The sequence below is a fragment of the Engystomops pustulosus genome, chromosome 3, assembly GCF_040894005.1.
Source record: "Engystomops pustulosus chromosome 3, aEngPut4.maternal, whole genome shotgun sequence".
Taxonomy (NCBI): Eukaryota; Metazoa; Chordata; class Amphibia; order Anura; family Leptodactylidae; genus Engystomops; species Engystomops pustulosus.
This window is the reverse complement of record NC_092413.1, coordinates 177,035,955-177,108,043: the sequence shown is the minus strand read 5'-3', so window position 1 is coordinate 177,108,043 and position 72,089 is coordinate 177,035,955. Positions and strand designations below refer to the sequence as shown.

Below are 72,089 nucleotides of genomic sequence, written 5' to 3'. Positions count from 1 at the left end.
GGGTTTTCCGAGACCCTATGATATGTGGCCAAGGGGGAACTGCATAAAAACTTGTACCTCTGCGGTCGCCCTAAGGTCCTGTTTGAATAGAAGTATTTCCCTTAACAATTTGTTGAAATTTGTTGAGTATCCATTCGAGAATTTCAGAAAAATTACCAGGATTCCTATAGGAGAGTATCATTGTTGCCTGGTAAAGGTTTTCATGAATGCTGTGTACACCTCTTCTTACCCTTTCCAGTCCTGCAGCTCCCATTACTACCAGCCTCTGTTTATATGTAGAGGCAACATATGTGACATAACACCAATAACATGTGACTGCTGCAGCCCTAAACACTGTGAAGGTCAGTGATAATCAGAGACAAACTGGCAGTGATGGGAGACACAACTGAAAGGGAGCGAAAACGGGAATAACGGCTATATTTTCTATTCTACAGCATTTACAGGCAGTCCCCTACTTAAGGGCACCCGACTTACAGACGACCCGTAGTGAACCCCTTATCACCGACACTAGTTTTCAGCTTAATGACCAGACTCTATTTTTCAAATCTGACATGTCTCACGAATAATTGGTTATAACTAGAGATGAGCAAACATACTCGTCCGAGCTTGATGCTCGTTCGAGAATTAGCGTACTCGAAACTGCTCGTTGCTCGGACGAATACTTCGGCCGCTCGAGAAAATGGCAGCTCCCGCCGTTTTGCTTTTTGGCGGCCAGAAACAGAGCCAATCACAAGCCAGGAGACTCTGCACTCCACCCAGCATGACGTGGTACCCTTACACGTCGATAGCAGTGGTTGGCTGGCCAGATCAGGTGACCCTGGGATAGACTAGCCGCTGCCCGCGCTGCTCGGATCATTCTGTGTCTGGATGCCGCTAGGGAGAGAGCTGCTGCTGGTCAGGGAAAGCGTTAGGGTGTTCTATTAGAATAGTGTTAGGCAGGAGTGATTCTACAAGAACCCAACACCCCTTCTTAGGGCTACAATAACGTTATACTTTTTTTTTATTTATTTGCAGCTAGTACCATATTGTGAGGAATTTGCAGGGGGACTTGCTACCGTTGTGTTTAGCTCTTAGTGACACACATATCCACCTCAAACACCAAAGTGGGAAAATTTATTAGGGGTTTGATTTCAATTAGGCACAGTCTGCCATTTACTTTTTATTTTACGTTTATTTTTTCATAACTCAGCGTCATCTCATCTGGCATAGCAGTGTGCTTTCATACTTGGCTAGAAAAGGAGAATCCAAACGGCTTACTTACGCCTACAATAGCGTTATATATATTTTATTTCTGGTTGATCTGCTGGTGGCTGTCCTTGCTGCAGTGCATCTACTTGCCAATTGTGAGGAATTTGGAGTGAGACTTGCGACCGCTGTGTTTAGCGCTTAGTGACGCACATATCCATCGCAAAGACCGAAGTGGGAAAATTTATTAGGGGTTGGATTTCAATTAGGCACAGTCTGGCAGTTTCTTTTTATTTTACGTTTATTTTTTCATAACTCAGCATCATCTCATCAGTGTGCTTTCATACTTGGCTAGAAAATAGCCATAGGAGAATCCAAACGGCTTACTTACGCCTACAATAGCGTTATATATATTTTATTTCTGGTTGATCTGCTGGTGGCTGTCCTTGCTGCAGTGCATCTACTTGCCAATTGGGAGGAATTTGGAGTGAGACTTGCGACCGCTGTGTTTAGCGCTTAGTGACGCACATATCCATCGCAAAGACCGAAGTGGGAAAATTTATTAGGGGTTGAATTTCAATTAGGCACAGTCTGGCAGTTTCTTTTTATTTTACGTTTATTTTTTCATAACTCAGCATCATCTCATCAGTGTGCTTTCATACTTGGCTAGAAAATAGCCAAAGGAGAATCCAAACGGCTTACTTACGCCTACAATAGCGTTATATATATTTTATTTCTGGTTGATCTGCTGGTGGCTGTCCTTGCTGCAGTGCATCTACTTGCCAATTGTGAGGAATTTGGAGTGAGACTTGCGACCGCTGTGTTTAGCGCTTAGTGACGCACATATCCATCGCAAAGACCGAAGTGGGAAAATTTATTAGGGCCCGGGGTTGTATTTCAATTAGGCACAGTCTGCCATTTCCTTTTTTATTTTACGTTTATTTTTTTAATAACTCAGCGTCATCTCATCTGGCATAGCAGTGTGCTTTCATACTTGGCTAGAAAATAGCCATAGGAGAATCCAAACGGCTTACTTACGCCTACAGTAGCGTTATATATATTTGATTTCTGGTTGATCTGCTGGTGGCTGTACTTGCTGCAGTGCATCTACTACCAAATTGTGAGCAATTTGGAGTGAGACTTGCAACCGCTGTGTTTTGCGCTTAGTGACGCACATATCCATCGCAAAGACCGAAGTGGGAAAATTTATTAGGGGTTTGATTTCAATTAGGCACAGTCTGCCATTTACTTTTTATTTTACGTTTATTTTTTCGTAACTCAGCGTCATCTCATCTGGCATAGCAGTGTGCTTTCATACTTGGCTAGAAAATAGCCATAGGAGAATCCAAACGGCTTACTTAGGCCTACAATAGCGTTATATATTTTATTTCTGATTGATCTGCTGGTGGCTGTCCTTGCTGCAGTGCATCTACTACCATATTGTGAGGAATTTGTAGTGAGACTTGCGACCGTTGTGTTCTGCGCTTAGTGACGCACATATCCATCGCAAAGACCGAAGTGGGAAAATTTATTAGGGGTTTAATTTCAATTAGGCACAGTCTGCCATTTACTTTTTATTTTACGTTTATTTTTTCATAACTCAGCGTCATCTCATCTGGCATAGCAGTGTGCTTTCATACTTGGCTAGAAAATAGCCATAGCAATAGGATAGCATCGTTTGGTTTTAAAAACTAAAATACACAAAAAAAAACAAAACAAAAAAAAAGTAAAAAAAAAATTAAAGTTATAACTCTCATTTTCAAAATGTTTAACCCGAGGGCTAGGGGTAGAGGACGAGGGCGGGGACGTGGGCGTCCAACTGCTGCAGGGGTCAGAGGCCGTGGTCCTGGGCGGGGTGAGACACCACCTGCTTATGAGGGAGCAGGGGAACGCCGCAGAGCTACACTCCCTAGGTTCATGTCTGAAGTTACTGGGACTCGTGGTAGAGCACTGTTGAGGCCAGAACAGTGCAAACAGGTGATGTCGTGGATTGCCGACAATGCTTCGAGCAATTTGTCCACCAGTCAGTCTTCCACGCAGTCCACCCATGTCACCGAAATTGGCACTCCTCCAGCTCCTGCACCTCAGCCTCCTCCCCCCCAGTCTGCCCCCTCCCAGGAAAATTTGGCATTTGAACCGGCATACTCTGAGGAACTGTTTTCTGGACCGTTCCCACAGTCACAAACCACGTGTCCGGTTGCTGCTGAGCAATTTTCCGATGCCTAGGTTTTCCACCAGTCGCAGTCTGTGGGTGATGATGACCTTCTTGACGTAGTGGAAGAAGTGTGTAAAGAAGTGTCCGACGATGAGGAGACACGGTTGTCAGACAGTGATGAAGTTGTTGTCAGGGCAGGAAGTCCGAGGGGGGAGCAGACTGAGGGATCGGAGGATGATGAGGTGACAGACCCAAGCTGGGTTGAGAGGCCGGGTGAACACAGTGCTTCTGAGACGGAGGAGAGTCCTCGACCAGAACAGGTTGGAAGAGGCAGTGGTGGGGCCAGACGGAGAGGCAGGGCCAGAGCAGGTGCATCAGCGCCAAATGTGTTACGTAGTGAAGCTCCCGTGGCGAGGGCTCCCGCGGCGAGGGCTAGATTTTCAGAAGTCTGGAGGTTCTTTAAGGAAACACCGGATGACCGACGGACTGTGGTGTGCAACCTTTGCCAAACCAGGATCAGCAGGGGTTCCACCACTACTAGCTTAACTACCACCAGTATGCGCAGGCATATGAATGCTAAACACCCCACTCAGTGGCACCAAGCCCGTTCACCTCCGGCCATGCACACCACTGCTCCTTCCCCTGTGTCAGCTGATAGTCAGCCCCCTGCCCAGGACCCTGGCACAAAAACCCCATCGTCGCCTCCACGATCCTCCACAGCATCCACCAGCGTTCAGCTCTCCATACCCCAGACGCTGGAGCGGAAATGGAAATATAGTGCAACCCACCCGCACGCCCAAGCCCTTAATGTCCACATCTCCAGATTGCTTAGCCTGGAGATGCTGCCCTATAGGCTAGTAGAGACCGAGGCCTTTCGCAACCTCATGGCGGCGGCCGCCCCTCGGTATTCGGTCCCCAGCCGCCACTACTTTTCCCGATGTGCCGTCCCAGCCCTGCACCAGCACGTGTCAGACAACATCATCCGTGCCCTGACCAACGCCGTTTCTGACAAGGTCCACCTGACCACGGACACGTGGATGAGTGCTGCCGGGCAGGGCCACTATGTATCGCTGACGGCACATTGGGTTAACTTGGTGGAGGCTGGGACCGAGTCTGACCCTGCGGCTGGTCATATACTGCCGACGCCGAGGATTGCGGGGCCTACCTCGGTCCAGGTGTTTCAGGCCTACTATGCCTCCTCCTCCTCCCACCCCTCCTCCACCTCCTCCTCCGAACTACCATCCGTGGGCATGGCGCCATCAGTCGCTAGCTCTAGGCACAGCAGCAGTGCCGTCGCTAAGCGACAGCAGGCGGTGCTCAAACTGCTGAGCCTAGGCGATAAAAGGCACACCACCCAAGAACTATTACAGGGCATCACGGCGCAGACTGATCTGTGGCTGGCACCGCTGAACCTGAAGCCAGGCATGGTTGTGTGTGACAACGGTCGTAACCTGGTGGCGGCTCTGCAACTCGGCAGACTGACACATGTGCCATGCCTGGCCCATGTGTTAAATCTGATAGTTCAGCGTTTCCTCAAGACATCCCCCAATCTGTCTGATTTGCTCACAAAGGTGCGCCGCATCTGTGCGCATTTCAGGAAGTCCAGCACAGATGCTGCCACTCTCAGGGCAGCGCAGCGCCGCCTCCAACTGCCCGCTCACCGACTGTTGTGCGACGTGCCCACGAGGTGGAATTCAACATTAACCATGTTATCCAGAGTTTACCAGCAGCGCAGAGCGATTGTAGACTGCCAGATGTCAACTTCCACCAGAACTGGTAGTCAGGTCAGTCAGCTTCCTCAAGTCTACAATGAGGAGTGGACGTGGATGTCTGATCAGCCTCACCATCCCGCTGCTTGGCCTGTTGAAAAACTCTCTGATCAGCATGAAGTCGGAAGCTTTGCGCTCGTCACAAGAGAGGGGGGAAGAAGATTCCCTTGTTGATAGCCAAAGCACCCTCAGGTCTGTTTCTCAGCGCATATCGGAGGAGGTGGAGGAGGATGAGGAGGAAGAGGAGGAGAATGTTGGCGAGACACAAGAGGGAACCATTGTTCAGTCCTTCACTGTTCAGCGTGTATGGGCAGAAGAAGAGGAGTTGGAGGAGTTGGAGGAGGAGGAAATGGGCAGTCAGGCCAGTGAGGGGAGTGAATTCTTGCGCGTTGGGACTCTGGCGCATATGGCAGATTTCATGCTAGGCTGCCTATCCCGTGACCCTCGCGTTCAAAGAATTTATTCCAGCACCGATTACTGGGTATTCACTCTCCTGGACCCACGGTACAAGCAAAATCTTTCCACTCTCATCCCTGGAGAGGAAAGGAGTGTGAGAATGCATGAATACCAGCAGGCCCTGGTGCACGAGCTGAAACACTATTTCCCTTCTGACAGCGCTAGCGGCAGAGTGCGTAGTTCTGCGGGACAAGTAGCGAGGGAGAGTAGGCGAGCAGGCAGCTTGTCCAGCACTGGCAAGGGTACGCTTTACAAGGCTTTTGCCAGCTTTATGTCACCCCAGCAAGACACTGTCACCTGTCCCCAGTCTCGGCACAGTAGGGCTGATCTTTACAGAAAGATGGTGAGGGAGTACGTAGCTGACCATACCATCGTTCTAAATGATCACACAGCTCCCTACAACTACTGGGTTTCAAAGCTGGACATGTGGCACGATCTGGCGCTGTACGCCTTGGAGGTTCTTGCCTGCCCTGCCGCTAGCGTGTTGTCCGAGCGGGTTTTCAGTGCAGCTGGTGGCATCATCACCGATAAGCGTACATGCCTGTCGACTGACAGCGCTGACAGGCTGACGCTTATTAAGATGAATAAAGCCTGGATTTCTCATAATTTCCAATCTCCACCAGGTGAAGGAAGCTCAACCTGAATAATTTATGCACTCCTCCTCCTCATCTTCCTCCTTCTCCTCCTCTTTGTACACTAAAGCAGAGGAAACTGGCTATTTTTTGACAGGGCCCACTGGCTCTAGCTATAGTACTTTATGCATTTAATTTTTCTGGAGGGCCACCTACCCGGTCCTCTGTTTTAAACAATTTTTGGGACTGCCACATACAGGCACTCAATCTATTAAATTTTTCTGGAGGGCCACCTACCGGCTCCTCTGGTTTGAAAACTTTTTTGGACTGCCACATACAGGCACTCAATCTATTTCATTTTTCTGGAGGGCCACCTACCTGCTTCTCTGGTTTGAAAACTTTTTTGGACTGCCACATACAGGCACCATCCAATTAAATTGTCTCCATAGCAGCCTCCACACGTTGTCTCCATTGCTTCCTCCAAAAGTCGTCCATATAGCTGCCTCCGTCGTCCCCACATCGTCCCCTTATCAAACGAGGTGTGTGAGGCAGAAATTTGGGTTGTTTTCATGGATTCCACATCAAAGTTGTTAACTTTGTCGCCACCCTGCTGTGTTATCCACAAAATATACTGGCAAACTTTTATCATTTACCGATATTATTTCAGCGCTTCTTGCGCATCTGTTGATTACACTGCTGTGTAATCCAAAAAATATACTGCCAAACTTTTACCATTTACGGATATTATTTCAGCGCTTCTTGTGCATCTGTTTACATTCCCCTCACCCGCCATATCCCAAACTTATAAGAACGCTACTACACTTAACTTGGTGGAGGCTGGGACCGAGTCTGACCCTGGGGCTGGTCATATACTGCCGACGCCGAGGATTGCGGGGCCTACCTCGGTCCAGGTCTCAAAGGCCTACTATACCTCCTCCTCCTCCCACCCCTCCTCCACCTCCTCCGAATTACCATCCGTGGGCATGGCGCCATCAGTCGGTAGCTCTAGGCACAGCAGCAGTGCCGTCGCTAAGCGACAGCAGGCGGTGCTCAAACTGCTGAGCCTAGGCGATAAAAGGCACAACGCCCAAGAGCTATTACAGGGCATTCCACATCAAACTTGTTAACTTTGTCGCCACCCTGCTGTGTAATCCACAAAATATACTGGCAAACTTTTATCATTTACCGATATTATTTCAGCACTTCTTGCGCATCTGTTTACATTCCCCTCACCCGCCATATCCCAAACTTATAAGAACGCTACTACACTTGATCTTATACAAAAGGTTCTTAGAAGTGCTGTTTGGGGAGTAGCCTAGAGACAGGGGCTTGGATTGGCGAAAGCTCGCCTGGCTGCGGAGCGCCAGCTTCCTCTCAAGATCCAACTAACATAGTTTTAACTGCAGCACCTTTAATCTACTACTAGTTCACTGCCTCCATACATCGTCCCCTTATCAAACGAGCTGTGTCAGGCAGAATTTTCAGGTGTTTCACCAGATACATAGTGGAACGCGGCCCATCTGTCGCCGCCATGCTGGAGACCTGAAGTTGCAATCATAGCAGCGCAATATGGATGCCCCATACTGTCGCTCTTCATCATGGAACCATTTCCGTAAAAACAATTAAAAATAGAACCACTATGCTATTCCATTATTCCTAGGTGAAATATTCAAACGACCCGGCCTGCTTTGAAAATTATAATTTTTTCTAAGTAAACGCTTCTGGCCCCCAGGCCCATTTTGGGTGGGGAGGAGCCGAGAGACAGGGGCTTGGACAGGCGAAAGCTCGCCTGGCGGTGGACCGCCAGCTCCATCCCAAGATTAGGCAGCCTCAGAGGCATCCATGCATGCTGCCCCTGCTGTTTCCTTTCCATTTTGCTTCCACGATCCTCCACAGCGTCCACCAATGTCTCATTTCAACTCTCTTTTCAGGTGTTTCACCAGATACATAGTGGAACTCGGCCCATCTGTCGCCGCCATGCTGGAGACCTGAAGTTGCAATCATAGCAGCGCAATATGAATGCCCCATACTGTCGCTCTTAATCATGGAAGTTGCCTCCATGGCTGCCTCCACATGTCGTCCCCTTATCAAAAGAGCTGTGTCAGGCTCATTTTTCGTGTGTTTCACCAGATACGTTATGGAACTTGGTCACTATGTCGCCACCATGCTGTGTTATCGACTAAATATACCTTCAACCTTTTGTTCACATAGGAAATCATTTCACCTCCTTTGGTGAAACCTGAGTCCATTTAGGGTATGTCGCCATGAGACTCTCTAGCCTGCCACTGCTGCCGCTGCCTCTGCATGCCGTCCCCTATAGTGTCAGGGTCAATTATTGCATGTTTTAGATGCTATCTAGCCTCATTCGGTCACTCTGTCATGGCCATGCTGTTGCCCATAATTTTGGCATAATGGTGCGATTAAGCAGCCTCAGAGGCATCCATGCATGCTGCCCCTGCTGTTTCCTGTCCATTTCCGTGGTGTTTCCATCCTTTTCTGAGGTTCCCAGGTGTTTGGCCAAGCTTCCCTGTGCAGAGCCTTGGTCCCCTTGAAAAATGCTCGAGTCTCCCATTGACTTCAATGGGGCTCGTTATTCGAGACGAGCACTCGAGCATCGGGAAAAGTTCGTCTCGAATAACGAGTACCCGAGCAATTTAGTGCTCGCTCATCTCTAGTTATAACTTCGGAACGCTTTAACATATCCAGGTGATTTTGAGACTGTTTTCTCCTGACACATTGTACTTCATGTTAGTTACAAAATTTAAGTGATAAGTTTTGCGTTTCGTTCTGAAAAAAGTGAAAATTTGGCAAAAGTTTGTAAAAATTCTTCATTTTCCAAGTTTGAAATGTTCTGCTTTCCAGACAGGAAGTAAAACTACCCAAAAAGCTTGATAATTAACATTTATGGAATGTCTGCTTTATGTTGAGATGATATTTTATGCATCCTCTCATTTTTCTTGGATGTTATGAGGCGCAGTACTTTAGGTGCCATTTTTCTCATTTTCATGAAAATCACCAAAACTCACATTTTAAGGGACAACTCAGCTTCCAAGTGACTTTGAAAGGCCTAAATAATAGTATAACCCCATAAATGACCCCACTATAGAAACGTCACCACTCAACGTATGTAAAACAACTTCTATTAAGTCTATTAACCCTTTAAGTGTTTCACATGGGTTAAAACAATATGGACCTGCGATTTAGAAACTCTCAAATTTATTGCCTGTATCCTACCACATATTTATTTTATCCTGGACTAACACTTTAAAACTTTTAGAAAGTATGGAATAATGTTCAAAAACATATTCTAAGTGTATATTTATAATTTACAAAGTGGGGCACATAAAAGGCATCAGATCAAATGTACTGTGCCCATTACCGAACCACCTAAGCAGTGTAGTTTAGCAGAACCAAAAAGAATCAAATACTATATAACATGCTAAGTGCACAGAAATCTTTTCATCTTTCATAGGGAGACTTTATAACGGAACGGCAAAACACAGTGCTTTGCACTCAAGGAATATTATGCACAATAACTTTCTGTTATCAATATGATCTTGCCAACAGCACAGGTGACAATTGCCCGTTGGCAATCTCCTTTCTGCTACCTGAATAGTTACTGTAGTTTTCCATCAGCCTGAGTCCTGCAACACCCTCTGGCAAATCAAACCTGTTACAATTTGTTCAAGAATAATAATACCATTTCTGTGCTGCTACTAATGCATAAAAATACCTGGACTTTTTTTTTTTAGGTTTTCAAAGTGCCAGTTTGCATGAGGGAGCCAGCGATGGTAATTATATACTTGAGTATGACTATTTTGCTTATATAGTTCATCTAAATGACATTCATGCATTTTCTTTTTTTTTTTCCTTCCATTGCTAAAAAAGAACTTAATGCAAAGTCTTTATGGAAAAATCGGTGGCTGATTGCTCAGAATTGTATGTGATTATTCTTTGATTCTGAAATTAGCTCTGAGCTTCACTGCCGTGCTAAAATATACAGATAGTCTCCAAAGTTATTCCCTTTTCTTTTTCTCTTGTTTTTTTTTTTACCTTTTCATTTCCTGATTTTAGTTGTAGAAAGCATGTATTTTCTAATAAAGCACAGAAAAGCCTGTAGGAGTAAAAAGCTCAGGATTTATTTTTAATTGGCAACAATAGACGTAACTTCATGATACCGCAGGGAGTATTCATCAATAAATCAATAACAGGATTTTACCACTAAAAGCTATACAGGAAATGGTGCAAAAATAATCATTATCCCTTTCATGACCTAAATTCTGCAACATAAAAGTCATTATTGGCTTGAAAAAGGAGACAAAAATAGGAAATTGTGATCTGTAATAGACAAAATTATTTAAAGACGTCATCATATATATGATAAAAATATTGGTATGTGTAACATTTTATTATTTGATGTTCTTATGTTACATGTCTATAGCAGTGATAAGTGACTGAATATACCTTTATGCTGACTACTGAAGAGATGACACTTAAGATGTGTTATGCTTCAGTCAACTGCTTGTCATAAAACACAATGGGAGGGGAATAGAGGATGAGTTTCACATTACCATTGTAAAAAGGCATGTGTTTGTGGCACAAGCCCTGTTTGTGCAAAAATGTTCACAAATTTTCCCCAAAAAAATCTACAAAAAGTGGCTGGTGATTAGAAGGAGCAAATTTTTTTGTTGCACCATATTTTTGAAAATGGTAAATAATTATCTCATAACATTGATCATAAAGGGAAATTGCACAGGTGAAAATTCAGAACACATAGGGGCTTATTTTCTAAGGGTCCTGCGGCCGCATTTCTGTTGAGTTTTCCAATGTTTTCGGGGATCACGCCGCTGGTACAGGGATTTAGAAGGGGATTGTGTTGAACGCGATTGGATTTTGGCTCATCGGGGCCGGCTTTCTTGCGACAGAAATCTGGGGGGGGGGGGGGCTGTCAGGCGATCCGACTGATTCGGACTGAGCGCAGGATTTAACTTTAAAATTGTGTTGCAAGCCAAGCACTTACATGCACCAGGAAGAAGATGGTGAACTCTGGCGGATGTGAGCAGGGAAGCAACACATGCAGGAAATCGGGCACACAATGTAAGTGAATCGCGGCAGAGTGCATGAGCGTCGGACACTCCGGATCGGGAACGCGCAGGACAGGGTAAGTAAATGTGCCCCATAATACAAGTATTATGGCTTTAAGTCAGGGCTCTGGTTGGGTCAGTTAAGAATGATCACAGAGTTGTTATGAAGCCTCTGCTTTATAATTATTATTTATTATTTATTTAGCTGTGTGCTTAGGGTCATTGTCTTGCTGGAAGCTGAACATTCAGCCCAGTCTGAGGTCCAGAGCACTGTGGAAGAGGTTTTCATTCAGGATATCTATGTATTTGGCTGCATTCATCTTTCCTTCAATTGCAACCAGCTGAAAAACACCCCCAAAGCATGATGCTGCCACCACTATATTTCATTGTTGGGAATGTACTTGTTTTGATGAGCAGTGTCTGGTTTTCTCCATGCAAACCGCTTAGAATTAACACCATACTGCTCAATCTTTGTTTCATCAGTCCAGAGAATTTTATTCTCATACTCTGGGATTCCTGTGTGTGTATTTTTGCCAAGTGTATGCCGGTTTTCACGTGTCTTACACTGAGGAGAGGCATCTCTCTGCACACTATGCCATAAAGCCCTGACTCGTGCAGGTCTGCAGTTATAGTTGAATACCACATTCCCCCAACTCTCTACTGCATCCACAGGGATCTTGGGATTCTTCTTTACCTCTCTCACCAAAGCTGTTCTCCTGCGATTGCTTAGTTTGGTTGGACGGCCAGGTGGAGGTAGAGTTGTGGCCGTCCTAAACTTCTTCCATTTAAGGATTATGGAGGCCACTGAGCTCTTGAGTGCTGCAGAAATTATTTTGTAAACTTGGCCAGATCTGTGCCTTGCCACTCTCAGAGCTCCTTGGGCAGTTCCTTAGACCTCATGATTCTCATGTGCTCAGACAAGCATTGCGAGTTGTGAGGTCCTATAATATAGAATGGTATGTGCCTTTCCTAATCAAGTCTAATCAGTTTAAATTAAACACAGCTGGACTCCAATGAAGGAGTAGAAGCATTTTAAAGAAGATCAGAAGGAAATTGACAGTATGTGAGTTTAATATGAGTGTCACAGTGAAGGATCTGAATACTTATTACCATATGATATTTTAATTTTTCTTGTTAAAAAACTACCAAAAATATCCACATTTCAGTTTTTTCTGCCAATATGGGGTGCAGTATGCACCTTAACAAGCAAAAAAGAGCTTTCCATACCCACTGTATATTGATCTCAATCTTATTCCATACCTCACCACCATATTTTCCCTAACCATTGGTACAGTTTCCCCTTCCTTCAAGTATGCAGCTGTCACAACCATCCTAAAACAACCATCTTATGACCCGTCTTCTCTGCTGAACCATGGCCCTATCTCACCATTTCTTTTTGCTTCAAAACTGCAAGAACAACATGTCTCCCACCTTTACTCCAACTCAATCTTACTCTGTTCTTCTTCTTGATCTGTCCTGTTCATTTGATACATCAGTCAATTCTCTCTGGCTGCCCTAAAAACCCTATCATCTCTTTATATGGCGGCAACTCAGTGCATTTAGGCATGTAGACATGGTCAAGACAATCTCCTGCAGTTCAAACCGAGCATCAGTATGGGGAAGAAAGGTGATTTGAGTGCCTTTGAACGTGGCATGGTTGTTGGTGCCAGAAGGGCTGGTCTGAGTATTTCAGAAACTGCTGATCTACTGGGATTTTCACGCACACCCATCTCTAGGGTTTACAGAGAATGGTCCGAAAAAGAAAAAACATCCAGTGAGCAGCAGTTCTGTGGGCGGAAATGCCTTGTTGATGCCAGAGGTCAGAGGAAAATGGGCAGACTGGTTCGAGCTGATAGAAAGGCAACAGTGACTCAAATCGCCACCCGTTATAACCAAGGTAGGCAGAAGAGCATCTCTGAACGCACAGTACGTCGAACTTTGAGGCAGATGGGCTACAGCAGCAGAAGACCACACCGGGTGCCACTCCTTTCAGCTAAGAACAGGAAACTGAGGCCACAATTTGCACAAGCTCATCGAAATTGGACAGTAGAAGATTGGAAAAACGTTGCCTGGTCTGATGAGTCTCGATTTCTGCTGCGACATTCAGATGGTAGGGTCAGAATTTGGCGTCAACAACATGAAAGCATGGATCCATCCTGCCTTGTATCAATGGTTCAGGCTGGTGGTGGTGGTGTCATGGTGTGGGGAATATTTTCTTGGCACTCTTTGGGCCCCTTGGTACCAATTGAGCATCAGCCTCAGCCACAGCCTACCTGAGTATTGTTGCTGACCATGTCCATCCCTTTATGACCACAATGTACCCAACATCTGATGGCTACTTTCAGCAGGATAATGCGCCAAGTCATAAAGCTGGAATCATCTCAGACTGGTTTCTTGAACATGACAATGAGTTCACTGTACTCAAATGGCCTCCACAGTCACCAGATCTCAATCCAATAGAGCATCTTTGGGATGTGGTGGAACGGGAGATTCGCATCATGGATGTGCTGCCGACAAATCTGGGGCAACTGTGTGATGCCATTATGTCAATATGGACCAAAATCTCTGAGGAGCTTCCAGCACCTTGTTGAATCTATGCCACGAAGAATTGAGGCAGTTCTGAAGGCAAAAGGGGGTCCAACCCGTTACTAGCATGGTGTACCTAATAAAGTGGCCGGTGAGTGTATAAGGCAATAATAAAATTAAGTCTGTCTGCTTCTTTTAGTAGGGGAAGCTTATTGCACTTCACATGAAAAGATGGACAAGTATTCCAATCCATCACTACTCCATATATTCTATATCGGAGATTTCTTGTGATAATCCTGAGTGGTCACAGAGTTCGGACCTAAACTGATCACTACCACCTATCCAGTGGCGTAACTAGGAGAGCAGGGTCCCATATCAGGCTTCTGCATGGGCCCCCCCTTCGGTCTTAAGAAATTTACATAGTTGTATACTCACACATGCGAGTAATAATCACACATTTATACACTCATGCCCACACACATAGATCATATACACATCATAGATACAGCATATATACATCACATATATGTTATATACATGTTATGCTGTACAATTTGCTGCATAATATGTATATAATGGTGCACATCCTCCATTCTTTAGTATGTCAGGTAGGATGACGGGCCCCCTGACACTGCGGGCCCCATAGAGGCTGCTATGGCTGCTACCATTGCAGTTATGCCCCTGCACCTATCCTGTGAACAGGGTGTACATTTGAGGTTTAGAAAACCATTTTAAACCCCAAAATGCCCCATGATTAGATATAATCTCCTAGCCTAAGAATAGAAATATAGGTATAAATTGTATGTATCATATTATATACTGTACCATTTCTTACATGGAACTACTGTATAGTGTCAGTGCATATTTTACATCTATTTACTTGGTTACTGCCTAGCCAGCAGCCCTGTTCATAACTATATTATACATGGTGATATATTCAATATTCTTTCTTTATTTCTGGCTTCAGCACCTGTCAAACAAAAGTCATACAGAATAAATCCCTGAAGCACACATATTAATTTGTGTAATTTTAAACCCATTTTGTATAATTTTAAAGTGATTACTTTAAAATATTAGAATTCCCACTAGCTGAAGTACTTTGCCTGTAGCTCAAATTATATCCTGGCATTGCCATCTGCAAAGATGTCCACCCATGTCACTCTTTTTTAAACTTGGCAAGACAAGTAAAAATAATTTCATGTTTGCTTTCTTAAAAAAAAAAGGAATACTGTGGCAAATTCCCTCTTCTTCCTGTTGATGTTAGTAAATAAATTATAGGATTTGAAGCAGTGCTAAGTAGAATATTTGGTTTATGGCATGAAAGGCATCAAGAATCTCAGATTCCATTTCACAAAATTTTTGTGCACCTAAAAAAGTTACAACACAAAGTGCCCTTCAAGGGGTTGGAAAACAGATTGGCTTCAAAATAAGAACTAAAACCAAGTTGGTGCACAAAGAGGAAATGCAGCATAGATAATAGAAAACAGGGCTTGGAGGTGCTTACCAGTTTAGATATATAGGGAGATAGTTAGGTGCAAAAGACTATCCTTGGTACCATAGGCAAAATACAAAAATTGAATAAAATACAAAACAAACGTCTGGCTACACCAAAAATCCAGGCAATGAAAATTCCTTTAGTTATTTAAGCATGAATGTCATATAAAACGTAAACAAAAATATTCGTGGGTCCCTCACGATATAAAACTCAAAAACAAATAAAATATATATGAATTATTGCACTGGTGTTTATCCACAGGAAGTAAACAATGAAGCTTCCTGTTACATGACATCCAGCAGAGATCTAGAAAACTGTGAGAAATTGATAAAGAAAGTATATTGGAAAATTTTATAACTTTACATCATACTTAAAATTTAAATTATTCGCGATCATGTGCTTAAAGTGAACAACCCATTTAAGCTCTATACTGTTTGATGGTGATTTACGGGCAGAAAGTCTGGCACCACCTAGCTCTGTGAAGTAAGACAGATGTAGTATGATCTCAGACCACAAAAAAAGATTCTGGAATTTTGATGTATTTTAGCAAACAAACAATGGGGCCTCTTTATTTCTCTAATTTGGCCAACAGCTTCTCACACTACCCAGTGGTTGAAAAGACTATGTTCGGTGATTGGACACAATCTTCTGATGCATTCAAAAACAAGATTGCAGGAGGTTCCTCTAATGGGTGCATGAAGTTCAAAAACTGCAAGACAGAAAAGAAAAAAAAATTAAATATGATATTGAAGATGGTAAAAAATGAATATAGGATTTTTTATGGACAGATAGAGATCACATGACCCTCCATCTAAGGTCATTTTATGGACAGGAATGTCTGGCTGGGGAGGTAATAGACAGGAGGCTTCACTTTACATATCAAGAAAGTAGTGCAGAACTTTTAATAGATGTATATTGATAAATTACTGTATATACTCGAGTATAAGCCGACCTGAGTATAAGTTGAGACTCCTATTTAACCTGTGGAAAATGACCCATATGTTGGTCCAAAGTAAAGAATTGAACATACTGCATATGCAGAAATATGATGCAAGGACTCTGTGTTTGCAAGCCACACTACAGTAACTGTAACAGTTCTTAAGGTACATTCACACAAATGTGTGCTGGAGAGGATGAGGAGGCACTCCTTAGAGCAGTGAAGGCGAACCTTTTGGAGACAGAGTGCCCAAGCTACAACCTAATCCACTTATATGTTGCAAAGTGCCAGCACGACAATTTAAGCAGTAACTTATTGATCCCTGCTGTATGACAGGTTTTAATCGTATTGGCGTCCTGAGTTCGCCAATACAATAGAAAGATGATGGAGAAATTTGGATTGTAGCTTCCCTCCAGGGTCCCCTGAAGAGGCAAAATCAGGGGATCCAGAGCAGGAGCTCCAATGACAATCCGTCTCTATCCACACCTTCTTGCTCCTCCTGTAGTATTGGCAGCCAAGGATGTCACTTTAAAATAGCCTTGTGCTTGGCACGTCCTGGGCTGTTTTGGATCACAGGAGAAAGCCTTGAGACCTAGCTGGCAAACTCTGTGTTGGGGTGAAGGCCTGGGTGCCCACAGAAAGGGCTCTGAGTGCCACCTCTGGCACCCGTGCCATAGGTTCGCCACCACTGCCTTAGAGGATTGCAGGGCCGGTGCCGTAATATGGCGAAATTTGTCTTCACGATCAGACAACGTGTGCGCACCGCACCGTGACCATGCGCCATAGATGTCAATGGGGACCTATATCTGGTTACAAATAGTGCATCCAGATATCTGTACCCATTACGTCCGTGTTGAATGTGCCCTTGTAGTGCCGTCTGGCTGTACACAGCTTACAGATACCCAAAGACAACATATTTTAAAATGGATTTTAAAATGGAGAAAGTAAAAAAACGGAAATTCAAAACGGAAAATGTGAACTGATAATAATAATAACCACAATAATTATTACCTATATGCATCAGGAGAAGTTGCTTACTCTGCAAAGTGTTTGTAGGGGCATGATTGCAGTTACCCGAAGTTTTCTAATTGTGTTACATTCTAACATTTGACATGTTTACTTCCATGTATTAATCCATATAAATTCTTAAATTTTTGTTCATATATCTAACGCATATCTCAGCCCTGGTAAGCACATAGCTTTGAGTTGGGTTGAGTATAACACAGGTGTAGAGCACCATCTACTTTCTCTTGCCTCTATAACACTTGTATGTTATGTAGTGAATGTGAGTGGTCTGCAGATTCTTCAGTATCCAGAAGAAAGAATTTCTGTGTAGGGTTTGTTAACTGCCGTCCTCTGATAGCAGTAACCCATGTTATGTAGGGCACAGTCCTGACATCCTCAAAAGATCTCCCTGAAGGAAAGCCGAATATTGGCTCTGAAGTTTCCAAACTTCCCTGAACTATATCTACAGTCTCACTCCAGGAGGGAAGAAGGAAGCTTTGAAAAAAAAACACCTTTGTTATTCCAAGTGTTAGAGATGAAGCGCAGTTTGCAGATGGCCTCAAGGATTTTGCACCCTTCACCAAACACAGATGGAAAGTAGACTCTTTGAACTGCTCTGAAAATCTGTTACCAGGCAATGCAAGAGACTTATGAAACTGGCAATTTTTTTTAGTCCGCCCTGTTTTAGAGTTTATTACTATGTAACAAGTAAGAAACCGATGGTTTGATGTTGTCACCCTATGAGATCTGTGCGGCATTAAATGCTTCAAATAAGTAAACTGAGATGTAAGTCAGACCCTCCACAGACAACAATTGCAGTTCACTGTTAATGAAGTGATAGCATCTTTCTCCAACCAGAAGTAAACTGAAGCCCTACTATGTTATGCAGGAACCTTCTGCTGAGAAGTATCATTTCATTCCTGCAGATACCTATGAACACAATTTCATGTAGAAATGGATTTATATTCTGAATAGTCAGAAAATATACAATAACCATCTGTAATTTACAATCTATTTAGAAATAGATTAACCCATGGAAGTCCTGGTGGAGCATACAAACCCCATACCGATATTTGTTTGGGCAGAGTTTGACCAATGTTATCATTTCTGCAAAGCAATAATGCCAACTGCTGTGCCACTGCTTTACCCCTGCAAAGTACAAAAAGAATGATAAAGATACAGAGGGATTGGACAGCCTGAACTGAAAGTACATGAAAAATACAAGTCTGACAGTAATTCACTACTGTCAGTATATGATTTTCTAGCAGTTTAACTATAGAAGCTACAGTTGCCACTTACATCACCATTCTTCAACCTGTTGTGACGCTACATGCATGCTGGGAGTTGTAGTTTGACAATAGTCTGAGACTAACAGGTTGCTGTACAGTTATTTAACTTGGGAAGGTAAATCTGCATTTTCAATGGTCCTTTATGTACAAATTCCTGTTGATACAGAATTTTATCATTAAATATTTTATTATATGTTTCACATCAGTTTCTGTAAAATGTATGATAAAGGTCACCCATTTTTTCCTATAATATAGTTTTTAATTATTGTATTAGCTGGTTGGATCATATGTGTGTTGTGTGTTGGCCTAATGCATCATACAATAGAAGTACATAACTAATTTGGTCTAATGACTGAGGTTGACTTTTGTTATTTTGTACATTTTCGAGGCCTCGAGAGCATCTACTTAATTCCCTGATGCCCTTTTTCACTTTTGTGTTTCCGTTTTTTGCTCCCCTTCTTTAATCATCCATACTTTTTTTATTTTTCTGTGTATAGAGCTTTATATGGGCTTGTTTTCTGCATAACAAATTGTACTTCCAATTGATGGTATTTAATCTTCCATGCTGGAAAAAAAATTTCAGTGAAAATGCTTTCCTGTTTTACGTCTTTCACTGTGTGCCCCAAATGACTCCTCCCCTTTATTCTTTGGGTAAGTAAGATTATGGGGATACCAAATGTATGTAGGTTTTATTAGCTTTTAAAAAATTAAAACTTTTTGTACAAAAAAATTCTTCATTTAGCCATCTTCTGACACAAATAACTTTTCATACTTTGGTGTATGGAGCTTTATAACATGTTGTTTTTTAGGGGAATGTGATGATTTTTACATTTATACCATATGTGGGACTTTATGAACTTTTTGATCAATTATTATTTCAAATGTTTTGACTTGCGAAAATTCGAAAAGTAGAGTTTCAGATATTTGGTTGCTATATAGCAGTATATGGCGTTTTTACACATGATCTTTTACAGTGTGCTACAGGAACATTTTAACAGATCTGCATGAAGTACAAGTCCTCTGTTCTTATAAAGACCCAAGGCTGACACGGCGACGGCTTGTCTCTCCCTCAAGGTCACAGGGAGCTATGATCACAGCCAAGATGGTGGCGCCCATGCATCATCATCAATTGCTGGTGTTAATGGTGGGTGTTTGCTGCAATATGCAGCAAGGGGTTAAACAGAACAGTCAGGAGAGGTGACTAACTAACTAATAATGGAATATATATTTGCCTGAACCAATCAATATAATGAAGCTGCTGATGACAAAATGACTTCATCAAACAGATATCTAGACCATAATACAGCTACATATCATGGGTAGTAGATAATATATTATATGTAATTTGTTGTGTCTTTTTAGAATTAGTTTATTGATTTATTCACTTATATATATATATATATATATATATATATATATATATATATATATATATCCCCACTACTGCTATTGTATGAGTTTAGATGAAAAAATATTAAAATAAGTTGTTACTTTTTGTCAAGTAATTAGTTAAAAAACTTGAATACACAATTTTGATAAACAATATTTTTAGGAGTCAAAAGACTCTTGATATGGAGTGTCATTATAACCCATTGTTACTATGAATAGAATGACTAAGACGTCAATTAGCATCTTATTCCTGTGATTAAGCACCACAATATCGCTACTTATAATCAAAGTCAAGCAAATATTAAGATCAGTGTAGAAATGGCATTGAATATTTATTAACAGCAGTGTAATATTTTCCATTTCTGGCTTTCTGATAGGTTTGGCAATAAATTCCCTATTCATACATGTAAATAGACCATCCTATGAGTATTCCTAGCTAATTGCAATTTCATGATTTATAATTTGTTAAATGCTAAATAATTTTTTTAGCAATTCTTTTGTTTTTATTATCTGTACTTACATAGCCAAAGGGGTTGTCCGGGTTTAATCAAAAACATATACCCATCCGGGAGGGCTTGTACCTACCTTAGCCTGCACTCGTGTTGTCCTGCTCCATCTCCATTCAGTGCCGTACCTCTGTCTGTTTACAGAGATAGGGCATGCTGACCCGACAACTTCCTGTCATCAGCTACAGTATTGAATCCAATGCTGTGTCCGGCGCGCACCAGTGGTTGGGTGGGTGTACCCTGTCTCTTTAAACAAAAAGAGGCACAGCACTGACGGGAGACGGAGCAGGACAACAGGAGTGCCAGCAAAGGTAAGTATAAGTATTTTCTTAACCCCCTGTTGGCCGGTTATATGTTTTTGAATAAAACCAGACAACCCCTCTCTGCTGAAAAGGTTCTATAAGAGACAGTTTTCTGGTGTTAGGTCTCATTCTCAAGGCCATATTATGGATCTGTATTATACAAATCCTCAGTACAGTGTTCAGGCAGTGCTTTTGTCTTATGCTATTGTTTTGTGTTTCCCCAATATTATAAAAAAATTATTTATAATACAAAATGTTTGCTTTTTAATAAGTATTTTTTTTTTTCAAATTTTCCATGTGAATTTCCCTGTATATGCAGAGTGCGGTAAGATAACAGTGACTGTCATCAACATTGCACATTTGTTATCTGTGTTCTATGTACACCAAATTTTAAAAAGACAAACACACCAACCCCACTACAGAGAGCTCCTCTGCCTCATCTAAAACATTATGAATATCCACCTTACTGGATACAGAAATTACCATTTCCACATTGTGGGTTGTGTTTGAGATTCCAGTGACAGAGTACAGATTTATTTTCTCACTTTAATGTCACTTCACAAGTATTAAGCTGTCACTTTGACAATCTTATCCAGTTAATGCCGGAACACATGGGAATGTGGCTTGTCATCAACCAATGCATATGAAATAACTTACTTCCTTGAAGAAGCGGCATTGCTAGATCCTCAATGAGCTATGAGCATCTCTAATAATTATATTAACATACAAGTAGATATAAAGTCACACGACTGCTATGGGAAAGTCCCAAGTGCATGTTGAACCCAAGTTAAAATTTCAAGAATTTTACACATTCATGTACATAATATAAATTTTATTGTACACAGGATACCAAAAGATAAGCACATACTATCCAATATGAAATCACTGATCCTTACAAGACATTCTGCTTCAGTTTATTACCATCCGCTCTTCTTACAACTGTCTCCAGGACTTCTCCTGTACATCTCCCACACCCTGGAACTCTCTACCATAATATGTAAAACTGTCCTCCACCTTCCGAACCTTCAAACGTAACGTGAAAACTTTTCGGTTTAGGGTCACCTACAACACACATTAACTGCACTGCTCTGCTCCCTCACCTCAAGTCTCCATCTTCCTTCCCATACAGATTGCGAGCCCTCAGAGGCCGAGTACTCCTTCTATTTGTTTTGACATCACTGTATTTTTCATATTTTGTACTTACATTTGTTCTTGTCTTAATGTAATGTATGATTTAAAAGCTACTTTACTGTGCTTGCTTCCTTCCCTGTGTGTTGTAGTGGCACCGGTTGGGTATCCACAGGACAAGAACTCAGACAACCTCTCCTGTCCAATCAAATAATCTAGCCATTCAAGATGATTGGTCAGCAAACCATTTAGAAAGTAGTCAGTGGAACCCATATGAATGCTTGGCCATCTCTTTGGGTGGCATTTATTAATTTTGTCGCAGGGTCCGTTTTTTTGGACGCACAAATTGTGCAGTAATTTATACTGATATGTTAGATTGTGGCGCAAGGGATTAATAAAGTGGTACACGACCGAACATGGTCTAAAATAAATCCTCATTCATGAAGGAGCAATAAAAGTTGGGAGACCAGCTTTTTGCAGCTCTAACAGTGTGCCAAAAATTGTGTCAAAAAAAGTGTCAACTGGAAACTAGAAACGCAAGAAAGTGTTGGGATTCCAAAGCAACACCCAAATTCTGTGTCCAAAGAAGGCGTGATTGTCGGAAAAAGCTGCAATATTGTGGTTCCGACACTTAATAAATATGGAAAGAAAATAGAAGTTGATAATGAATGCCCCCCTTTGAGTCTGCTCTGCACTTCTATGTGCCAGTACTCTCAATGATGTAAGTCTGTATTGTATTATCTGACCAGCTGTGACTTTGACCTCTTCTGCTTGAACTGTGTTTTGATCCTGGACTCCCGGCCCATGATTTACCTCCCCTTCTGAAACTTGTTGCTCTGCTGTGTATTGATTTTGCTGTGCCTCCGATCATCATATAGGCTTCTATACTTAACTAAAAGAACTAGGGTACTGTATTCTCTAGGATATTAAAAAGCTATAAAACAAAAGTAAAGAACTGTGAAAATGCATCCTGAAGTTCAGAAGTGTCTGCATACCTAATCCATTACTGATAGAAATCAGTCCATAGTATTTATCAGTCCATAGAATGTCTGGCAAGATGCATGCCTCTACACTGTTTCTGCAGCTCTTCTTTACTTTAATAAGAATTTTATGCTGTCAAAAACCCCTAACTTTTTCAGTTTTCCGAGTACAGAGCTGTGTGAGGGCTTATTTTGTGCGTAACAAATTTTACGTCTCTGTTGCATTATTTATTATTCCATGCCGTGTACTGGGAAGCTGAATAAAAATTCCAAATGTGGAAAAATTGGAAAAAAAAGTGTTTGCGTCACGTTCTTGTGGCCTCAGTTTTAACGACTTTCACTGTGTGCTCCAAATAACAGCTCTGATTTATTCTTTGGTTCGGTACGATCACAGTGATACCAAATTTATATAGGTTTTATTGCACATATTGCACATTTTATTAACACATTTTCAAAAGTTAAACGATTGTGTATGAAAAAGAAAAAAAAATTGCCATCTTCTGACTTAATAACTTTTTCATGTGTTAGGCGTAATTTTTTGCGAAATGAGCCGTTTTCATTGATACCATTTTGAGGACTATGCAAATTTTGGTCACTTTATATTCCATTTTGTATGTGATGTAAAACCGTTTTATATTTTGATAGATCGGGCATTTTGGGACGCGGCGACACATATTGTGTCTGGGATTTTTACTGCTTATTACGTTTTATATCAGTTCTATAGAAAGGGGGTGATTTGAACTTTTAGGTTTTTTACTTTTTAAAATTAGTTTTGTAACTTTTTTTAACTATTTTTTAGACCCTCTAGGGTACATTAACCCCTTAGCGCTCCGTGGCGGATGTATCTGCCACGGAGCGCAGTGACTTAGCGCTCAGTGAGGGATATATCCGCCATGGAGCTGATGCCGGCTTGGCTCTGGATCGGAGCCCAACCGGCATCGGGATACACAGGGTGCTGGCTGTAACTAATAGCCGGCACCCCAGTATAACACCCGCGATCAGAGTGGGCTCCAAACGCGGGTTTGTAGCCCGTTAAATGCAGCACGACCGCGGCATCTGACATGCCTCTAGGGGGTCTTTCCCCCACGATCGGCCCCTCCGAACTGTTTTCGGGGGGTGCCGATCGCTGCTATAGAAGTGCTGGGGTCCAATCTGGTCCCCAGCACTGCCTGCAGGCACTGCCAGTAAGATGGCGTCTGTGACATCATCTTACTGGCAGAGTGCCAGCCTATGCAAGTGTATAGGCTGACACTGCTAATACCCTGCAATACATAAGTATTCTAGGGTATTATCATGAACAAGAAATCCCATGGTGGAAAAAGTGAAAAAGTAAAAAAAATGTTATTCAATAAAAAATAAAGTAATAAATCAATAAAAATTCCCATAAGCCCCATAACATATAAAGATACATATATCCCCCAAAAAAAGTCTAAATCATAACAAAAACCCCACATATATAGTATCACCGCGTCCGTAACAACCCGTAGAATAAAAGTAAATCATTATTGAACCTGTACAATGAACACCGTTAAAAAAACTGTTCAAAACCCACCAAAAATTATAATTTTTACCTATTGAATCTTACAAAAAATGCAATAAAAAGTGATAAAAAAAACATATGTACTCCAGAATGATACTGGTGCAAAGTAAAAAATGTCCCGCAAAAATCAAGCCTTCAATAAGCTCCATAGCCAAAAAATGTTATGCCACTTGGAAGACGGCAATGCATAAATGATAGATTTTTCCCCACATTACGGTTTTATTTGACAAATTTAGGAAAATGTAAGAAAATATATTCAAGTCTGGTATCCCCGTAATTGTATCAACCCATAGAATAAATATAACATGATTGTTAGGCTAAACGGTGAACACGAAAAAAAAAAAACGTCAAAAATCCAGTACATAATTGATGCTTTTCTATTCCTGCCCTCAAAAACGAGTTCATACATTTTCAACAATAGGTGATACCAACCCCAAAATGGTAACACTGGAAAAAGCATCTCATCCCACAAAAAAATGCTGTCACATGGCCCCAATAACAAAAAAATGAAAATTTTATAGCATACAAAAGGAGGCAACAAGAAAACTAAAATCCTGGCAGCTGCAGGGCGCTCCCTCCCTTCTGCGTCCCGCTGTGCACCCATAAAACAAGTAACGTCCAGATGTGGGGGGTCTCTGTACTTGGGAGAAATTGCAGAACAAATTGTATGGTGGGTTTTCTATTTTTATCATTTGGAAATGTGTAAATTTTAGGGCTAAATGAACGTATAACCGGCACAATTTGACCATTTTAAATTTCCCTCTATTTTGATTCAATTACTATGAAGATCTCAAGGGGTTAACGATCTTCCTAAAAGCTTGTCTGATAGTTTGAGGCGTGCAGATTTGAAAATGGGACTATTAAATAGGGGGTTTTGATGATAAATATGTAAAATTTCATCCAAAACAGTATTTATCTGCTAAAGAGTAAATTCTGAAAATACAGAAAATCGCTATTCGATTTGTAAGCCGCGCGACATCAAAATAATCAAAATAATCAAAATCCGGACATTTCAAAAATTATGAAAATGTAAAGTAGACATATGGGAAATGTTATTCGGCAAGTTATTTAGGTGGTAAATCTATCTACCTGAAAATGTAATGATTTCGGATTTCAAAAAAGTGAAATTTTTCAAAAAATTCATAATTTTTTCTTTTTTTGGGAAATAAACGCAAAACTAATCAGCCAACATTTACCACTAAAATGAAGTACAATATGTGGGGAAAAAACAATCTCACAATCGCTTTGATAAGTAACAGTGTTCAAAAGTTATAACCATATAAAGCGACGCAAGTCAGAATCCAAAAAATGGGGCTGAGCCTTAAGCTGTAAAATGGCTGCATCCTTAAGGGGTTAAGCCTGGATGGACTGATCGTTCCTACCATATACTGCAAAACTACTGTATTGCAGTATATGGCATTTTTGCACAGTATACATTACAATGAGCCAGTGGCTCATAGTAACGAATCTGCAGAAACCGTGCAGCCTCGGGTCTGACGAAGACCCGATGCTGTCATGGCAACCAATCATTCGGTGGAGCCACAATTAGATTGAAGATGGCGGCGCCCACACGCCGGCATCTTTTAAGTGCAGCCGGCATTTTGCCATCGGAAGAGTTAATAGCCGTGATCGGTGCAAGCACCGACCGCGGTTATTAGCGGTGGGGGTTCACTGCAATATGCAACAAACCCCACCTGTGAATGAAGTGGGCCCAGCCCGTGAACCCTCATCATACACCCCTTGCACCTCTGTGCCGTACAGCTATGGGGCAGAGCTTCAAGAGGCTAAGAAGTGTCCACACCACATACGTGTCCGAAATGAATCATTTGTGTCATGGTGATACCCGATGTGACACAAAATTCTGCACTAAAAGGGGAATTCCGGTGCACAATCAGACCGTGCGACACATCTAACATGCAGAGTCCGACAGAAGTGTGCGGCACGCCCTAAGTTACACAATTCCTGCATCTGGCACACCCTGTACACTACACAGGCAAACTGAACACAGTACAAACTGCAGGGATTTTAATAAATGTGGCCCAATAAGTGTGAAGAAAGATACTTCCATACTGGGTGTAGTTAAGGTAAAAGTCAACGGATATTAAGATCTTGGGAATACAAATAATAAAGGATCAGTGAATTGCTTAAATATTTGACATCTGGATTAGTATTCTAGAACTGAACACTTTACCCCATTCAGAAATGTATCCTACAATAGATGGCTATACTTAAACTGGTGGTTATATTCTTATAAATTCTTCTAAATGCATTCATACATATTTATAGAAATTTCACAATTGCTATATCATTTCCATATCTTCGTCAGTCCATAAAACTTAAAAGTATAAATATATAGTTTGGTTACCTATTTGAAGACTGTAGAGGAAATTATAACTTTCACAGTAGATAAGTCTATGCCATCCAATCTAGATCTACTCTATCGTGGAGCATTCACACTTGATGACAGTAATCTGTTTTCCTGGCTGATTCTCACAAACAAGGCAGTTAAATCCCCATTACAAATGGCTAAACTGGGGCACATTAAACTGCTCATTTAAATAGCCCCTGAAACATTTATAAAGGGCAATGTTAAAAATTTACAAAACATTAAAATCTTTCTATAACCGCGACACATTATACAGCACATTTCAAAGCTTCTTTCACATGTTCACATTTTCTTTTAACTGTGGAAGAAGAGTTACTATTTCATTTAAAACATATCTATCATTTTAGGTGTAGGCTTTATACATCATACACAACATTGCATTAAAATGTCTGATCTGCTATTTCTCTGTAAAAGTTTTACTTTTCACTGAAAGCTAACTTATTACATTAAGGACCTTTATATACTGTAAGCTAGAGATAGACACCAGATTTATGAAGTGATCTGCTGTGTTTCTAACCTCCAATAGAGCTACCAAACCTTTGCTTAAAGTGTAACTGTAGAGTTAAGATGATTTTACCAAATTATTATATGTGATTCCCCCTTTGATGTCTACTTTGTTGTGCTTATCCTTTTCTTTCCAAAGTTATAGCATTTTAGGTCTTTCTCACCAGAGGTGAAGTGGGCGGAGAATAATGTCTTCCTGTACTTGCCCTGAAGTTGAGTCCGATCTAATCTGCACACATATTCCCAGGATGCCTTGTGTTCTCTCTCACAGCAATTTAGCATTAAATTAATTTAGATTCCCACAAGTAAACCCAGTGAACACTGCACAGTACACATATGTAAGTGGTGACTGGCCTGGTATCTTCCATCACATGGAGGAGCAGGGAAGATGTAGTAAGTGGAAAAAGTAAATCATAAGTAAATCAGTTACATGAAGTCTACAGCCTGTGCTGTATGAGAATTAAGGGTTAATAGCTTCTCTGTACAGGAAGCAGCAAGAGGTGAAGCCAAAGACAGAGAAAGTTCTGTAGAATCACTGACTGGGATGGAGGGACTGATAGGGAACAGGGAGATCTTGTATCTCACTATTCTGTGCAGGAGACATCTATATCCACAGCCCTGAACATATGCAGCCCTACTACATACACAGAGAGAGCTTTGCCCTGTGAACAGGGAGCAGCAGTCCCTCCTCTTCCAGGAGTCTGTAGATTTGTTTATCTACTACACAAAAGGAGAGCAGGCACCACCACAATGTAAGCAAATAATGTATCCACGCATCCCAATAATTGATGCAACAATCAGAACAAGGAAAAAGTTGGATGCCTACAGGGAATCACATAACCAAAAAATCCATTTATTGATACAAACAATAAGATTAGCAAGACAACAAATATAAAAACACTTAAAACATACACCCAGTGGGTGTATAAAGCTTCCAAGGGTAGTAGTCCCTTACACTCCCCATCCACAATCAATAATTCGCACAGATAGACAATTATTTATAGGTAAATTATCATAGTCGGTCCTAGAAAAACCTCTAGATGGCGGCAATACAGTAAAGTGCTCTGTGCAAAACAATAAAGTGTGGAGTAAAACCTGGTAAACCCTCAACCTGCTCATACAATACCCAATTGTGGAAGAGACATGTGGTGTCTAGTACTGGGATGAAAGCCAGGGAGGCAGGTCAGTTGGATTGGGAGTGGAGCAAGGCTTGTACAAACACTTATGCACATTACAATGCCATATTTATGTCATGTACATAATTTTGGTATATTATGAACATATTATATACTTTTATGCAGTACACTATGTGCAGGTTTTGCTACTACTGTATATACTGTATATCTATTTAATGTAGGGCACATTACTAATATATATTGATTTACTAAGGGTCACACACACATCGGGGGTCATTTACTAAGGGCCTGATTCGCGTTTTCCCGACGTGTTACCCGAATATTTCCAATTTGCGCCGATTTCCCCTGTATTGCCCAGGGATTTTGGCGCACGCGATTGGATTGTGGCGCATCGGCGCCGGCATGCATGCGACAGAAATCGGGGGGCGTGGCCGAGCGAAAACCCGACGGATTCGGAAAAACGCCGCATTTAAAAAAAGAAATGTGTCGCTTGGGACCCGCTCACCTTCACTTGGTCCGGCCCGGTGAACTCCAGCGCGTTCAGATGCCTTTCAGCGCAGCAGCGCCACCTGGTGGACGGCGGAGGAACTACCTTGATGAATCCCGGCCGGACCTGAATCCAGCGCAGAGAACGCGCCGCTGGATCGCGAACGGACCGGGTAAGTAAATCTGCCCCATTGTTGTCGGACTGTGTCGGTATTTAAGAAGTATGTGCGTTGGGATTGTATTGCATGTGACCCTTCCATGCGACACAAATTGGGGGGCGTGCCGATTTAACTTTCGAATTGTGTCACATATCACTCCTTGCACTCCTTTCCATGGTTTTTCTTTCTATTTCGATCAACTTATCAGTACATTGTTGTTAATTTTTGGTTTAGCAGTTTCATTTATTTATTTATAGTGTAGATCAGTGATTTTCAACCTTTTTTGAGCCGCGGTACACTTTTTATACTTAGAAAATCCTGCGGCACACCACCAACCAAAATAGCACAAAATGACACAAAAACAGTCATATTATACATATAGTTAATAATATAGATTCTAAATTTTTTTTTACTCACTCAGTGTGAAACCTGGGCCTGTTTCGATAAACACAAAAGGGATATCCTGGCAGGAATGGTGGAAAGACACACACGAAGCTCTTCCTCAACAGTTCTCAGCTTCTCCCTGCTTTTATTATATGGTGCTGATTATTATGTGGCTCATATACTGCAAAATAAAGGGGTACAATGAGAAGTACTATGGCCATGAGGCCAGAGTACAAGTGCCAGCTCATATACTCAGCATATGGGCTGGTACTTGTAGTACTCCAGCCTCATGACTATAGTATTTCTCATTTTACATTTCTCATTGTTATATGCAGTATACTGCTGGAGTACTAAAAGTACCAGCTCATATGCTGAGTATTCTGCCAACAGTTCATATACTCAGGTAAAAGCTCATATAGTCAGCATTATTGGTGGGCACTACCTTGGCGGTGGGCAAATGCGAGAGTCTCTCCGCTCTCAGGATGATGCGCTGGCCTTGGTGACGATTTTGTCGTGCGAGGTTCAAAGCTTGCGCATGTGTAAGAAGCCGTGACTGCGCATCGCTGCGCATTGCCGGGAAACAAAACACAGGGGGCACCATAGTTTGGGGAACTTTTCCCGCGGCACACCCGACCATGTGTCGCGGCACACTAGTGTGCCACGGCACACTGGTTGAAAATCACTGGTGTAGATCATGAATTTTGATTACATATATAATGATTTTATAGTATATTATTCATATTGTTTTTCTTACTAGAAATGTGTGGTTTTTGTCAGTATTTATTTAGTTAATAGTTAGTTAATGGCAAATCAAATGAGCATGTGGGTAACCATTAGAATAGTATTGGATATATAGTATTGTATTGCATGTATCACTAATGCCTATTCAACAACTCTGCTTGTTTATATTCATTCCCAAGTTCATTTATTTTATGATATGTGGGCTGGTGAGTCCCTATGACAACATACGTTGCATGCATGTGATGCACTCATTACTATGACAACAGAGCTATTGTGGCATGTGATGTACCTCATCTGGATGTTATTATGCACTAGCCCGGGGTTTCTTTTTCCTTTTACTATGGCTCTAGTGGGTAGGTGTGGCTCGTTTTTGCATCATATCACATGACGATGCGCATGACTAGTCAGTTGACCATGAGGTCACTTATGCCTTAGAAAAGTCCATGCGGCAAGTGTGCTTTGAAGGAAATCCTTACACCTGTGAGCATTTGGTGATCCTCCCCGTCCTCTTGAAAGTGCAAAAGGATACACCCTCTGGTTGCAGGTTTTTGCAGACAATGAAAAAGATTCAAACGATCCAGCACTTTTTTAATGAAAAAATTCTTGCTTCTTTATTGAATCATCATATAAAATTGATCAGCACATAGTGGTATCCACAAACAGCAAAAAAAAAAGCTGTTTGTGGATACCACTATGTGCTGATCGATTTTATATGATGATTCAATAAAGAAACAAGAATTTTTTCATAAAAAAAAGTGCTGGATCGTTTGAATCTTTTTCATTGTCACTTATGCCTTCACCATCTTGGAACGCCCTGTGGGATGTCAGCCATGTAATGCCTTACATTGTATCAAGTGACATCAAACCTACCTTCATTATGTTAAGCATATCCATCTGCTATCTCTATAATTTTACTTAATGTTCTTTCTGTCAATCAATTAGGTGAGTTCCCTATTGGTAGATAGTCCTTCATTAGAAATGATACACATTTTCTGACACCAACCTCCAGAAGAAGGAAACGCCGAAATATGCGTTGTTATCAGGTTTGTACACAGGTTTCCTTTTATGTCATATTGTGATGTACTTTGTACCTTGTTACTATATGTTATCCAACTCCTGGTTATCCTCTGAACTGCTTAATTTTGTGCACTATTTTTAACATTTGTACTTATTGAGGACCCGCATTATGTCATAAGGCCTCTTGCAGGTCATGCTTGATATCAAGGGAGCTGCCTTACAAGGCAGCTAAAAGAGGTGTGGTTTTTCTTATCCCACTCTGGAAAATGTTGCTATAAAACTCCACACGCCTACACGGTGGCCTTAATTGGCAGTCTCCGTAAGGAGAACTCTTTCTTCCCAAACCTAGGAGATAAAGAGAGCAGATCAGCGCTTAAATAGGCTTCCGGTCCTGCAGACCGCATGCTTAGCAAGGAACAAACACAGCTCAATTTGCAGACCTGCTAAGTCCCAAAAGCCCCCACTAGATTACCCACACTAAACTACATTCTTTACCTTATGTTACCATTCCTTATTTTATTAACCATCTCTACTTATTCTGATCTGCTTTCTTTCTCCTATAATATACAACTGCCCCTAAGTCAAACAATCTAAAGGTAATAACATCACTTAACACCCCCTCTCCACTATATCAAATAGTAAGATTTATGTCCCCAACATCTGTTGCCTACATATTTAGATACATATTATTGATCAGGCTGAAACATCTATTTAATAACAACAATTTAAAAACCAAACAAGAGCCGTCCCGACATGTTTCGCCGGAGAACCAGTGTCATCAGGGGATCAGCCCCGATCCCCTGATGACGCTGGTTCTCTGGTGAAACATGTCGGGGGGGGCTCTTGTTTGATTTTTAAATTGACTTGTTTGAGGCCGGTTTAATTGCTGATGGCTGATGGCTGATGAGGCTGATGAGTCGCTGCAGAGACCCGCTTATGCATTACAGGTTGAGGAATACTCAACACTATAAGTGTAGATAGAAAAATTAGCAGCCTCAAACCTGCGAATTTTAAGAAATAAGTGATATATATTGCTAGACTTCCTATCCAATTTAATAAAAGTTAAGTTTTAGGGCTTACCGATAAGGCTCCATTCTGTCTCAGGACAGTACCTCATGGGAACTCATGGGGGTGTTCTAGTGTCACATATTTATGCCATATTTACAGGATTTACCATAAATGTATGGGTGCAAATTCTAGTTCTAAGACCCACATATATCTAAGGAGTTTAATGACCACTGAAAATTTTGAGGTGGACATGCCTGCAAATCATAGAGAAAGGACATAAATCACACATTTATTAAATGTTTATTATGCTATCAAGTTTTGAGATGGGAATATCACTTGCTGTGATGTAGACATTGCCCAGGCATCCGAACAGATATGATAACTATTTTTCAACTATCCTTTTCTCTGATGACATGCTACATATAAGATCCTTCTTTACTGCTTAGATTTCAAAAGTATCCTGATAAATACTCCAGTTTAGAGCCATAACATGTTGTGCAAAATAAATATACTTCATCTCACAGATACAGAGCTCATCCTTGAGTACCTCATCCTCCACGTGTCCACCATTATACATCATATGAACCCTTAAAAAGTTAGCTCCTCCCCCCAAAAAATAGCCATCATTCTACATGACTACAGTAGGACAAAAAGAGCTTCAAAACTGAGAATATAGAACAATAAAATACTACTAAAATATTTTACTTACTATGATATCTCAGGATATCCCAAGGATTTCTCTCTGAAAATGTTCCAAATACACAGAAGTTGTAAATATTATATGGCGTATTTTAATTTAGAAGCAACTAGTATTTTAGCTATAAGTCTAATTTAACAAACACATGGACTCTGCTAATTCCCAGAAAAAGATAGGAGCCACGCTGGGACACCAAAGGGGCTGTGTTTTGAGAAATAGCATCAGAGTAGCATTAATTCAGTATCATCAAGAGCGGTAACAATTTGTCCCTCTGCTGGAGCTAAAGAACACAGATTTTTTTTCTGCTTGAGTATTTACTTAGCATTCTTAAAATCAATAACAATAAAAAGAAATCTGTAAGAATTTTAGATTTTTTGATGGTAATATATATGTCTCTAAAGGCTTTTGGAGATGTTAAAATTCATGTGGTGGCAACCTCGATAGGAAAAACGTTTCAGAGCATCTATTATCTACTTGTGTGAGACAAAATATGTGTTTGTGTTTGAAAAACCCGATGGAATACTGCCTTAATCTATTACAGAGAAGCACAATTTTCTGTAAGTTAATTTGCTAAGTTAATGAACCTAGTAAATTCACTTTGATGTCTTCTCCAGCTAATATGTTAGATCTAATTTATTTGGCAAAAATGGACAAATTTATTCCTAATTGAGTTGATTGCAAAACAAATGCAGCTATACTTTGTTATGAAAAGTATGATTTTAACATCTTCCTAGGTAGCAGGGATTGACCAATTTATAAGCCATTGACAATGCAATGTAAAAGCGTATATGGATGACTACGTATAGATGTATTGAGCAATTAGAGGCAGGAGACTGGAAATGAAATGGAATATGAGTTGAAGAGATAATGCATTGATAATTCGTACACATAAAAACAAGAAGTTAAGCTAAATGACAATGTAGACGGGATCTTTTAGGCAGCTAGAGGCTGCTCAAGGAAGGATGAATACATTTATTCCTTCTAAGATTTTAATTTTCTTGATGCAATCAGCTAAATTAGTGATGATTATTTTTAAATGTAGGAATAACATTGCTTAAAGTTACATTATATATTCTTTGGAGTACTACAAAATGATTCTGCCATGGAATGAAGACATTACCCTTATACATGATTATTGGAATGATTATTGTATCTGGGGATGGGAGGGAACTCGACCACATGACAAACCAAGCATAAACAGTGAATGAAGATGCTCAATGCACAGCACACTTCCATATGGATTAAACCAGACACCAAGGGATGGGCCAGAGATATGTTATCCACAGTGCCAGCTGTTCTGCCATCCTCTGCGGACTACTGAAAGCACAGTGGACACACATTGGAATTGTAAAAAAAATATTTATAGGGAACTTGACATATTGAAAATGCAGTCAATATACATGATCCTAAATCCCATCTGTTTAGGCAAATGTATCACATTCCCTAACTGCATGAAAATTCAAACCTGTTGTTACTTACCCCTCCTGTGTCCTCTTCCCGTCTGTAATCTGGTAGAAACCAAAAACCAAGCTCCAGTCCTCTCTGCAGTCATACTGATCCTGGACTTTGTATATCAGATAAGATAATTCTTTATTAATCCCAGAGTGGGGAAATCCCCAGCGTTACAGCAGCAGAGTACAGAGAGTGCAGTACAAACAATGACAGAACAATAATTTAAGGGTTAAATGATCAAAAATAGGGATACAAAGACAAGAAAAAGAAGGCAAGCAATGATCAGCAGTTTGATATTCAGTCTATGGTTGGGACCCGCTGGGACTGGGTAGGTGCTGAGCACAGGTTACTTCTGTTGTGGCCTTGTTTGTTGAGCAGCCTGATTGCAGCAGGGAGGAATGACTTACAATAACACTCCCTCTAACACTTGGGGTGAAGCAGTCGGTCACTGAAAGTGCTCCCCAATGCCACCACAGTCTCAGGCAGGGGATGGGAGCTATTCTCCTCTAAGCTACCACCTTCACTGTGTCAATGTGTGCAATGATGCCACAAAGCTGATCACCACAGGTGATATAAGATGGCGGCTGATGGCAGCAGCATTTTATTATTAAATCAATTTATTCTGTTCTTTATAAAGAATGGCAGGACCATTATACATCTTTTACCTCTTGTGTCACCCCCTCACCCTCATAGACTGAAAGCACTTGGAAGCAGGGCCCTCACTCCTATTATTTCATATGACTATGTTTTACTGTGTACTGTCTTATTTTGTTTGTATACACTCACCGGCCACTTTATTAGGTACACCATGCTAGTAACGGGTTGGACCCTCTTTTGCCTTCAGAACTGCCTCAATTCTTTGTGGCATAGATTCAACAAGGTGCTGGAAGCATTCCTCAGAGATTTTGGTCCATATTGACATGATGGCATCACACAGTTGCCGCAGATTTGTCGGCTGCACATCCATGATGCGAATCTCCCGTTCCACCACATCCCAAAGATGCTCTATTGGATTGAGATCTGGTGACTGTGGAGGCCATTTGAGTACAGTGAACTCATTGTCATGTTCAAGAAACCAGTCTGAGATGATTCCAGCTTTATGACATGGCGCATTATCCTGCTGAAAGTAGCCATCAGATGTTGGGTACATTGTGGTCATAAAGGGATGGACATGGTCAGCAACAATACTCAGGTAGGCTGTGGCGTTGCAACGATGCTCAATTGGTACCAAGGGGCCCAAAGAGTGCCAAGAAAATATTCTGCATACCATGACACCACCACCACCAGCCTGAACCGTTGATATAAGGCAGGATGGATCCATGCTTTCATGTTGTTGACACCAAATTCTGACCCTACCGTCCGAATGTCGCAGCAGAAATCGAGACTCATAAGACTAGGCAACGTTTTTCCAATCTTCTATTGTCCAATTTCGATGAGCTTGTGCAAATTGTAGCCTCAGTTTCCTGTTCTTAGCTGAAAGGAGTGGCACACGGTGTGGTCTTCTGCTGCTGTAGCCCATCTGCCTCAAAGTTCGACGTACTGTGTGTTGTAATGGGTGGCGATTTGAGTCACTGTTACCTTTCTATCAGCTCGAACCAATCTGCCCATTCTCCTCTGACCTCTGGCATCAACAAGGCAACAGAACTGCCGCTCACTGGATGTTTTTTTCTTTTTCGGACCATTCTCTGTAAACCCTAGAGATGGTTGTGCGTGAAAATCCCAGTAGATCAGCAGTTTCTGAAATACTCAGACCAGCCCTTCTGGCACCAACAACCATGCCACGTTCAAAGGCACTCAAATCACCTTTCTTCCCCATACTGATGCTCGGTTTGAACTGCAGGAGATTGTCTTGACCATGTCTACATGCCTAAATGCACTGAGTTGCCACCATGTGATTGGCTGATTAGAAATTAAGTGTTAACGACAGGTGTAGTTGGACAGGTGTACCTAATAAAGTGGCAGGTGAGTGTATGTCCCCCATGGTTTGTAAAGCAATACGGAATATGATGGCACTATATAAATTCAGATTATATATAATATAGAGAGAGAGAGCGAGAGAGAGAGAGAAATTAGCAGCACAGTCCTTAGAAAGAATGCAATGGGTTCTATCCTACACTCTTACCAAACAGAGTCCAAAATATGTCCAAAAAATAGAAATACAGGAGCACTCCAATTAGTGAAAATAAAGTGGTGTTTATTTCACCTGAAATAAACACCACTTTATTTTCACTAATTGGAGTGCTGCCGTATTTCTAATATATATATACATATATATATATATATATATATATATATATATATATATATATATATATATATATATATATATATATATATATATATATATATATTATATATATATATATATATATATATATATATATATATATATATATTGGCAACAGACATAGAACATTCTTACTAGGAGATGTAGAATGGCGCCGGGCAAGTTATGGTGTGGGCAGATATCCCTGCAGCAAAGCAGTCAACAAGAAAAAGTCAACAAGGAAGGACTCTAGTACACACTGATAGCTTCAATAGGGAAGTCAATCTACAACATTTTATAATAAATTAACCAAAAATAAAATACTACAATCTTAGAAACATACATCTTTTAAAGTATACAAGTATTTTGGGGTGCCTTCCTAGAAAAGCCTAACACTACCATCTAATGCCTAGGAATCACTATACAACATCCAAGACTACAACACGTAGCCAACTCTGAAACATAGCTGGTAATGATATCTCTTAATATGATGCTGATGATATGATATTGGTGTTAGATTTTTTATAGAACAGTCCACTAGACTTCTATTGAAGTAGGGCAGTCCACTAGACTTATATAGAAGTAGGACAGTCCACAAGACATCTATAGAAGTAGAACAGTCCACTACACTCTATAGAAGTAGGGCAGTCCACTACACTTGTATATGAGGAGGGCAGTCCACTAGCCTTCTATAGAAGGAGGGCAGTCCACTAGACTTCTATAGAATTAGGACAGCCCACTATATAGAGGTTCCTACCTCAGTCCGCTAGAATTCTATTAGACAAGTAGCTTGAAAGGTACACTGAATCTCCACCTTTCACACCATATAGCAATCTTCTCAAACTCTCTTGCTCTACACTATGCAGAATAGAATGTATTTTCAACTTGAAATGTTTCATTTAAATCAGTTTACATTATTAAGTGGTTTGTTAATTTATGTATCATAAAATATACTATGCAGAATCAACGACGCAAAGTTGTACATGTTTAGGGTTTTTCATGTAACAAGATAAACGGAAGGAATGATGAATATTTACATTTGTGATAGCACTAAAATATTAAGGGAATATATATGATTTCTTAATAATTTAACAGTATCCACTAAATGACCCCCAAAGTGATGCTCTGAAACCAAAATGAAATGCGCCATTTGTGGCGATAAGTCCTGGAATACAGTATAAGACAGCAGCACTGGAGACATAAAGCTTAATGGTGCGTGCCTCATAGGACTTGATCTAAAGGTTCCTTGCAGTGGAAAAATATGGATACCAAGGCAGTAAGAAACCTATATTTACTAATGCCATCCATGCGTGGGGTAATAGAGATTTGTGAATTGAAGTGATTCCAAGGTTTTCGCATTTTTATATTCTGGAATGTGTCATGTATGCATATGCGTTGACATATGCCACATGACTAGTCTAAAAGTAGTAAACTAGCCAATAGGGATCACCCTTGTAATATATCTGCCACATAAGTTCATTATCATATTCAGAATGCACCATCTAGACCCTGGTTAGTACTATATATGGCGCTATTGCAACAAATTTTATGGAGTCTATGCAATAGAACATCAAGATTGTATCATTTAAAAATGTAATTCCCTTTGATTTACACTTAAAAACTGTAATATAGGTTTTCTAGGCTACACATATAACATACCCATAGAATAGGCCTTCATATTAGATTAGTGGTGGTTTAACACCCAAAATTTCAAAACATCAGGAACAAAAAGTGGACAACTCCATTCTCTATGTAATGATCAGACCAGGTTACTGATCATCCAATATTCATGCCAACAGGAGTTTCCACCACTGCTAGTCATGTTGATTGATCTATAACGTTATGGAATAGCATAACAAACATCTTTGTCGGATGGGAAATGGAAGCCCGTTCATTTATCATACGTTCCTACTGACTTGGAAGTTTGCAAGTTTACTTTCTGTTACTTATCTATTATCTATAGTGGCAAAGGAGAGCTGGACCCTGTGTTATTTTTGTCATTACAAATATTAGTAAACTAGGGGTGGTCACCACTAATGGTCACGTGAACTTAGCCATGATCATGTAAACTTGATTTGATTCAGAAGGACCATGGAAGATGAACTTCCTGGACCAGAAGGAGAAGTCATAATTGCAAATTGTATAATTAAATTCTATTTTAAAAAACAAAAACACATGAAGCTTTATGTTCCTGGACAACATTGAAGAATATATCATATCAGAAAACCACACATTTTTATCCATCAATGTTTTTGAAGAGGACATGTGCATGTTCTACAGCAATATCCTGTCTGACCACCTGTAATAACACTCCCATTCTAGGGTCAGTGGTCAACAAACAAATCTCCCTCCTTCCAATGATATCTGTCCATCTTCCAAGCAGATGAAGCCAAGTTATTGTCCCAAATGGAATAAAAAAAAAGAAGCAGAACATAACTGAATGTGTCAAATTATTACCATTACATCTGTATACACAGCTCTTTCATCTGTGCATCTGTGTTAGTCGTTACACTGAGTGGCATACAATTTATTTGTGTTACAAGAGAACCTGCTTAAATCCCCTGTCCTGAAGAACAGCATCCATAGATCTAAATATGTGTGTGAGCTTAGTGTACACTGAAGAATGGACTAATACAATATAGTTCTGCAGAATTTCAAAGCTTCAGATACAGAAGTAAAAACTACATGCGTCAAGATGTCCTGCACATGCATGGCTAATATGGGAGTGCCAAGGTGACATCTAGTAGAAGATATAGGGGTGGGTTTATCCCCATTTTATCTGTTTTCTTTATCTATTTGTATCAGGTGAGACTTATTTGTCAGTTGAAAGTAATAGAAACAAATTGGTGATAAATCCCCCCTAGTGTTTTAGATCTGCTAAATGTTGTTTCCATCTTTGATTCCACATTCAGGTGAAGAATAAATTCTACACATCTGGGTATAAAAGCATCCAAGTACAAGTGCCTATAGATGTGATTAAGTAAGGGGATCCATGAACATGTCTGCCCACCATTACATTTTTCGTTCTGGATGCAGCAGCGAGAGGTTATCTCCCCAAATAATATGGGTGTAAAGGAATTGCCTTTTTGGAGATAGTAAGGATAGCTCATAGAGGTGAATCTGTTAAAGGGAGTCCACCTCCTCTTCCAATCTGCTGGCAGCATGTTTGAGAGAATTACACTGTCAAAAATATTTTAAATTGTTTGTATCCATTATGCCATTTCCAAGAATTTCACAGTTTAATCCGTATGCTAATGAGATAGTTGGTGAATCTAGGGCAAGTCCTCAGCACCTGGAGCACTGCTATTACCAACTAAACCACTTGACTCATCTTTGTTTTTTGAAGACTTTAGGGGAGTATTTATCAGTGCTTCTTGCTAGCATTTGCAATTATTTCCCCCTTTCCACACGAAGGGAGGTGCAGACGGCCAGAGGGTGGGCGTGGCCACTGGGGAGTGAGCCGGCGCAGTGCGTTCCTGTCCCCGTGGACAGGATTGGCTGTTGGACATTTCAGTAATGCAGGGGCTATGGCTGCTGGGCATTTTATTATTGAGGGGACATGGCTGTAGGGCATTTAATTATTGAGGAGCCATGGCTGCTGGGCATTTCATTATAAAGGGGGCATGGCTGCTGGGCATTTCATTGTTGAGGAGGCCATGGCTGCTGGGCATTTTATTATTGAGGGGACATGGCTGTAGGGCATTTAATTATTGAGGAGCCATGGCTGCTGGGCATTTCATTATAAAGGGGGCATGGCTGCTGGGCATTGCATTATTGAGGAGGCATGGCTGCATGGCTGTAGGGCATTTAATTATTGAGGAGCCATGGCTGCTGGGCATTTCATTATAAAGGGGGCATGGCTGCTGGGCATTTCATTGTTGAGGAGGCCATGGCTGCAGGGCATTTCATTATTAAGGGGGCATACCTGCTGAACATTTTCTTATTGAGGGGGGTGGTTGCTGGACATTTCATTATTGAGGGGGTATGAATGCACTAAGTGCAGTTGCCTTTCAAGTGTGGAGGGTGCGCTAGATGATTGAATACTGGCGCACGGTCTTCAATTATCTGGCGCCCCTGCACTGCTCGGGAAGTGTGCACCATCTGTGTTAGGTGCACCTTTTACATACAGCGTGTGACACAATTCTGTTAAGTCGATGTATTAAATGTGTTGCAAAGTCTGACTCAGCACTAACAGTCCCTTTAGGTGCACATTTTGTCTGTCTTGTTGGACACAGTGCAGCCGTGACACAAAATTGGCGCAGACACTTTATATTACATGTACAAGCTCCAAAGACGTTCTTTCTAGTACAAAATCAAACATAAAACTGGCGCATCTACTTTAATAGATCTGAACAAGTTTTATTGCAGAATGAGCTGAAAAGATTGTGCATAGTGTACAGGCAGGGATGGTATAGAGCTGAAGGGGCAGCGCTGATCATGCATAGGTCACTGTCTGCAAGTAGCACATTATAGAGCAGGGGGCCCTGAACAGATTGTGAATTGTTGTGCTAGAAAAGATTCCCTTTAACTTGCTATAACAACCGCTTTATAACATGTTACCTATTGATTTTACCCTCTGGTTTGTTAGAGGGATGTATCTCTGTCTGTCTATATTTACTGGAAAGATTTCCAATTGAAATTAAAAAGTAAATAATAATAATAATAAATAATAATAATAATAAATCTTTATATATTTATATAGCACCATCATATTCCGCAGTGCTTTACAGATTAAGGGGGACATACACATACACAGTGACATACACAATTACAGATTAATAACATGGTTTTATCAAACAATAGGAATGAGGGCCCTGCTCGGAAGAGCTTACAGTCTATGAGATATATTTTTAATTGATTGTTTACTAGCAATGATTAAAAACGGTTTAAAACAGAAAAGAGAAGTTTGGTAAGTAAGTGAATTAGTATAATGACTACATTAGAAGTGGCCTGAAGCAAAGCTCTGCTGATAATAGGTGAGATGTTGTGATCATTAAAAAACAAGAAGATTCACTCATTTAGGGAACTCTCTCTTGTGGGTCTAGATTAAAGAAATGGGTCATAATTTTGGAGAAAGGCAGCTCAGATAGGGCAAGACTATGGAAATTAATAAATTGTAGAGAAAAAGTAATGACTAATCCAAAGCTGAACATTGCATCCCGGCTCAACTCTCTGCTGATAGCCCCTGCGAAGGTCTCTGTTTTTGTTTGCGGGTGTTAACTGCTTAAATGCTGGTGGCAGAAGCTTTGCCGGTGTCGGTTAAAGGGTAACATCCAAAATACTGTTGGGGTGAGGGTTCAGGTACCCAAACTGGGACTGAACCAAACTGTCAGGATAAGGTGCTGCCGAAGTCAGTGAACCTGAATATGGAAAGGTCCAATCATCCTTAGTACTGACCAGTCTCAAGCACATATAGGTCAGTATCACAGTGGGTTAGCTGCCGAGATAATTACCACGGGTGTAACTAGGAAGGGCATGGCTCCATAGCAGACTTTTGAATGGGACCCCTTATCCCCTCAAAAATGCATGTACAATTACCATGCATGGAAAAAGCCGCTGGCTTTCATGCAACACAAATTAGGGGGCGGGCCATCTGTCGATCCGACTGATTCAGACTAAGAGCCGTATTTAACATTCAAATTGTGTCGGACGCCCTATGTTAAAGGTGCAGCACAAAAAAGATGGTGAACTCTGTTGGACAGATTCAGATTCATGATTTCTGGTGCACAATCTTAGTGAATCGTATCACGCAGCATTATACACGGACAATGCACTTTTATTGAACTTGAGTGACCTTTTAAGTAAATGTGCCTCAATATGTAAATAATGGTGCCTATCCTTCACTCTTCAGTGTGCCAGGTCCGATCACGAGGCCCCCTTACACTGTGGTCCCAATAGCAAGCGCTATGGCTGCCACCATTGTACACCCCTTATAATGATCTAGATTTTTTAAACTTGTTGCGCCAGTTGTCTGTCGTACTTTGTACATAAAAGAACATCTTTTGAGTTTGCACATATATTTGCACATAAGTGTTTGTGACAAGGCACCACAAGATTCTGCAACTAAAGGTTCGTGTTAGTGCTTAGTCAGACTGTTTATTACAGCTACTTGACAGAAATGTGGCGCACTGAGTGCACCAAAGAAAAAATCTGTTGGACTCAGTTTGCAGGGTGAACCAGATTAGTGAAGACCGTGCGCCAGTATTCAATAATCTGGTGCACTCTGCACTATTGATAAATTGATAAATCTCTCCCAATGTCGGTAGCTAGATGTCATCCACACACAAAATCTGCAGCAGGTGATTTCAATCTTTGCATGTAAAGCCGAACCTGCATATGAAAACCATGGTGGTAAGCAGATAAGACTCGTTCTGCTGTAGGATTTCTGCGATGGAAATTGTATTTGAAGTATTCCTATTAAATAGGTCTGCGGTGCAATGTGTTACATGTGAGGAATCCACCTGCGTAATTTGTGTTAACAAAGAAAGCAATATACCAGAACATACAGTGTTATTTTTACCAATCTGTGATGCACAGGCTTGTTAAAAGTTATATAAGAACACTGCAGCTGTTAGTTACATGGTTACATACAGTAGGATCAGTTGTCTGAGGAGGCTCCAGAAAACACCAAACCAATAGGAAGAAAGACAGCAATTCTATGATATGGTCTCATAAGACATTGGAGAAGAGCCATGACCATAAAAATGATTTCCCAAGTCTGAATTTCATATCTATATGCGGCAAGACATTCCCAGAGGGGGCACAGATAGAGTTGAATAACCAAATGGTAAAGGGAGCTATTAGCTCTGTTCATCATCCATGTTGCCCTGTAGCTGTTATGCCGGCAGGACTGGAGTTATGATGTCATCATTTGCCTAATCGCAGCACAAGAAAGATAAGAAGAGGAGGACTGCTGAGGAATGGGGACAGGTGAGTATGTGGTATTTTTTTAAATTCATTTGAAACATAGAAAACAGGACAAGTGGGGAGCACAATTTGGGGGTATGAGAGGGGTCCACAATATGGGGTGGGTATAAAAGGTGGCCCAAAATATGGTGGGATATGAGAGGGGTCCCACAATATGAGGGGGTTAAAGAGGGGGCCCACAATATGAGGGGGTTAAAGAGGGGGCCCACAATATGAGGGGGTTAAAGAGGGGGCCCACAATAAAATGGGATATGAGAGGTGGCCCACAATATAGGGGACATGAAAGAGACCTACACAATGCAGGGGAATATGAGAGGGGGCCAAAAATATGGGGGATATAAGAGGGTGCCCACATTATGGGAGGGATATGAGAGGGGCCCCCATTATGGGGGAATATGAAAGGGGCCCACATTATGGGAGGGGTATGAGAGGGGGTCCACATTATTGGGGGATATGAAATGCGGACCACATCATGGTGGTATGAGAGGGGGACAATATTATGGGGGTTATCATAGGGGAGGAATAAGGGGCATATGAGAGTATGCCACTATTTGAGGGGTATGAGAGGAGGGGGTACAATATAAGGGGGAGATGGGAGGGGATATAATATGAGGAGGAGATGAGAGCGGATACAATATGAGGAGGAGTTGAGGGGCCACAATATGAGGGGGAGGTGAGGGCCATAATATGAGGGGGAAGTGAGAGGTCACAACATGAGGGAGAGGTGAGGGCCCACAATATGAGGGGGAGGTGAGGGCCATAATATGAGGGGGAAGTGAGAGGTCACAACATGAGGGAGAGGTGAGGGACCACAATATAAGGGAGAGGTGAGGGGTCACAATATGAGAGGGTGGTGAGGGGTCACAATATGAGGGGGAGATGAAAGGCCACAATAGGAGCTGGCAGAGGGACTGATTGCTTTCAATAGCTTCTACCTAATTCTGATCTAAAGGTGCAGTCACAGCTGCAGTTTCAAAACGCATTGCAACAGCTGAAGAGAGATAGCCTAATCCGCTGTAAACATTTGTGTTTACAAAACGTGAATGTTAACACATGTGTTAGTTCATGCATTAACATTGCATTATCGTTCATCCATGTTCATAAGAATGAATTACATTTTAGGCACATCTAGGGAATCTCCTCCCTGTCGTTTGAATGCAGACGTTCCCATAGGAGATTCTCCAGATGCGCTTAAAATGCATTTAAAAGCAAAATTCACAATTCGCATTTTGTGCACATGGTCTTGAGCTGCGTTCACATTATTGGGCACATTTACTAGAACTAGTCTGTATTATGTCCAGTTTGCCTGTGTAGTGTACAGGGGGCGCCAGATTTGTCGCTCCCATTCTTCATGCCCCTGCACTGCCCCAACAGAGTGCACCACTTTTTTTTTTTCTGACATGGGTCTGCATGATTAATCTGAATCACGGTCCGACTGCACACGAAAACGCCACTGTCATGGTGCACCTGCAACCCATACACTGGGTCGCAGGTGCACCTGTGTGACTCCCTGTGCCCCATCTTCCCTGCGGCAGTCTCACTCACCTGTCCTCGTTCCACCGGCAGTTTCCTCGGCCCGGAGCGTGCGTCCCTGCCTCCTAAGGCACGCATGCGCCCTTCCTCTTAAATTCCTGGCTCCTTCTTGTGTCCCCTGCTGGATCGCTGTGCCTCATGCACAGAAAGCTTGTTCCTTATGCCTTGCGACTGTTTACTGAATTCACGTTGTGACCACGGTTCCGTTCCTGACTACATTCCTGTGCTGCCTGCCCTGACCTCCTGCTCTGCCTCTGACATTGATCGCGTGCTGCTTGTCCTCTCCTCCTGCCTGTCCCAGACTATGATTCTGCCTCACAATGCTGTACCTTGCCTTGGCTGCCACCACGAACAAAGTTGCGCCTGTGGAGCGACCTGGTGGCGACCTGCCGCAGCAAGTGCAACCAGCTTTGCAGTGCGACATAGACTCTGCTTCCAGGTAAGGCTTACGTCATCGTCCACGGTGGCTCAGTGGGTCCACTACCCCTGGAGCCATCTTAAGTGACAAAATTTTTCTCGCATTAGGAATAGTCATTTCTGAAATACATGTGCAAGCAGGGGCTTTAGCACATGTGCCCCAATGACTATTATTTCTATGTGCTCAGCCATATTCAACTTGTTTACCTTTTTTCTTTATTTGCTATTCAGGAATGACATTGGTTACATTGTTTTGTAAAGGCTATGTCTAATGTCATGTTTGCTATATTATGTTCGTGAATAAAAATGATTCAACACAATAGTTCTGCAACATCCCTGCCAATGAGCATGGCAGAGGAGTGGTTGCGAATATGCCCCTTGTACCATTCAGTACACCAAGAGGTAATTAGCAGTGGTAGATACTGCCTGGATAGGCAAGGATTAATTGCATTTGCTATTGTTATCCAATGATGTTCCAATCTGTAAACTGGAGTGTGATTGGAGAGTGAGACCACCTGACCAGAGAGTAAAAAAACCCCTGGACAAGAAATGACACTCTCTCTTTACCACCAGCTCTCACCTCACGAGCAGCTCTTAGAGCACAAGTTCTTGCTGCACGCCTCCTAGGCCTCACCTCACCTTATACAACACTGAGTGACCAGAGACAGTGTGAGATACACCTTCAGTGTTTCACACAGAAGGACAAAGCTGCAGCTTCCAGCATTGGGCACAGCTACATCCCAGCCTGCACAGGCAACCAGGCTGGTGACAAAACTCCTGAGGTTCACTTTCCAAGATCACTCCCAGTAATCCTGCATCTGTACGGAATCATTTGGCCCTTTGCCTGCTGTTGTTTCGAATAAAGAACTTTAAGTTATTTTTGCACAACGTTGCCTCTGTCTGGTCCCTGCTACGGCTGTATCACCATCAAGGGCGCCCCCATCCATCATCCAGGGGCTTATACTACAGACACTAAGGGGTTGCCCCAGGGTGAACCAGTACATCAGCCTCTCCCTCATCTAATTTCTTGCACACACCACCCGCTGGAGACCTGCCAGGCTGTGGGACAGCCCTCCGGCCCCCAATACCAAGCACCGTGACACTAGCGTGCCTAGGCCACAACCGCCAGCCACTCTGGTATCAGGCTGCCTCCAGGCCCCATGAAAAGGCTAGGCCCCGGTGGGGGATGTTGCACTTCTATAAATTTGTTTAAGGTGGGGGGGGGTCATTTGTAGCGCACAGTGAAATGTGTAAAAACAGTGCCCAAAAGAAAATTACGCAAATGTATTTTATGTCCATTTCACCGCATTTAGAATTTTTCCCAGCTTGTCACTAAGAAGTGCAATTTGTTATGCAGAAAACAGACTGAGATTTATTACTCTTTCAGTGACAGAACTGTGTCATCATTTGCACTAAAAAACTGTCTGCACCACATTTATAAGGACAGGTTTCTGGCACCCCAAAGGCTAGTTAGACAATAAAGGCAAGGCCCATCAAAAGGGGGCGTGGCCTTGTGCCAATTTAACCCGTCTGTTTGCCAAAAATAATGCTGACACAACAGAATTTTGTCCTAGTCTTCTAGCGTAAACTAAGACAACTAATAGGAGGTGCAGAGTACGACTATAGTTTTATACTGCACCAGATTTATCACCTAGCACCTTAGGTCACTTTTCCCAAATCTGCCCCATTGAGTTTGATTGAACAAACTGCTTTGTGTGTTACTGGCCCATAACATAGATAAAGCACATATCCTGGTATAAAGGGGTACAGCAAAGAGATATGATAAGTCTAGTTTGGTCCCTTTCACTTTGGTTTATTCTCAATGCACCTATAGGCTACCGTTCCATAATTTCACAGCATTTTTAATAGAGTGCTATTATGTTTTTTTCATCATAACATGGGGAATGAGAGAAAACTTCTCCCCTCCACCCTAAGCTCTTGTATATAAGCCGACTGCAAACTGTGTCAGGTGTTGCTCATTACGATTTTCCGCTATGTGCATTTATATATTGGCTTTGAACTGTGATTATTCATGTCATGTAAAATAGTGACAATCTCTCATAATTTATCTTCTGTTACTGTGATAAGCAAATCATTCTTAAGAAATTAGCTATTAGCGAGTAATTATCTCCTCTGAAATTGAGCTTTAGTGTATAATGCCTGCTAGTATCACAAAGTCAGTTCGAAAACGCAATTTTGTCCCCCCCCTTTATTTTAAGCGTAATAGCTTTAATATGTAGACTGTTCGATAAAACGGAACTTGTAAGGTCAACAGTCCTAGCATTAAAATCAATTTGTTTGCTTGGATTGTACATAAATTCAAAGAGCCACAAAGTATAAACATAATACAAGACTCTTTGGAAGCTTTCCAATATAATTATAGCTCCTCACCCTAGTGACTCGGTATGTGTGTAGCTCACAGCTATTTGCTTGCCCTCCGTATTTTTGTACAAGACGGAATCTGATTGAAATGCAAAGAAAAAAAAAATAAGAAAGAAAATGAAAAAAAAAGCAGCACAAACCTGGAAGGGATTTGAACCGAAATCATAAGTACAGAATATAATCACTGAATTTGTAACATTTTGTAGCCGTGGATAGTAACTTGGATGTCTATGGATTTTATAGCATTGCATCCCAAAAGGTTTTCTTATAGGTTTTGCCAATATTATACCCATAAAACAAACCTTGGAACACTATTCATCACATTTAATTCAAGCATTTCATAAACTGCAAAGCATTTATGCAGCTGTGAATTTCATGTCTATACGTACAGTAATAAGCATGGATTTGCATATAGGAACAGCAGGCAGCAAATAAGTTTGTTTTGGGCATTTTTAGGTGTATAAATTCAACCTTATCTAATATTTCAGCTTTAATGTACATGGAAATGATGTAGTTTGCTTTCTGTAAATATGGTCATTAAAGCGAGAGGAAGCTTTTATGTATCTATACTGAAGAATGGCTATTGGCATACCAGTTCACATTGGCATAATATGTGCCGCCTGCCTAAGATGTAAAAATATAATGAGAAATGCTGCACTTCTAGACTGCTAATGACCATTTATTCAAAGTCTATATTACCTGCAATACGGTGAAAATGAGTTTTTGGCCTCCGGATATTGACAGCCCATCCTTACATCCGAGGGGTCCTCACTCGCTGTACTCTGGTGGATCGGCATTTTGAAGCATGTTGTGGTCTCCTCAATGTTAAAGTTGGTCTATCTACCTGCATGTCATATATACAGGATAATGCAGCTTTATTTTGTTCAAGCAAAAATTTGTTTAACTGGGGGCCAATGTTGGACTCCACCAATGTGATATTAATTGGCTACCCTATGAATAGATAGACAGATCCTGATCTGAAGAAGATATCATTATAGGTGTTTACCCCAAATCCTTTATCCACGGTATAGGTCCAAAGGGGCCAATCAATGGGAGTGTGACCACTAGAACAGGGGTGGATTAAGATTGCCATGGGCCTGCGCCATATCAATATTATAGCCCCAATCTGTCTGGAATTTCTTCCTACATATGGTACATACGCGACGAAAGTGCGGCATGCGGACCCTTAGTAAATGAGCCTCATTGACTTCCCTACTCCCTCAGCTCATGTCTCTATCTCTCTCCATATAGATTGCGAGCCCTCAAGGGAAGGGTCCTCCTCCTACTTGTCTTCTAGTCACTGTAGTGTTGTTCTTGTTTTAATGTAATGTATGTGAACCCCTACTGATTGTACAGCACCATGGAATGAATAGTGCTCTATAAATAATAATAATAATAATAATAATATGGATTTGCCAATTAAGGTCACCTTATAGTTCTGTGGAGACCTAAAGCCATAGATGCTCCACTAGGGAATTCTGGGAAGTATGCAAACATGTTTTTCAAGGTGTTAAATGGAAAACAATGCATCCTTTTGCTACCTTGAAAGGCAGCCCCCTTCACACCAAGGATGACCTACAAGAAGTCTAATACCATGATGTAGGATTAAGCCAAACCAGTATATCTATTCCAGAAGGAACAGACTCCCAACTGTAGACATCACAGCTTCGACCTGGTTGGGTCTCCTCAGTACAGTATAGGGAACTGGTTTGGCTGTGTGAGAGGTAGCAAAAAATCTTACCTTCTATCACCCTGTGAGAAGTGACCTTAAAGGTCAAATGTCAAATGTAGGAGTCTAAGTAGGGTGAGGCTATAAGTATTGTCAGCAGTATAAAAACATGTTCATAACCATAGAAATATCTCATTGACTGTAAGCTCTTGTGAGCAGGGCCCTCACTCCTATTTTTCCATATGACTGTTTGTACTCTGTAGTGTATTATTGTATTTGTATATGCCCCCCAAATAACAGCAATTCCAGAGAGGAAAACTACATTTTCCAAAGCCATGTTTAGTTGGCTTTCAATGTTGAATAATAGCAATTCTAATATTTTAATAAAGCCCCTAGGAAATATGGTAATCATACAGAAAGATGGGTCTACTCTTACATTTCATCAATATTGTCATTTTTGTTGCACCATAGTGTGTATGCTAATACCACAAAAATGACACCATTTTTACATTTTCTAAAAAAAAAAAATCACTAAAGGTTTTGTCAGCAGTGATGGAGTTAATAATAGATATCTATTACAGTTATAGGAGACAACAGTGTGATGAGCTCGGCTCTCTCCTGCTATCATTGCTCGCTGAATAGACAGTCAGTGATAGAATTTGCAATTACAGTACTTCAGTAGGAGAAGAGAACAACACATAGGGCTGAGTGAATCTGTCCCAAGTCATTTAGAAACAGGTGGTCACCCCATGTGCCAACCAGTTCATTTGAAGTTGGAATTTTATGGTACATTAAAGGAACCATTTTGGATTGGTGACAGGTGCCTTTTGGACTAAAGGCAGTAGAAATGTATTGTGTGTTTTTGTCTTTATGTCACTAGTGAGTCAAGAAACGATGGATAACACCAAAACTATTCCCATCAACTAAACCACCAGTAAGAAAATACATAATAAGGGCAGAGGCTGGAACAATCTGGATTTCATTTGATATAAAGCGAAGTTTCAGGCACCCTCTAGTTCAACCTATTAATGGGTTGTCATCCAATGTATGCCTGCTCAAAGACGAAGAGCATATCAGCAGGTGTCATGTCTGGCACCCCCTAAAGTAAACATGGCTCCAACAGTATGGTCCAGCTGTGAGATACATCATCATCTACAGTAACGTTGCTGGAAGCCATGACAAGGTAATGTAAGTAGCACTCTTCACTTCACTGCAACCTCTAGGAATAATTCTAAAACAAGGGTGTGTTAATCTGGCACTTAGGAAAACCTCTCCTGTGCCCTTCTTCTGCTGCGTGATAAACCTGCCACCCAGAGGAAAGAACAGAGAGCAGCAGGTGGATTGTCTAATCCCTGCAAAGACGTTAGTCAAAGCCGATTATCATAGAACCAGAGTGCGGAGGTCATTTATTATTAGGTGCTGTACCTACACCTGTCCCTGGTCAGGAACAGTCATGGTGCAGGGTCACAAAAGCGGCTGAAGTATTTATACATAAAAAGTATGGTTTAAAAAGTAATGAGATTACCGTTTTCCTAAATACCTATTTCTTTCAAGGATCTTTGACAGCCATTAAGTCCTACAATTGTATTTATGATACACAATATTTATTCAATTCTAGGATCTGCAGCAAGACAAAATGAAGGCCAGATAAAGTGAGTGGATGGACTGGGATCCTTTAAAGATTAACTACAGTACAGTATTTTATTAAAAAAAGCTATTCTATATAAATATAATAATATTCAGGTCATAGGATCCCCTCTTTTATCACCTATAATAAGAATCTTCATTTATACAGCAGTTGGTGAAGGGAAGACCAATTAAAAATATTACAATATGCGGCCTAGCAGTTGTGGACTGACACAGTGGGACTTTGGCATCTGGACTTTGCTGCAGGCTACAACCCGGTCACCAGCACAGAAGTAGTCTCAGTTCCATGAAAGTTGACCCAGTATAGTCTACAGACATCGGGGAATGACAACAGAGGGACAGTGCTCAGGAAAGAAGTCGAGGGTCAGTCATAAGCAGTATTTTAGGTTGAGGTCAGGGCTGATGAAGCGGGGCCAGAAATAGTTTGAGGACTTTGAAAAAAAAGAAAACTCTGTTGCCTTAAAGCGAACCTGTCACCAAATTTTCACTAATAAAATAATAACAGGTTCCCGTAGAATCAAATAGTGCTATGGGAACCTATCGAAGGGGCTTATTTACCAAGGGTCCGCGAATGCAGTTTTGTCAGACTTTCCAACCTTTTCTGGGTTTTGTATTGCTGTGACAGGTATTTAACAGGGGATTGTGTCGCACGAGATCGGATTTTGGTGCAGCTGCCCTGGCTTTCATGCCACAGAAATCGAGGGTGTGCCGTCGGACGATCCCACTAATTCGGACTGAGCACGGGATTTAACTTTAAAATTGTGTCGCAAGATCAAGCAGTTATATTCACCAGGAAGAAGAAGGTGAACTCTGTCGGACCTGAGCGGAGAAGCGACACATGCCGGATCTCGGGTGCACGATCTTAGTAAATACCGGCAGCGTACATTATCAGTGGACAATGCACTTTCTGTGAACTCCTCTGGATGGGTAAGTAATTGTGCCCCATTAGGTTTATTAGTAAAAATCATATTCTTGTGACAGGTTCTCTGTTTGTGCAGCATGAATTTTCAATCTATGTCTGGTCATTTAGGGAGATCAGTGTTTCTTCCATTGTCCCTTCCAAACTTAGTAGTAAGGGTTGCTCACCACATGGCTGTTTTTTTCCACATCTGATCCTGCCTCTTCCATCCATATGTAGGCACGTGATTGCCAGGCGATGGGTTAAGAATGGCAAAGAAATTTAAGTTCAAGTCCCCTGACAGGTCACATGGCAACATGGGACCAGCAAGTAAAATGTAGCCAGTCCCTTGTAATGTTGTCAATAAGACAGACTAAGGATCACATCACTGTTTCATGGTCACATGATGTCAAGATAGGGTGTCCTAGCAAGTGGCCCGATGATGCTGCTTCTTGCATCACATAACATGTATTAATTTCAGGAAACTTGCAAGCAGGGAAAATAAATATATACACTCACCGGCCACTTTATTAGGTACACCTGTCCAACTGCTCGTTAACACTTAATTTCTAATCAGCCAATCACATGGCGGCAACTCAGTGCATTTAGGCATGTAGACATGGTCAAGACAATCTCCTGCAGTTCAAACCGAGCTTCAGTATGGGGAAGAAAGGTGATTTGAGTGCCTTTGAACGTGGCATGGTTGTTGGTGCCAGAAGGGCTGGTCTGAGTATTTCAGAAACTGATGATCTACTAGGATTTTCACGCACAACCATCTCTAGGGTTTACAGAGAATGGTCCGAAAAAGAAAAAACATCCAGTGAGCGGCAGTTCTGTGGGCGGAAATGCCTTGTTGATGCCAGAGGTCAGAGGAGAATGGGCAGACTGGTTCGAGCTGATAGAAAGGCAACAGTGACTCAAATCAGAAGGCAAAAGAGCATCTCTGAACGCACAGTACGTCGAACTTTGAGGCAGATGGGCTACAGCAGCAGAAGACCACACCGGGTGCCACTCCTTTTAGCTAAGAACAGGAAACTGAGGCTACAATTTGCACAAGCTCATTGAAATTGGACAGTAGAAGATTGGAAAAACGTTGCCTGGTCTGATGAGTCTCGATTTCTGCTGCGACATTCGGATGGTAGGGTCACAATTTGGCGTCAACAACATGAAAGCATGGATCCATCCTGCCTTGTATCAACGGTTCAGGCTGGTGGTGGTGGTGTCATGGTGTGGGGAATATTTTCTTGGCACTCTTTGGGCCCCTTGGTACCAATTGAGCATCGTTGCAACGCCACAGCCTACCTGAGTATTGTTGCTGACCATGTCCATCCCTTTATGACCACAATGTACCCAACATCTGATGGCTAATTTCAGCAGGATAATGCGCAATGTCATAAAGCTGGAATCATCTCAGACTGGTTTCTTGAACATGACAATGATGTATCAAGTAGGCAATTCTGCTGTGTCTGCTGGGTTTCTGTAGCTATATGTGTAGTGTATAGGTTGTGTACAGGGTGGGCATTACTAAAATTGTTATATATATGGATTGGGGCCCGTGCCCCAAATCTTTAACAACCCTAGCAACGCCCCTGCCAGAAAGGCTGTTACTGTTGGTCACTAAGCATGAAAATATTACCGTATTTTTTGCCCTATAGGGCGCACCGGACTATAAGGCGCATTAGTCCGATGCGCCTTATATATGTAATAATTACATATATAAGGCGCATCGGACTATAAGGCGCGGGGTCCGGGGGCGGAGCGGAGACCCGACGGGACGCGACGGGACGCGGCGACGGGACGCGACGGGGAACGCGGGGAAGGTGAGCGGGGAAGGTGAGGGGGAGGTGGAGGAGGGCAGCGGACCATACTTACATAGGTCCCCGCTACCGGAGACAGCAGATCTCCAGCGGGAACTGCAGAAGTTGTTCGTGCCGCGTGGTCTGCAGTTCCCGCTGGAGATCTGCTGTCTCCGGTCTCCGGTAGCGGGGACCTATGTAAGTATGGTCCGCTGCCCAGCGCCATACATAGGGCGCACCGGACTATAAGGCGCACTTTGGATTTCCAAGGAAATCCAATGCTTTTAAGTGCGCCTTATAGTCCGGAAAATACGGTACCTTATCTAGAAAATCAACTTTGAAGTGAACTGTAAATTGGTTGTTTTAAGTTAAGAAGAATGAAAGGTTAAGACTGAAGTGAAGGTGAGGAGCTCTGAACGCCTCCTCCTCTGGGATTGAAATCATGCATCTGACTTGATGAGGTGTAGTTAGTGATGTCCCTGGATGCAGGACCATCAATTACAGAGAAGGGGGCATTCTGAGGAAGAGAGAGCTTGACTTCTCCGCCACCTTGACTTAATACAATGACTTTACATCCCACTTCAATGTAACAAAGTAGTGTTTGGAGCAGCACTGTGGAAAAGCTAAGATCTTGTCCAAAGTGGGTGCAAGCTTCAGTCAACCAGACTCAATGGTTGTAGAAAATTGACTGGTAGTGAAAGCACAAGAAAGCAGCACTCCAAAAATAGTAGAAATTTATTCATCCGTGGTACATAGTAGCAACTTTTCAGCTCATCAACAGAGCAATTTTTATGTAATGTGTGTGTTACATGGCAGGTACTTATCCAAATTTATCCATGGGCTGAGCCCTCTCCAAAAAGGTGGGCATTTGCAGCAGACATCCACCAGTAACTCCCGCTGTGGGTGCTGGCGCCGACCACGAGTGTTAATCCTGTAAATGCCTCCGGCAAAGCTGCTGGAAGCATTTAAATCCTGCATGAGCGCCGCCATCTTGGATTCAATTGCTGCCCCCTGATAGGTCATCGGAAGGCAGAGATCGGTTGCCATGACAGCCATGGGTCTTATTAAGACCCAAGGCTGTCTGGTTTAACCTATTCATTACAATACATTGAAATGAATGGCAGTATATGGTAGGCTCAATCAGACAACCCAGTGGTTTAAGTACCCTAGGGGATCTTAAAAATTGTGAAAAATAAAATAAAAAAATTTTTTAAAAAACCCTTTTCCCTCGAACTCATATAAATATAAATAAACAGTAAAAATCCTACACATGTTAGGTATCACCACATTCCAAAATGTCCAATCTATTAAAATATAATAATGGTTATTCCAGGCATTTAACTGTACAGCGGAAAATAGCACCCTAATTTGAAAATACCACTTTTTTGCCATTTTGAAAAATATTTAAAAATTCTATAAAAAGTGATCAAAAGGCCGTACAGTTCTAAAACGTCATCAAAAGTCACAAACTTAACACCACCCTCAGCTCCATACACTGAGGTATGAAAATCTTGTCAGTGCCAGAACATGTCAAAATGAAGATTTTTTTGTACAGGAGGTTTTAAATATGTATGAATACATTATAAGCCTATACAAATTTAGTATCCCCATGATCATACTGACCCAAAGAATGAAGTCAACATGTCATTTGAGGTGCACAGTGAAAGCCGTAAGATCCAATCCAAATGGCGCAAATGTGTTTATTCACTATTTTCACAGCATTTGGAATTTTTTTCCCACTTCCCAGTACAGGGCATGGAATATTAAATACAGTCACTCTGAAGTGCAATTTCTTATGCAGAAAACAAGCCCTCACACAGCACTGTACATGGAAAAAAATATTGAAGATGGGGAGTAAAAAATTGAAACGCAAAAACGAAAAAGGGCCCTGGCGGGAAGGGGTTAATAAATAGTATGCAGTAATGTGCAAGTGTTATATTTAGATATAAGCAGTGGTGAATCAAAAGAAATAAAGAATGTTAAATAATAAAGAGACACTCGCTCCCTGTAGTGTATAGGCACCTGTTAAAAAAAAGAGACAAAGGGACAAAAAAACATTCAAGCAGCCTGGACGTCAGTAAGTCATTACATATTTTAGGCCTGATCACATATCACAGGCAAATACCTGCGATCCTCTATCTCCTGGGTGGGTATCTCTTCTTGTAGGGTGCGCTCCTGTCTGCTCTGCGGCACACTCATGGGTAAACAACCCGCATTGGTCAGGTGTCAACCCTCTCTCGTGGGATTCTGAGCCTGGAAGGGTTGGTAGCCATCTTAGTTAAGGGACCCAGTGCCCATTTCACAATATCTAAGAGGGAAAATGAACAATTTGTACAGAGTGTGATATCCAAACCAATGCAGCACTAAAATGTCTGTCAAAGATTTAATGAGGTCCAATAAAATTGTTTGTGTAACGCCTCTTTTACACCTCCCACATACACATAAAAATTATAAAAATGATGTCATAAAATTGTTATCTAACAAAAAGAGAACAACTGAGTTAATGCGTAGGAATACATAAGAGTAATGCAAAAAATGTGGTCAAGAAAACCTAATTAAGAATGTTTAAATTAAATTCCATATTCAAACCAGCAGGTTGGGTGGTGTTCAAGCGATATATCCATTCAAATTTTTGTTTTTCCAGCAATCCTGTATGCCACCACCTCATATCCGTGGTGGGATGTGATCAACAATGCAGAACTTTAAATGGCGGATTGTCATCGGATCGCAGGCACACCCATGCCCCTCTCTGTGGCGGGACCCCCGTCCCGCACTTAACTCGCCATGCTCCTGCTCCGGTCCCGGCTAGCCATGCGTGTCCCCACTCCCTAGGGCGCACTGGAACTCAAAGATTTAAAGGGCTAGCACACCTCTGATTGGCGCTGGTACTTCCGGGTTTCCCATAAAGACTGGCTGCTCCCATCAACCCCTGTCAGATCTTTGAGCTATTTTGTGATAAAAGAAAGCTTCCCAGCGTGTTCCTGTCCTTGTTCCCGTTTCCCTTCCTGCTCTGCTTGATCTCCTGTTGTTTATCCAGGACTCGACCTCTGACCTCTGCCGCCTGCCCTGGCTGCCTGTTTTTGCCTAACCTCGAGACTGCCCACTGTTGGGGGGTGAATGGTGAACTGTTTGTCTTCTCTGTGTGTTTGTAACTTTTCTTCTTTTTCTCCTCCTGCTGGCCAGCAAACCTTTGTCTCTGTCCACTATTGTTTCACCAGACAAACCAGTTCAGCAGCCACCACTCAGCATTACCTGATCATACCTGTGTGTGCAAAACCTGAGCAGAGGGTGAGCTGGGGTTATATAGCTGCACCTGATTACTGCCAGGTGATGCAGAGCTGAAGCCATGTGGTTTATGTTTGCATTTCTAACTTTGGTTACTTTGTGTATATTGTAAACTCCCCTTTATTATTATATTGTGTATTATATTGTATTGTGGCATTATGTATATTAAGTAAGAAATCTATCTTTGTGTGATGTTTGTTGTTAAAGGTGCAACCCAGGGGTGTATCCCTTTAAAACTCAAGGGAAATAGTTGGGTATTTAATGACACCTGTGTGTACATGGATGGTCTCTAGGTCAGAGTGTCTGATCTGACCACAGGGGAGCTGCTTGTTCCAAGGTAGCTGCAATCTATCCCCTGAATTATCAGCATTTTTGTTCTGTACATTTTATTTTTGTGCAAATAAATGCAAGCCTTTTCTTTGGACCTGAAGCCTGAGTAAAGATTTATTTTTTTTTAACGGCCAGAAGACCCCACATCTCAACATATGGTGGCAGCAGTGGGATGGCTGTTTGTACTGGACTAAGTACAGTTTACTACTCAGCTGATGGCAGGACGTACCAGGAGGTTTATAACGACGCAGTCTGCTAGACCACCGCAGCGCGCTAAAGCATCTGCACGTCCCAAACTGGTAGAAGGATCTCGCCAAAAGGCAAAAGCAGTTCCTGTATTGGAGATGGAGAGCACCCAGCCAGAGGTATGCAAACCTGTGATTCCAGAGGAGGGCGCTGCAGCTGGTACTGATCCACCAGTGAGTGCAACTGCTCCAAAAAGCATGGAGGAACTCCTTGTATGGTTGGTCCAGCGCCAAGAGTTAAGTGATCAACGTAGAAAAGAGGAGGAAAAATTCTACCGTGAAAAAGAGCAATGGAGGCGAGACAAGGAGGAGGAGCAACGCAGAATTGACATCAAGCAACAAGAGGTGGAAAGAGCAAGGAGAGATGAACAGTTTATCCAGGCACTACAAGCCATGCAGCAAAATCTTTCTCCTGCCACAAAATTAAAGCTGACCAAGCTAACAGAGACTGATGATATAGAGTCATATCTAAAAGTATTTGAAAGAGTGGCTCAAGCAAACAAGTGGCCTGAAGATCAATGGGTCCTTCATTTAGTGCCATTCCTCACCAGCAAAGCACAGCAGGCATATAGCCAGATGAGGACTGATGACGCTGAAAATTATAAAAAAGTCAAAACTGCAATTTTAAGACGTTAAGTTATTATCTATTGGGTAAAGAGTTTGTGTTAATTTCCGACCATTATCCTTTATTTTTGTTGCATACAGTGAAGGGTAACAATGCTCGTCTAACACGTTGGTACTTGGGCTTACAGCCTTACCGGTTCTTGGTACAGTTCAAACCAGGGAGTCGGCATAAGAATGCCGATCACTTATCCCGATTTGGTACCCAAGTCCAAGAGAACTACTTTGTGGAAGGGCAAGCTTCCACTTAAGCAGGGAGGTATGTTGGGGGGTGAATGGTGAACTGTTTGTCTTCTCTGTGTGTTTGTAACTTTTCTTCTTTTTCTCCTCCTGCTGGCCAGCAAACCTTTGTCTCTGTCCACTATTGTTTCACCAGACAAACCAGTTCAGCAGCCACCACTCAGCATTACCTGATCATACCTGTGTGTGCAAAACCTGAGCAGAGGGTGAGCTGGGGTTATATAGCTGCACCTGATTACTGCCAGGTGATGCAGAGCTGAAGCCATGTGGTTTATGTTTGCATTTCTAACTTTGGTTACTTTGTGTATATTGTAAACTCCCCTTTATTATTATATTGTGTATTATATTGTATTGTGGCATTATGTATATTAAGTAAGAAATCTATCTTTGTGTGATGTTTGTTGTTAAAGGTGCAACCCAGGGGTGTATCCCTTTAAAACTCAAGGGAAATAGTTGGGTATTTAATGACACCTGTGTGTACATGGATGGTCTCTAGGTCAGAGTGTCTGATCTGACCACAGGGGAGCTGCTTGTTCCAAGGTAGCTGCAATCTATCCCCTGAATTATCAGCATTTTTGTTCTGTACATTTTATTTTTGTGCAAATAAATGCAAGCCTTTTCTTTGGACCTGAAGCCTGAGTAAAGATTTATTTTTTTTTAACGGCCAGAAGACCCCACATCTCAACACCCACTTCTGTACTTCTATTTATCAAGTTACTATATTTATTATGGGACAAATGAATGTTCTAATGAAGAATGTATAGAGGTGAATCCTTGAAGTAAAAGTAACTCATTTTGCAAAGTTGCTTATACGGTCATTATTTTGGACACTGTTCATAGAATGCCACTTAGATTCCGTTCCCAGGTGTCGGCTAGTACCCTGACAATGAAATTAAAACGTCTAGGGAGAGGCAGATCCATCTTACGTATTAATTGATGACCTATGATTATGCAGTCTTGGGACACCCTTCAGGAAGACATACCCATTTAGGAGATACAGGATCACAGGTATTTGCCTGTAATACATAATAGGTGGCTATAATATGTAATGACTTACCAGTGTTCAGGCTGCTTTGTACTCCTTTCTTTTTTTGACAAGCGCCAATGTTATATGTAATAACCTCCATTTGGTCCTCTAAAAGGAGTGAGTGTCAATATATTATTTCTTTTGGTTCACCACTGCTTATATCGATATATAACACTTGCACATTGGTGCATACTATGTATTAACATATGTCACTTTGTATTCATATTAAGTAAATATCTATTTAAATATGTAGCATGTCATTGTGATGTCATGTCCTGTAGGTGGATAAATAACCGCTATGTAACACTATGTAATTGCTTGAAAATGGCTCCATTGATGAGCTGAAACGTTGCTACACGAGTTGTACAATGAGTGGATACATTTCTACTGTTTTTGGAGTGCTACTTCCTTGTGCTTTCTCTTTCTGGATATTGCCACCATACTGGGTCATGAAAGAAACATGATCCGTAAACATTTCAGCTGCTTGACAACAAAATAGTAGTGCATAAGTAGGTTAGTTTCTGCTGTAGGTTCCCTTTAACTCCTTGCTTACTAAATCATGATGTGCAGGGAAGATAGGCAGATAGGACATTTTTGGTTAGATATACTGGCCATTTCTTTTCTCAAAGTGTAAAAAATGCCAATTCCAGTTATAGTGTAAATCAGCAATAATAAAAAAAAAAGATTATTAATGATGCTAACCACACCCCTGTCATCATCCCCCACAAAAGGAGTCACAATGGCTTCCACAAACAACCGCACCCAATCCCTACTAAAACACAAAGAATTGAGCTAAGTCACCATAAAATAACAAAATGGGGGGCATTTACAAAGAAAAATGTGGCAGAATTCTAGATTAATATGCACCAAAATAATAATACAAAAGAACCTTGCTGGCAGGAAGCTAGGTCATGTGAAATAAATTATTATAAACTACTGAGATGATTCATGAAAAGCTGACAAAGGAGAATTACAACATAGGCTATTTGAACCTGTCACCATTTTAAAAAATCACATTCCTGGTAACTTTAAGACTAGTTAGTCTAACTTTTATATTATAAAAATAGACTAGCTCATTTTATAATAATGGTAAGATTATGCCCTTACCATAAATCCAGGTCTAGAACTGTCAAAGGAAGTAGAAAATAATTTTTTCTTAAACATTTTAAGATTAATAATAATAATCTTTATTTATATAGGGCAATCATGTTCTGTATCACTTTACAAATCATTGGGGACATATACAAATAAAATAATACATTAGAGAGCAAAAACATAGTCATAAGGAACAATGGGAGTGAGGGTCCTGCTTGCAAGAGCTTACAGGATGAAGGGAGGACACAAGAGGTATAAGAGGTATAATTTAATAAATAAAAACAATGCTGCTTGAACCATTCATCAGCCACCATCTTATATACGGAGTCCAAGGTTAACGGGACTTCTCTCTTCTTTCTTCTCTAGCCGGCAGAGTCGTGTCCATGCGATCTGCTGGCAGGCGCACACTATGATGCGACATTGGCAGGTCGCATGGGGACCGGGAGCCTCTGACAGGAATCAGGGGCCGCCGCCGAGGATCGGGGGTGAGTATTAAGTTTTTTATTTTTTATGGCTGGCTGTATACTGTGTGGAGGCTGGCTGTATACTATATGGAGGCTGGCTGTATACTACATGGGGGCTGGCTGTATACTACATGGGGGCTGACTGTATACTACATGGGGGCTGGCTGTATACTACATGGGGGCTGACTGTATACTACATGGGGCTGGCTGTATACTACATGGGGCTGGCTGTATACTACTTGGAGCTGGCTGTATGCTACTTGGGGCTGGCTGTATGCTACTTGGGGATGGCTGTATACTACATTGGTCTGGCTGTATACTACATTGGTCTGGCTGTATACTACTTGGGGCTGGCAGTATACTACAGGGGGCTGGCTGGCTGAATACTACATGGGGGCTGGCTAGCTGTATACTACACCCTCGGCTTATACTTGAGTCAATAGGTTTTTCCCAGTTTTTGGTGGTAAAATTCGGGATCTAGGCTTATACTCTGGTCGGCTTATCTCATCTGATACGTTTTTCTAATGTTCAGGCATGTCCCCAGACAATGGGAGATATCTGCTTTTATAATACTACTTTTTGGGCAGAAATGTAATATATATTCTTAAGTGTTATATCAGTGTTAAATGCTCGGTAAGCTCTGTGTAATATTTTAAACTGGATTTCTCTCCATATCACCGAGTATGTAAATGTAAAAAAAATTCTGTAATATTATCGAAAATCTTATGGAATGTGTCTAAGATGTTTTGTTCGCACAAGGTTACTGTCGCTTTTGATTGATATTGATGTCTTCTATATCTCTGATTTTTAATTGTTTGTTTGTTTTTTATTTCTTGCAGAGTCCTCCACACTGTTATGATGTCATTTAACAGTATATGATGTTTAAAGGGAACCTGTCACCAGGAGACCCATTTTTAGCACTCCCCAGTCCCCATAGAGCATAGTACATACACTGCCAAAGTGTTTTTGTATTAAAAATTGGTTTTACAGAAAAAAAGATATGTTATATTGTACCTTTCATTAGCATCTGCTGTGTGACTAGGAGGGACTGGAAAGGAGCAGTTCCCCCCCACCCTTGGGAAACATGTGACCATTTCAAATATGTGAATAACTCCCAACACTCGGGATTGGCTGTAGAGGAGCAGGGGGCGTCGCTAAGCCAGTCTCCTGGTGACAGGTTCCCTTTAATATCCCCTTTTCTTACTGATTTGATATTGTAAAGCACAGCTCCTATGCTATTAATATGTTTTCTCTTCTACTTCTCTTTCTAACAACAGATATCAAAAAATGCAAGTTAGGTTCTATTTTTGAAGATCTGGAACATCTAATGCACCTTATATCTTAGGTTTTTGCATTTGTGTGAAATCTATTTAAACCTGCCCCTCCCGGCACACCCTGGGGGTTCTTCGTGCCTTGTGCCATAGAGAAAGCTTTGTCTGATGCCCTGCTTTGCCCTCCGTTGCCTGCTTTGTCTCTGACCTTGAACCTCTGCCACCTGCATCAACCTATTGCCTGTCCTCGACCATGAGATTGTCTGCCTATTTTGCACCTCGACATTAGCTGCCACCGCAGACAAGTCGTTCCTGTGGAGCAACCTGGTGGTATCACGCTGCAGCAAGACCATCCTGCTTTGCGGCGGGCTCTGGTGAAGACCGGTGCCACTTAGATTCGGTTCCCAGGTGTCGGCTTGCGTCATCGTCCGGGGTGGTCCAGGGGGGTCACTAACCCTGAGCTCTGACAAGATCCTAGGTATTTTTACCTACATTTCATACTTTATATATCTGATGAGGTTATCTTTATAGGCAAGTTATGCATCACAGCAAAGAGACAATCACTGGTGTTCTGAAGGAGGGTAGGGGTAATTCTACATTCAAAATTATATTCCTGGGTATAATCAGCATAAAGAAGAACCCCAACAGTATAAGGAAGAGGAGACATGAGACATACAGAAAAGTAGACACTGAAAATGCTGTCAGAGAGATGAGAACCAAGAGAGTGCAGTGACCATCAGCCCAATAGAACAAATCATGCTGAGGTGGTCCACAGTATCGAACTCTGCTGAGAGATCCAGAATGATTAGAGAATAGTCACCTTTGGGTGTAACACTGAGGAGATCATTGGAGAGACAGAGCAGTGCCAGTAGATTGCATAGTATAGAAACCAGATTGTAGGGAATCAAGAAGGGATTTAGCAGAGAGATAATGGGTCATTTGAGAATAGACCAGGTGTTCCAGGAATTTGAAGATGAGAAATAAGAAACTGGTTGGTAGTTAGTAGCACTGGTCCAGGAAAGGTTTCTTTAGTGATGGGGTAACAACAGCATGCTTGAAAGAAGAGGGAAAGACACCATAATAGAGAGGGACATTGAACATTTTAGTGAGGTTAAAAGTGACCACTGGGGAGAGAGACTGTATGAGATGTGAGGGGATGGGGTCACTGATACAGGTAGTGGGGCGAGCAGAGTGAAAGAGCCTGGACACTTCTTCCTCTGTGACTGGCTGAAAGGTATCGAGTGAACTTGGTAAGGTACCAAAGTGTATCTTTAAAGCAGGTGGCCAGATCTTTAGCCTCTGGCCTGGTGACAGGTGGCTGCACCTCTGGTGTTTGTAAGGAGTGAAGAGTATCGAAGAACCTTTTAGCATTATTAGAGAGAGAGGATATTAGGCTGGTGAAATAGACCTGTTTGTCAAGGAGAAGGGAGATAGGTTCAGATTGCTGACAGAGGAATTTTAAAAATCAGTATAGCATAGACCAGTGGTGGCGAACCTATGGCACTGGTGCCAGAGGCGGCACTCAGAGCCCTTTCTGTGGGCACCCGGGCCATCGCCCTAGCACACCAGACAGGACTCAAAGAATCTTCCTGCAGTTCCAAGCAACTTAAAAGATGCTGCTTTCAGTCATATTTTGATACTAACTTCGCTACTTGGGAATGTAGGAAGAGGGAGAATGTGTACACAGGGACGAATTATCTTTGGAGGACCTCCTGCTGGCCCCACGATTTTCTCTGTAGAGAGGGACACTGGAAAGGAAAGAAGCTTAAGTTATGTAAATTTTCCATCTTTCTTCTGTGTTGCTGGCCTCAGGAAGCCAATATGATTGAAAGTTGTTGAACAGGGAGCAATAAGTTACTGCTTTCATTTTTGGTTGGCACCTCACGATAAATAAGGGGGGTTTTGGGTTGCAGTTTGGGCACTCGGCTGCTAAAAGGTTCGCCATCACTGGCATAGACTATTGGAGCCTGTGACAGGTTCACTTTAAGGGGAATAGGACCACATTCAGAAGTCTGGTATGGGGCCCAGCCTCTCTTAATTACGTCCCAGGACACAGTAGTAGTGTTAGTAGTAGCAGCAGCAGCAATAGTAGTAGCAGCAGAATTGAAAGTTTGTAGTAGTGGTGGTAGTAGTACTAGTAGCAGCAAGAGTAGTAGTCATAGTAGTAGCAGCAGTAGAAATGATGGTAGTAATAGTATCAATAGAAGTAGTAGTAGTGGTACTAGTAGGAACAGCAGATGTAATATGAAATCTTCAGCTGGAAAGACTGTGATGTATGAATTTGCTACAGTCTGACTGGTAATATGGGCTAATCTATTCTAAGAAAAGACAGAGCTTCTCATGGGAACATTTGTATAGGTTTCGTTTAGATCAGAGTGCAGGTGGCTGTACACAGCAGTTGCTGAAGGGCTATGTGTTTATACAGTTGCTGTTGGGGAATGGAATTGATTGGTTATATAACTATTAAAATAAACAACTCAACTTTAATCTTTTGTGACTATTGTGTTTTAAGAGATCTAAAAGTGGTTTTAATTAGACTTGATTTATTCATTGTTTTATTTCATTCTCACCCACAGAAAAACATACTCTTCTGTTTATACTGAGCAACTAGAGCAGATTTCAGCAGATAAAATAAGATTTGGGAAGAAGTTTGACATTGTCTGGATGAATCTGCTTTTTCATGTTAGGTACATACATGGTTATAAATGTTAGGTATGTGTCACATAAACTAAGTCTCTGTATAGGAATGAAATGTGATACTTTGAATAAATTGGTTATACTGGTGCAATTGTTAAACAATGGAATATATATTCATTATTTTAACTTCTTATTGATGTGTATATGCATAGTCAGGGCCAAATTAAGGTAGGTAGAGGCCACTAGGCGCAAAATCTGGTGGCGGACAATTACTATTCTAATATATTATTAGTCTAAACTTTCTTCCACTTACATGTTAGCCTAGCTGGCACACGGGCAGCAGTACTGACTTGTAGTCCTAATCGCCATGCCAGTCTCTGGCGCCACTTCCTCCATAAAAGTTTCTTCCTCTTCCCTGATAGAATCAGGTAGAGTGATCTGTGAGGAAGTAAACCTAACACTGATTAGCTGAGACTTGGCAGGCAACCAGTTCAGCCAACCTGCTCTAAGTTTAGGAAGAATTCAGACCAGGTGTCACTCTGCATTAACTACAGGTGGGTGGGCATGCCCTCACTGACAGATCCAGTGAGTCATTGTCACAGCTTGGAGGAAGGAGCATGTGCGGTCTGGTGGCACCGCCGCTGTGTATTACTCCCAGAGACTGGGTAACATTGCTGGTAAGGGCCCCCTTATGTAAAGTGGTGGGAGCCCTGGGGAGCACGTCCCTGGAGCCCTCCCTTTAATTCAGCCCTTTGAATAGTATGTCAGAGTGTCATTACAATGTATGGAGTGGGATCACAGGATTCTGTGGCACAGATCGTGGGTAGTAACCATTTATATACCATAGGCAAAGCCACCTACAGCACTTGAATACCGTCAGCCCATGCACAGAGCTATAATATCCCTGGGTTTTGATTGGGGGTGACAATCCAAGACTCGCATGGTTGTCATACATTGATGCAGTAAATATACAATACACTGCAAATCTGCAGTATTGCAATGTATTGTATGAGTAATCAGACCCCCTAGGGATCAAGTACCCTGGTAAGTAGTAATGGCAGAAGTTACAGTAGCTATTGCAATCTTTCCAGAAGTTAACTAGCTGCATTCTACAGTAGCCGTATCTAGACAAACACAGCTGACGTTTCTTGGTGGAAAACTCAATACTTTTGCTTGTATATCCGGCTAGAGGTATATGTACCGTATATACTTGTGTATAAGCCGACCCAAATATAAGCCGAGGCCACTAATTTTACCACAAAAACCTGGGAAAACCTATTGACTCGAGTATAAGCCGAGGGTGGGAAATGCATTGGTCACAGCCTCGCCATTATATAGCCTGCCGGACCCTGCCCTATAGTATATAGTGAACACCTGCCCCCCAGTATACAGCCTGCCAGCCCATATCCCCAAGTATATAGCCAGCCTCCTGCCCCAGTATATAGCCAGCAGTGGGGGAAGCTGGAAAGGTGAGTTTTGATATATTTTTTTTACTCGAGTATAAGCCGAGTTTGTGTTTTCAGCACATTTTTTTTGTGCTGAAAAACTAGGCTTATACTTGAGTATATATTGTATATCTTATATAACTCCCCATACTAACCCGCCTCCCAGCTTACCCAATAGAAGATATTTGAGGAGTAAAGGATCGGGCAGGTTAGGTCTGGGGACGCATAAGAAATCCTGCATATCCTGGCATAAGGCAGACATTGAAGAAGGACCTGGAGATGGAGGTTCTGCTATATATCTAGTGTTCATAATAGTCCAGAACTGTGCTACTTTCAGACCCACTTATACAAGTGACATACTCTAGTCCTTTCTGTCAAGAAGATCTATTTTTCTGCAACAGTTAATGCTATAGAGAAAGAGATGGATAGTACTTTACTTTGATTTCTGCAGTGTGCTGGGGCTATCTGTCTTTGGAGTGGCATAATTAAAGGCAATTATATCATACGACTACTTCAGTCTGGATGCCTATGTGTTACATGGTATGTCAAGTAACTTGGCTCAAGGGTTAGACTGTACTTAACCAACTTTAAATGTCACTGCTCATTCTGGTGACTGATTTGGAGTTCTGTACATTAGATGAATAATATCAGGGAAATGAGAATATCTATGCTGGCTTTCTCTGTAAATGCTGCATTCCACATTATTTGTTCGCTCCAATTACAAACAATAAGCAGTCACAATGGGATTTCGCAAGAGCGGTAATTGCGCACTTCCTCTTAGCGTGGGTATGTGTAATTTTATATTTGCTGCCTACACTTGTAGATATATAACAAAATGCCGGCGTTGAATCAAAGCAAAATAACACAGGCTGGGAAAAGACAGAGTCCCGTATTATGAATGTAGCTTTTAGCCAAGACATTTTTGAAAAGGTTATTTTCTTGGCACAGCTTGGAGACAATAGAACGCTTTAAATAGGCAGGTTCTATAATGTACTATAATAGCTATTTCACAGAGATGACTTGTGCCAGTGGCTTTTAGCTTCATTCTGTACATTTCTCCGTCTCAGGCAGTTAGACTGTCGTTATATAGAATATTTACTGCACATACTTACCTTTTGCATGTATAATTTTTAGAGAAACCACGGGGCCAATCAGGCACAGTTTGCATCTGCATCCGCCACAGGTCACAAGTAAAAGTTTTCTATACTGGTCACATCTTTGACACAGTCTTTGTTCGGATCGTAAAGTCTATATGAACATACAATCAAAGTAACTTGGCTTATACTTACTTTTTTTTCACCAAAAATGACAGTAAAATTCCTTTAAATTGCTGTCACTTTATAAGTGACAGGCTGACAAATGTTTTGAATTATTCACACAACCTAAATAAAGCTTAAAGAGGTTTTTATCAAGACAACTTAAACAGGGCTGAAAATCATCAATGACTGCATGGAAAATGACAAGTATGAGCAAAACATGTCAGTTCCAGCTCGTAGGGAAATCCTGAGTGGGTGAATCCCCCCCCCCCAACTTGCCATATTTCTAATTAAAGGGGTTGTCCAACATTAATAAAAACTTTACTGGTGGGCTGTGAAAAAAAATTCACCTACACTTAGCTCCTCCAGTGTACCCTGTGTCCCACACCACCATCCATCACTGCCATGCTCCTGTTTATTTACAGGGGCACTGCACCTCCCCATCCTCTCCTGTCCCAGTGCTTGCTACAGCATTGTACAGGGGACAGGAGGGAAGCAAAGCTGCTGTGCCCCTGTAAACAAACAGGAGCATGGCAGTGACGGACGGTGTTGCGGATCACTGGTGAAGATAACTAGAGGTTTATTTATTTCACAATCCACCAGTAAATTTGTATTAATGTTGGGCAACTCCATTAAGGTATATGAACAGTAGCTGTTATGGTGTAGGTTTAAAGACTATGCTATCCAAAGTATCACATTCATCAGCCCATGGTCAAAGAGTGAAAAAATTAGTATTCTATGACATGATGAATGTACTAAGTAACATTTTTAATAACTGAACCATCCATATGCTTAGCATTGTGTTCTATTTTTCACTTCCCACCTTCCAAAAACCAAAACAAACACTTTTGTGCCACTCTTTATTCTGTGGTACAACACAAAATCTGGCTTTTTTCCTGAAAAAAGGCCTGAAGAGGTTGAGTCAAAACGTGTGGGGACTTCTTATAGTATGAGGCTGTCAGGCCATCGGGTCCTGGAGCTTTTCCAAGTTTTAGATGGCCAATGGCTTCAGAAATATCCCCAGGAGATATTGGGATATTAAGAATTTTAAATTGGACCTTTGTCACCTTGGAGTAGGGAAGGGGGCAACTGAGTTTAAAAAAAAATCTGTGGAATATCTTGAGGCATTGGCCCTTCAACTGTTGGCTTCATTCAGCCTCCAAGGTCCTCTTTGACTGGGCACCGTAAGGAATTCAGTGAGAACGATATCATGGCCGGAACAGACACATGGGACAAATCATGTTGTCAGGATTCGGATCAGTGGATCCTCTGGACCACCGCGGGAGGTGGTACTAGCAAACACCTGGGACTGGAATCTAAGTGGCATCTGGTCTTCACCAGAGCCCGCTGCAAAGCGGGATGGACTTTCTGCGGCGGGGTACCACCAGGTTGTTCCACAGGTGCGACTAGCCCATGGTGGCAGCCGAGGTCGAAGTACCTTAGTGGGAAACAGTCTCATGATCAGGTTCAGGCACAGGGTCAGGCGGCAGAGATGCAAGGTCAAGTCCAATCCAGGGTCAGCAACAGGAGGTCCAGACAGATGGGAATGGGAACACAGGAATGCAGGAACACAGAAACAAAGGAACGCATAAGCACAGGAACCCGGAACGCAGGAACACGGGAAATAGGGAACATAGGAACATGGGAACTAAGTAGCAGGGACACACGGGAACACAGGAGCAGGAACTCAAGAATATCACAGGGGAGCTTTCTCAATGGCATAGGCTCAAAGATCTGGCAGGGTGGGCAGGAATAGGCAGGCTTATATATTTTATGAAAACGGGCAGCACCAATTAACACCACGTTGACCCTTTAAATTTAGTGAAGTCACCGCACACACGCCCTAGGGGTCGGGAACACGCACAGGGGAGGAAGGCAGAACAGGAGCCAGGTGAGATGAGCGGGCGATGCAGAGGGGCACGGGTGAGCCAGCGACCTGCGATATGGGTCGCGGGTAGAGATGAGCAAGCACTAAAATGCTCGGGTACTCGTTATTCGAGACGAACTTTTCCCGATGCTTGAGTGCTCGTCTCGAATAACGAGCCCCATTGAAGTCAATGAGAGACTCGAGCATTTTTCAAGGGGACCAAGGCTCTGCACTGGGAAGCTTGGCCAAACACCTGGGAACCTCAGAAAAGGATAGAAACACCACGGAAATGGACAGGAAACAGCAGGTGCAGCATGCATGGATGCCTCAGAGGCTGCTTAATCACACCATTATGCCAAAATTATGGGCAACAGCATGGCCATGACAGAGTGACCGAATGAGGCTAGATAGCATCTAAAACATGCAATAATTGACCCTGACACTATAGGGGACGGCATGCAGAGGCAGCGGCAGCAGCGGCAGGCTAGAGAGTGTCATGGCGACATACCCTAAATGGACTCAGGGTGAGCAAGAAGCGCTGAAATGATTTCCTATGTGAACAAAAGGTTGACGGTATATTTAGTCGATAACACAGCATGGTGGCGACAAGTTCCATAACATATCTGGTGAAACACCCAAAAAATGAGCCTGACACAGCTCTTTTGATAAGGGGACGACATGTGGAGGCAGCCATGGAGACGACTTCCCAGATTAAGAGCGACAGTATGGGGCATTCATTGCGCTGCTATGATTGCAACTTCAGGTCACCAGCATGACGGCGGCAGATGGGCCGAGTTCCACTATGTATCTGGTGAAACACCTGAAAATTCTGCCTGACACAGCTCGTTTCATAAGGGGATGATGTGCTGCATATCCTCTCGTGCTCCAGCGTCTGGGGTATAGAGAGTTGAAATGAGACATTGGTGGACGCTGTGGAGGATCGTGGAGGCAAAATGGACAGGAAACAGCAGGGGCAGCATGCATGGATGCCTCTGAGGCTGCCTAATCTTGGGATGGAGCTGGCAGTCCACTGCCAGGCGAGCTTTCGCCTGTCCAAGCCCCTGTCTCTCGGCTCCTCCTCACCCAAAATGGGCCTGGGGGCCAGAAGCGTTTACTTTGAAAAAATTATAATTTTCAAAGCAGGCCGGGTCATTTGAATATTTCACCTAGGAATAATGGAATAGCATAGTGGTTCTATTTTTAATTGTTTTTACGGAAATGGTTCCATGATTAAGAGCGACAGTATATGGCATCCATATTGCGCTGCTATGATTGCAACTTCAGGTCTCAAGCATGGCGGCGACAGATGGGCCAAGTTCCACTATGTATCTGGTGAAACACCTGAAAATTCTGCCTGACACAGCTCATTTGATAAGGGGACGATGTATGGAGGCAGTGAACTAGTAGTAGATTAAAGGTGCTGCAGTTAAAACTATGTTAGTTGGATCGCTGCCAGGTGAGCTTTTCGCCAATCCAAGCCCCTGTCTCTCGGCTACTCCCCAAACAGCACTTCTAAGAACCTTTTGTATAAGATCAAGTGTAGTAGCATTCTTATAAGTTTGGGATATGGCGGGTGAGGGGAATGTAAACAGATGCGCAAGAAGCGCTGAAATAATATCGGTAAATGATAAAAGTTTGCCAGTATATTTTGTGGATTACACAGCAGGGTGGCAACAAAGTGAACAAGTTTGATGTGGAAGCCATGAAAACAACCCAAAATTCTGCCTGACACAGCTCGTTTGATAAGGGGACCATGTATGGAGGCAGTGAACTAGTAGTAGATTAAAGGTACTGCAGTTAAAACTATGTTAGTTGGATCTTGAGATGGAGCTGGCGCTCCGCTGCCAGGCGAGCTTTCGTCAATCCAAGCCCCTGTCTTTAGGCTACTCCCCAAACAGCACTTCTAAGAACCTTTTGTATAAGATCAAGTGTAGTAGCGTTCTTATAAGTTTGGGATATGGCGGGTGAGGGGAATGTAAACAGATGCGCAAGAAGCGCTGAAATAATATCGGTAAATGATAAAAGTTTGCCAGTATATTTTGTGGATTACACAGCAGGGTGGCGACAAAGTTAACAAGTTTGATGTGGAATCCATGAAAGCAACCAAAAATTCTGCCAGACACAGTTCGTTTGATAAGGAGACCATGTATGGAGGCAGCTATATGGACGACTTTTGGAGGCAGCTATGGCGATGACATGTGGAGGTAGCAATGGAGACAACTAGAGATGAGCGAGCACTAAAATGCTCGGGTACTCGTTATTCGAGACAAACTTTTCCCGATGCTCGAGTGCTCGTTTCGAGTAACGAGCCCCATTGAAGTCAATGGGAGACTCGAGCATTTTTCAAGGGGACCAAGGCTCTGCACAGGGAAGCTTGGCCAAACACCTGGGAACCTCAGAAAAGGATGGAAACACCACGGAAATGGACAGGAAACAGCAGGGGCAGCATGCATGGATGCCTCTGAGGCTGCTTAAATGCACCAT

The 72,089-nt window shown here is 41.9% G+C and overlaps 1 long non-coding RNA gene across 1 annotated transcript; it reads left to right on the top strand.

The window, feature by feature from the left end:
- The first annotated feature begins 30,388 nt into the window (after positions 1 to 30,388).
- Positions 30,389 to 51,139, top strand: LOC140120632 (uncharacterized). The gene is made up of 3 exons (XR_011853921.1): positions 30,389 to 30,466; positions 31,056 to 31,156; positions 51,100 to 51,139. It is a non-coding gene; the product is annotated as an uncharacterized lncRNA (long non-coding RNA).
- The last annotated feature ends 20,950 nt before the right edge of the window (positions 51,140 to 72,089 follow it).